Below are 50742 nucleotides of genomic sequence, written 5' to 3'. Positions count from 1 at the left end.
TGTGAGGGGGGTGAATTTTTTTTATAACTCATCCGTTTAAATTATATTAAGCCTTAAAGTTCTGCATAATTAAGGACGTGGCCACTTGAGTGGCAGGTGGATTGCCTTGTCTATCCCCTTGTCCAAATACCCACACTTGCTGTCTTGGCCACTTGAGAGCGCGTGCGCGTGACAGGAAGTAAGTGCGCAAGACTGTCCCAGATCTTAAAAACACCAGAGCGCAGTGCCCTTAACACACACTAAATCCACACTATCTCGAATACCGCTCCGGAGCACTATTCGAGGCTTAGTGTATCCCATCATGCATCATGTTCTGGAAATAAATCGTGAGACTTTTTGCCGAGATCTCGCGAGAGGTCACGGAAACCTTTCCAATGCAAGTTAAATATTAATATAATAATTAGATATTACATATAATTTGGTAGAAAAACAGTGTTTTTACGTTTTATTGGTGCAAAGATGAGTAGTGGTGATATTTATTTTGTACAACATTTGCAACTGCTTTTTATCACTTAATTAGAAGCACCACAAATTAAAATTGTCACGTTATAGGGACTACTGAACAGACATTTAGAAATTGATTTCAAAATGCAAACTATTTAAAATTAAAATAAAGCTATGTAAACACTTGCATTTTTACAACACTACAAGTGTGTCCCATCAGCTAATGAAAAGTTCGACACACACTTGGGGTCTTCATGCTCACTTGAACACTTGGGCCAAATACAGGAAATGCGTCATATAAGTAGTCAAGTGGTCAAGTGCAAAGAGCGCAAGTGTGGGTATTTGGACAAGGCATCTGTGCCCAAGCCGTCAAACTAACGTCATCAGAGAAGGAATGCAATTCCAGAGCAGAAGTAAATGTTCAGATTTAGATTATTTTTTAAAATTGTTTTCAGTGGATTAACTTGCACGGATTAATTGTTCACATCAAGACTAGCAATGTGCGCTAGTAAAGTAAATAAAGTCAATTTTGATATCATGCGGGGAAAAATTGAGAATAAACACTCGTGTCATGTTCATTTCATCTCGTTGGACGGTGTTATTCAGCGTTTGCAGTGGGGTGGGCTGGAGAGTAATGCACTGGGGAGTAGCGTATGATAGGGGAGAGCGGGGCACAAAGTAACACTTTTTGACTTTCTCAAATTGTGTAAATCCACATGGGGTTCAGAGTATATATTTTTATCCACAGTAATTTCACACTTGTCTAGTACAAATATGTCGCTTTGTTTCATAATTGCAGTGTATACGTTTTTCTTTATTTACCCTCAAAAATTGGAAGTGAACTGTGACAACATGCCCCATAGGTGGGGTACATTGTAACAACTGAGGGGCACGTTGTAACATGACCATATGACAGCTTAAAATGTTGTCTGATCTAATGAAAAAAATATACAAGACAAACTAAAATATTTTGTCAATAAAATAAAATAATTATTTATTTAAAATAAAATAATGGCGTTTTTTAAGAATTAAAAATAATCTGATTTTGGAGTTTGACAATGAACACATTGCAACCATGCTTGGGACGGCCCACATAAACGAGCCAAAATGCTTTACATGTCTTGAAATAATTTCTTAACATTAAACATTGACTGTCAGTATTTATTCACCTGTTTCTCGTCGTTTATCATTAAAATGTATTAAAGTAAAGTGAAGTGAGTAGTGAGTTACATCGCTAATGTCATAGAATAGCACGGCAGGGCAGGCACATTGTAACGCAGTGTAACAACATACCCCATCTGCGCAACTGGAATTTAAAACCGGTTACCGTCTTCTGATAGTTAGCGAAGCATTAAAAAATAATCTAAACTGATAAATAACAGATTGGAGATTAAAATAATAGCAGATTTGTCTAATTTTAAATGAGTAATAAAAACTTAAATGAAAAAAGTACTTAAGCCAGAAATATAATTTTACTATGGTAAAATAAATGTTCAGCAAAATCTTCAAAAAACTTTTGAATTTTGGTGCACTTTTTTGTCTATATAATGTTGATACGGCAACTAGTAAATGCTGTAAATTTGGTTATGCTAGCATGTGTGGAAATATTTAAACCACGTGTGTTACCATTTACCCCGCGTTACTTTGTGCCTCGCGCTCATCGACTGGGTTCGAGTCTGTTTTTTGCTAAACTCGCTTTTCTTCCTTTTCTCATCACATATCACATCGGAAAAGTGGAAATAAATTGCTTAACGAGTATTTAATAATAATGTATTAATTAGGTAGCTTTAGTGTTACTACAGTAAATCCATTGTAAATATTAATTAGTGGATTGAAAAGTATTCTAACATTGTTGTCACACAGTGTTTCTCCTGTTTTCCGCGTCAGTGTTGTTGGGAATGGCAGCGCGGTTTCATCTGCCTTTAAACTAGTTTAAATGACTGACACTGTGACATCTGCGGTTTGTATCGGAGAGCTCTGCTTCAAACTCAAACGCTTCTCACAGCGCTGTTTAGTGGTCGCCTGATCGAGACCTTTCAGCGAGTAACGCATTTGTTCTGAGTCTTTAGGCAGAGCTAATAATGATCCGTGCAGCGCTCTTCCACTTTCGGTGCGCTAAAGAACTAACAGCGCATATGAGTTATCATATTGTTGTCACTCACGTTTTACTGATACATCTGGCCTAAAATTTAGTGCTGTCACCTTGTGTTGACATTGTGAAACGGCATGATTTGTAAATTATGATTGGCGGGCTTACATTAATAGACAAGTTGCAGGCCGTTTGAAATTCATCCACGGGCCGTATTTGGCCTGCGGCCGGACTTTGGACACCCGTTGACAGATGCTATTACAGTGAAAATAGTTATATGTAAGTGACAACAGTAGCATTTTAGATATGTGATATTTACACTAAGTGAAATTAGCCATTCTATTAACGTTAAGTAAAAGTAGCAGATATTTGCAATAAGTGTAAATAGTAGCTAATTAGATGCTATTTATGCTTATAAATAGTGGCATATACTATTTGCACCTCAGTATTGTTGTACATTAACAGGATGCAATAATAACATTGATTTTAATAACAACCCAGCAAACACAGAATGTTCCCCTAACGTTAGGTTTTGGGTTCTCGTTTGGTTTTTCTTGGGAACCAAATACTAACGTTAGGGGAATAACGTTTAGGTTATATTTTTTGTAACCATAAAATAACGTTCCCAGAACGTTGCATGGTGGTTATTTTTAAATAACGTAAAAAATAAAGCCCTGAAATTCGTTTAATGCAGCATTTATTAAAATACAGAAATTAGATCAATCAAAACACGATTTAAATTATAATATTAAGCCAGGGTTAAGCGTAGAGTGATAACAGAAATCATAAATTCGAGGGTTTGTTTCATCTTCATTTACTGCGCGCCTCTGATCTGCACTCTCTTCTCCAGTCTTCCACAGAGAGCCGCGCGCACGCAGAATTTAAAGGGGTCATATGATGCGATTTCAAGTTTTCCTTTCTCTTTGGAGTGTTACAAGCAAACTACTTTGTTTGGTCTTCCAAAAGAGGACATGACTAGAAATCGGTGGTTAAGTTGTATTTACAACACTGTTCCAGAACAGTTCAACCCAAATATTCAGATGTGTGCAGCACATTTTATGGAGGACTGTTTCCTGATCCTGGAAGAGTAGACTACAATGCCGGCTGTTCTGACTCACAGACTGTAAGTATGTTTTCATATTTAAAGGATTTGACATTGATGATTCAAACGCGAGTTTTGAGCAGTGTAGAGTTAATTTGATTTCATTATTTTGATTTCAAATCCAAACATTGTCACTGAAGATGCTTTTTCAGCATTGCAGTTCATTTTTTACACAGTACAGTAAAACAATCTTTCATAGACATGTTTAAACACAATAAATATAAGCAACACATTATTCAATGCTTTTTTACTTTTGCATTTACTTCTAGATTTATATATTAAGTTGCTCAAGCAAGTGGCAAAACAATTAAACTACTTTTCTCACGTTATCACAAACTTACCATTGACAGAATTAGTCAGCTCTACTGCCTTTCCTTTTGCATTGAAATCTTTATTACAAGCAATTCTGTGGTTCATAAAGAACTTTGTTTTCCTACCACAAGTTATTGCCTTGTTTATCTAATAGTGCTCTTTCCCTTTAAACCTAGCCAAAAAGCCATATGTGTTGATTTTACTTAATCTTACAAATAATGGTTGATGTGCTCAGATTATTACTTAAACAATAGATAAAAACAAGATGTGGTTTTTATAATACTGATTAGGCGTCCATACAGATAATTTCCATGCCGCTTATACTATACTGGGTCTCGAGTGTGCTGGATGATTACTGACATGCATGATCATATCGGAGTAAAGAGGTTAGGGGAACGTTATAATAACAGTCTGGGAACCAAAAACTAACGTTAGGGGAACGTTATAGGAATGTTAGATTAACGTTAGAATAACGTTCTGGGAACCAAAAACTAACATTCTGGGAACGTTAAGAAAACTTTCCTGGCTAACCAAAAGCAAACCATAAAAACTAACGTTCTGGGAACCAAAAACTAACATTCTGGGAACGTTAAGAAAACTTTCCTGGCTAACCAAAAGCAAACCATAAAAACTAACGTTCTGGGAACCAAAAACTAACATTCTGGGAACGTTAAGAAAACTTTCCTGGCTAACCAAAAGCAAACCATAAAAACTAACGTTCTGGGAACCAAAAACTAACATTCCGGGAACGTTCTGGGAACCAAAAATTGCTAGCTGGGAAGGACTTTATTTTTTGAAATAATTAAATAGATGCTGCCTTATTGGGACAACAAAGCCCTCCTTATAGCCTGCCTACCCCTAATTAATACATTATTATTAAACACTCGTTAAGAAATTGATTTCCACTTTTCCGATGTGATGAGAAAAGGAAGAAAAGCGAGTTTTGCAAAAGACGACTCAAACCCAGTCGATCGTATTTTACGCTATTCTCCCGCCCACCCCACTGCAGACGCTGAATAATGAGATTTTCTCGCAATTTAACGACTTTTCTCCTAATTTAATGAGTTTCTTCTCAACATTTTATTTCGACTTTTTTCTCAAAATTTAGCGAGTTTTTTCTTGAAACATAACGACTTTATTCTCGAAATTTAACGAGTTTAATCTCAACATTTTATCTCGACTTTTTTCTTGAAATGTAACGAGTTTTTTCTAGAAATGTAACGACTTTAATCTCGAGAGGGTTTTATTTTTTTATTATTGCTTGGCCCTAATCCTCTTCCGTACGCAAGCCATGGGGGAGTACACTACCCTTAAAAATTGAAAGGATATTAGGATATTACCACAAGATTACTCTTAGGACATCGCAAACTATTTTTTTTATCAATATGACTTAACCTGATGGAGGACGCGCTCAGTCATTCAGGCAGTCTCTCTCTCTCTCTCTCTCTCTCTCTCTCTTTCTCTCTCGCGCGCGCTGTTAGGCATATTTTGTGCCGTTGATTGAGTGGAGAGAAATCCCCCCACAACTAACTGCAAACTGGCATTCAGATCTGCCTCCATTTAGTTATTTTGTTAGCAACGCCCCAACTTCCAATGATCCAATCAATTCCCAGTAGAGTCAAAAAAAGACAATCGCTACTTCCGTTTCATGCCGACTTTAAAGGGGAAGATGCCAATAGCAGGGTAGAGAAAATGCTGAGGAAGGCAGGCTCTGTCCTGGGGACTAAACTGAACTCGCTGAAGCTGGTGACCAAGAGGAATATGCTGTTCAAACTCTTAAAGGATTTGATTTCAAATTTTTCCAAATATATCCAAAGAGATATTCTTTATAAAAGTTAAGTTATTAAGAGTCAACCACGCCTACCCCAAACAGGCTCGTTCTAACACGCCCCCACATGTCTACGTCCCTATGTAGGAAGATTTGCATATCGCCGCCCAAATGTTCACGCAAAGAAAGAAGTAACTTTTATTCTCGCTGTAGTGTTGTTGTTGCCGCCGCTGCCATGTCGTGAAGACGCTGTGTGTTTCGTTGTGACTTGACTTTCTCTCCTCTCCACCTGTAGCTGGTGTGTGGTGAGCGCACTGGCGCCGTTGTCCTGTGGTTGCCGTCGCATCCAAGTGGAGACCCCCCCACCCCCCCACATCATTGTAAAGCGCTTTGGGTGTACAACAATACACAATAAAGCACTATATAAATGCATCATTCAACATCATATGGCCCTTTAAACATCATGGATAACCCCTCACATCCAATGCAGTACGATACATCATCTCATTCTGGGAACCAAAAACTAACGTTAGGGGAACGTTATAGGAATGTTAGATTAACGTTAGAATAACGTTCTGGGAACCAAAAACTAACATTCTGGGAACGTTAAGAAAACTTTCCTGGCTAACCAAAAGCAAACCATAAAAACTAACGTTCTGGGAACCAAAAACTAACATTCTGGGAACGTTAAGAAAACTTTCCTGGCTAACCAAAAGCAAACCATAAAAACTAACGTTCTGGGAACCAAAAACTAACATTCCGGGAACGTTCTGGGAACCAAAAATTGCTAGCTGGGAAGGACTTTATTTTTTGAAATAATTAAATAGATGCTGCCTTATTGGGACAACAAAGCCCTCCTTATAGCCTGCCTACCCCTAATTAATACATTATTATTAAACACTCGTTAAGAAATTGATTTCCACTTTTCCGATGTGATGAGAAAAGGAAGAAAAGCGAGTTTTGCAAAAGACGACTCAAACCCAGTCGATCGTATTTTACGCTATTCTCCCGCCCACCCCACTGCAGACGCTGAATAATGAGATTTTCTCGCAATTTAACGACTTTTCTCCTAATTTAATGAGTTTCTTCTCAACATTTTATTTCGACTTTTTTCTCAAAATTTAGCGAGTTTTTTCTTGAAACATAACGACTTTATTCTCGAAATTTAACGAGTTTAATCTCAACATTTTATCTCGACTTTTTTCTTGAAATGTAACGAGTTTTTTCTAGAAATGTAACGACTTTAATCTCGAGAGGGTTTTATTTTTTTATTATTGCTTGGCCCTAATCCTCTTCCGTACGCAAGCCATGGGGGAGTACACTACCCTTAAAAATTGAAAGGATATTAGGATATTACCACAAGATTACTCTTAGGACATCGCAAACTATTTTTTTTATCAATATGACTTAACCTGATGGAGGACGCGCTCAGTCATTCAGGCAGTCTCTCTCTCTCTCTCTCTCTCTCTCTCTCTTTCTCTCTCGCGCGCGCTGTTAGGCATATTTTGTGCCGTTGATTGAGTGGAGAGAAATCCCCCCACAACTAACTGCAAACTGGCATTCAGATCTGCCTCCATTTAGTTATTTTGTTAGCAACGCCCCAACTTCCAATGATCCAATCAATTCCCAGTAGAGTCAAAAAAAGACAATCGCTACTTCCGTTTCATGCCGACTTTAAAGGGGAAGATGCCAATAGCAGGGTAGAGAAAATGCTGAGGAAGGCAGGCTCTGTCCTGGGGACTAAACTGAACTCGCTGAAGCTGGTGACCAAGAGGAATATGCTGTTCAAACTCTTAAAGGATTTGATTTCAAATTTTTCCAAATATATCCAAAGAGATATTCTTTATAAAAGTTAAGTTATTAAGAGTCAACCACGCCTACCCCAAACAGGCTCGTTCTAACACGCCCCCACATGTCTACGTCACTATGTAGGAAGATTTGCATATCGCCGCCCAAATGTTCACGCAAAGAAAGAAGTAACTTTTATTCTCGCTGTAGTGTTGTTGTTGCCGCCGCTGCCATGTCGTGAAGACGCTGTGTGTTTCGTTGTGACTTGACTTTCTCTCCTCTCCACCTGTAGCTGGTGTGTGGTGAGCGCACTGGCGCCGTTGTCCTGTGGTTGCCGTCGCATCCAAGTGGAGACCCCCCCACCCCCCCACATCATTGTAAAGCGCTTTGGGTGTACAACAATACATTCTGGGAACCAAAAACTAACGTTAGGGGAACGTTATAGGAATGTTAGATTAACGTTAGAATAACGTTCTGGGAACCAAAAACTAACATTCTGGGAACGTTAAGAAAACTTTCCTGGCTAACCAAAAGCAAACCATAAAAACTAACGTTCTGGGAACCAAAAACTAACATTCTGGGAACGTTAAGAAAACTTTCCTGGCTAACCAAAAGCAAACCATAAAAACTAACGTTCTGGGAACCAAAAACTAACATTCCGGGAACGTTCTGGGAACCAAAAATTGCTAGCTGGGAAGGACTTTATTTTTTGAAATAATTAAATAGATGCTGCCTTATTGGGACAACAAAGCCCTCCTTATAGCCTGCCTACCCCTAATTAATACATTATTATTAAACACTCGTTAAGAAATTGATTTCCACTTTTCCGATGTGATGAGAAAAGGAAGAAAAGCGAGTTTTGCAAAAGACGACTCAAACCCAGTCGATCGTATTTTACGCTATTCTCCCGCCCACCCCACTGCAGACGCTGAATAATGAGATTTTCTCGCAATTTAACGACTTTTCTCCTAATTTAATGAGTTTCTTCTCAACATTTTATTTCGACTTTTTTCTCAAAATTTAGCGAGTTTTTTCTTGAAACATAACGACTTTATTCTCGAAATTTAACGAGTTTAATCTCAACATTTTATCTCGACTTTTTTCTTGAAATGTAACGAGTTTTTTCTAGAAATGTAACGACTTTAATCTCGAGAGGGTTTTATTTTTTTATTATTGCTTGGCCCTAATCCTCTTCCGTACGCAAGCCATGGGGGAGTACACTACCCTTAAAAATTGAAAGGATATTAGGATATTACCACAAGATTACTCTTAGGACATCGCAAACTATTTTTTTTATCAATATGACTTAACCTGATGGAGGACGCGCTCAGTCATTCAGGCAGTCTCTCTCTCTCTCTCTCTCTCTCTCTCTCTTTCTCTCTCGCGCGCGCTGTTAGGCATATTTTGTGCCGTTGATTGAGTGGAGAGAAATCCCCCCACAACTAACTGCAAACTGGCATTCAGATCTGCCTCCATTTAGTTATTTTGTTAGCAACGCCCCAACTTCCAATGATCCAATCAATTCCCAGTAGAGTCAAAAAAAGACAATCGCTACTTCCGTTTCATGCCGACTTTAAAGGGGAAGATGCCAATAGCAGGGTAGAGAAAATGCTGAGGAAGGCAGGCTCTGTCCTGGGGACTAAACTGAACTCGCTGAAGCTGGTGACCAAGAGGAATATGCTGTTCAAACTCTTAAAGGATTTGATTTCAAATTTTTCCAAATATATCCAAAGAGATATTCTTTATAAAAGTTAAGTTATTAAGAGTCAACCACGCCTACCCCAAACAGGCTCGTTCTAACACGCCCCCACATGTCTACGTCCCTATGTAGGAAGATTTGCATATCGCCGCCCAAATGTTCACGCAAAGAAAGAAGTAACTTTTATTCTCGCTGTAGTGTTGTTGTTGCCGCCGCTGCCATGTCGTGAAGACGCTGTGTGTTTCGTTGTGACTTGACTTTCTCTCCTCTCCACCTGTAGCTGGTGTGTGGTGAGCGCACTGGCGCCGTTGTCCTGTGGTTGCCGTCGCATCCAAGTGGAGACCCCCCCACCCCCCCACATCATTGTAAAGCGCTTTGGGTGTACAACAATACACAATAAAGCACTATATAAATGCATCATTCAACATCATATGGCCCTTTAAACATCATGGATAACCCCTCACATCCAATGCAGTACGATACATCATCTCATCCAATATATTAAGAGCCTCTTTACTTCAAGACTTTTCATGGACCGATGTCCCACTGACACACGAAAATATCCTTTCTATGTATTTATGTAGGCCATTTATTGTTTGTTTGTGTGATTACATACTATATGTTGTGTACAACACCTGTACTGAAAATTACACTGTGGGGATTAATCCCCCCCCAAAAGTAACTAAAAATATAAACTTTTTAACTGTTCAACTGTTTTAACTTCAACTGTTCAACTGTTTTTAAATCACAAAAACTAGATTTATACAACACCGACACCTGGTGGCCAGTCATCATAACAGTCATCACTCTACTTCTAATTTCCACTCTATAATCGATATTGAACTGTAGTATTAAGCTTAGCTGTATAATGCTAGTAACCTTTGATGTTAAATTAAGTATATTAGTTTGTACTGCATATTTAGTGGTATTCTCATTTAAATTATAGATAGGCCTACTGCTCAATCCAGCTGTATATACTATATAGTGACGCTCGCCCTTTTCCTGAGTTCTTACACTAAGAAAACACGAAACTATTCCATAATCTTTTGGACTTCGCAATACGTCCATAGTAAATGAATGGTAATCATTCAGCATGGACGGAAGCTCGGGAAGAAAAGAAAGAAAACACCTCTCAGAAGAACAAGAAACAAGGCTAAAGAAACACGGATAAGAGGGAATTTAAATTTGACGGTTGTATTGGTAGCTAATAGCTAGCTATCCATAGACCAATTTACCTGGATGCAGATTAATAGGCTTATATAAAATTATATAAAGCAGTTAATACTGTAATGTTGTTGCTCTATTTGTGGGATTTTGCTCTATTCGTATGCACGTTAATATGCAAGTAGGATAACAATTTCAACTGAAATTAATATGTCATGTCCATTTATTTATTAAGTATGTAGCCGTGAAATAAGCGGAATAAAGTACAGTTGGCCAGTCATTATAACAAAATAAACCCCTGCAGGATAATACAAGCCCCCTCGGTGTAATTTGTACAGGGTTAAAGTGAACTGTGGCGTCTTATTTGATAATTTTCTTAATTTTACTTCTTGTGATGAGGGGTAGTATTAAACAATAATCCTCGTTTAGTCGCTAGAGGGCGCCAGACCCACACTGTTGGATCTCTGATGAGCTCAGTGATATTTTCATGTTGTAAAGAACTGTTATCCTTCAGAGTTGTGTGTGTGTGTGTGTGTGTGTGTGTTTGTTGGGGGGCACTGGGGGTTTTCATTCTTTTTTTCTTATTCTTTTGATCTTTTTGTTAATTGTTTATGTGACCTGATTCAGCTACCATTCATTCTGATGCTGTTAGATTTAATTGGAGTGTGTTGAGTGTGTGTGCGCATAAACAAGACAGTGAGGATGAGAGATGAAAAGAGAGAAAACCAACATGAGATTTCAACAGCCATTAAGCAAATGAATCCTAAGAGAGAGGCACATTCAGCAGCTGTCTTATTCTTAAAAAAAGATATACACAAGAGAGGGAGGGAGGAAGGGAGGATGGATAGATAGAAAGAGAGAGAGAGCGAGAGAGGGGTGGGCACAATTGGGACAGTTCCCTCCTTCCCAGCAGGGGAGTGTTTGAAAGAAAGGAGTGAACGATAAGAGACGACTGAAGGAGAGAGAGAGATCAGAAAGAGTTAAAAGATGCAGAGAGATGCAGAGGGCAAGACAATAACAGAGTGAACAAAACGAAGACAAATTCAGACGGCAATATTATAAACACAGAAGACAGACCAAGAGAGGATTCTGCTGCAACACTGACCTGAGCAGGATTATATTTCACTGCACTGCACACATAAACACACACTTACGCAGAGGTGTGTGATGCTGACATCAGGTAGACACCATTTGTGTGTGTGATATTTCTGAGCAGAGTACGTAGAGAGAAAGAGAGAGTGTGTGTGTGTGCGTTTACCCCGAGCTAGAGTCGCATAGTGTGTGTGTGTGTGTGTGTCAGACAGCCATGAGGAGGATGCTGGCTCTCTTCTGCTTAATTTCACTGGCGGCACCTCTAACAGACGCATGGAGACCATCACAACCACGACTGCACTTCCAACACTCAGGTGAGGCAACTGACTTTCCATTGACTTTTCTGTTGATGTATAAGTGTTTTCAATCTCCTATCCCTCACACAAACCTTTCTGCATTTAACATTTTAATTCAGACATTATTTGGCATGTTTATTATGACATTTTCCTCCTTCAATGTAAATGATTTCAGGTTGTATTATTATTATTATTATTAATATTATTATAAAATAATGTCATTTTTAATAATTAAGAAGACTTGAGTCATTCTGACTCGAGTCAATTATGTTACTATAATTAATTTAATTAATGTTCTGTTGGCCTACATAGTTTATGGGACAGGTGAAACAACTGACTTTCCATTGACTTCTATTGCTTTTCTATTGAGCTCTTTCTATTAAACCTTTCTGCATTTATTCTTTCAACTCAGACATTCAACATTCAGTATGTTTATTAAACTATTTTCTTCCCACATTGTGGATGATTTCAGGTTTTACTATCCTTGTGGACTCAGAATCACACAAATAGTCTTTCTTTGCTCCATGCACAAACGCTTTCTCTCTTTTTAACCCAATTGTAATCAGCCGTGGTTCGAAAGGGGTATATCATATGTGTAGACTGAAACTGGTTGTGTGTTTCTCCATGACCTAGAAAACCCTGCACAGATACATTCGTTGGTCCGTCACACCATTCTGAATATCAGGGACGACTGAGAGTGAATGTGAGAGAAAATAGAGAGTGTGTGTGTGTGTGTGAAATGTTTGTGTTTAGAAAGTTTTAGGGGTACATATCTTAATTAATCCGTGTACATCTGTATGAATGTGTGTGTTGTGTTTACTTGGATCTCTTAATTACCCAATTAGCCTTTCATTCACGCAGACTCCCAAAGGGTAGAGCATAAGTGTGTGTTTGTGTAAGGGAACGACTGGTGGTTGATTATTATCCAGCTCATTTTGGCTTGATTTCCCTGATGAGATGATAAATGACAGCTCTTAAGTAGCACACACACACACATACTGAGAATTTTGTGCCACTGGATACAAGTGAAATTAGATATCCAATAATATGTCCAGCAGATCTATAAAATGCATTTTCCAGCTGGTCTGTTTTGATTGGTCACTTTGCAGTTGACTGGCCTTCAGTAGGTGTGATTATAACTAACACGAGCATCAATCGATTATGCACTCTAACCTCTGCCAAGTGTGTGTGTCTGTGTGCATTTGAGTGCTATAATTATGATGTATACTCATATTCAGCCCAGGTCATAGGTCTGTCTGATGGCAAGTTGAGAAATTCCAGAACACAGCAGTGTGTGTTCACCAGTTTATTTTAGCTGTCTGTGTGTTTATGCATGAGCCTTGTGTTTTTCCGTCACAGACTTATAGTCGCACCTGTTAACATTTCTACCACACACATATGAAGTTATGAACATGCCAGCTGGTGGATTGAGAAGTAATAGCTGATAACTCAATTTGCACAGGAAGTGTGGACTGTTTGTTCTTGTCTGCCAGTAGACTTGCACTATGGGAAAAGTTGTGCCCAAGAAAATACACCTTAACATACTCCCATCCACACTTGTGGTAGAAGAGGTGTGTGCTTGTGAACAGGTTTTTGAATGACATTTTACACATTACACATTACATTTGATGCCCATTTTAATTCAGTTTGTTTCAATTCCAATTAATTAATAAGATCTTGATTTTGATTCAATTCAATTTAATGTCCAATTTGGTTACTTCTCTTTTGAGAATCTATTTCAGCGAATGCTTTGTTATGTTAGTATTAACTATATACTATAGTATTTATTAATATTTTGAATTAGTTTTGATATTGATATTTTCATTTAATTTTTTTAGCAATTTTTTTGTAGTTTTTATTAGTTTTTATTATTTATATTTTTGTTTTCTTTAACATATTGATTTCAGTTTTAATTTGAGCAATTTTAATACTTAAACGTATTTTAGTTATAAAGGCAACATGTCAAATTTAATGTTTTTCATCTAATATTTACATTTTGTTTTTATTTAAGCTTTATTCCAAATAACGAGAACGATTTGTAACAGTTTTAGTTTTAGCTAACAACAAGTGTTTCTATCTAAGTGCACTATCACGCAGACACTGAAAAAGGCATAAAGTACAAGATCGAGCTTGGGGATCAATAAAATGAAGATTGCGAATAATCGGAAAAACATGATTTATACCATTTTTAACCTATACGTTGTTGCTAGTGCGCTCTTGCACTCGTGTGCATGTTTATGTATAAGTTAGCAAATGTTTCTTAGCTGTGTCACACGCCACATATTTACACTAATCGAGTAATTCCACATCAGTCTCTCTCATGACTGAGGTAATCTAATGGTCAGATACACACTCACAGCTTGTGTGTGGTTAAATATACCCTCAGCTGGTCATAGAATGATAGACAGAAGGGTTTGTGACTCACTTTGTGTTCATCTCTATAAGTTAGCAAATGTTTCTTAGCTGTGTCACACGCCACATATTTACACTAATCGAGTAATTCCACATCAGTCTCTCTCATGACTGAGGTAATCTAATGGTCAGATACACACTCACAGCTTGTGTGTGGTTAAATATACCCTCAGCTGGTCATAGAATGATAGACAGAAGGGTTTGTGACTCACTTTGTGTTCATATCTGTGTGTGTGTGTGTGTGTGTGTAAGACAGAAAAATGACAGTTGTAGTAATTGTGTAAGACCATCAGAATGTCTCACTGTTTGTCTAATTTAGTTTATGGCTAAAAAGGTCATGAGTCAAACTGATTACAGTCTGGGGCTACCAGGTTCTAGACCACCTTGTCATGAAATCTCCCTCACTTCCTGCTAAACACACTCGAGACAGGTGGAATACCAGCCCGTAAACCATCAGAGTGATTTTAGCACACACATACACATACACACCCTTGTTACCACAGCAACTGCCCCCAATAAAGGGGGCAATGGTGCCACTAAGAAAGAGCCAGGAATGCGTGTGTGAGGTTTCAGGCTGTGACAGATTGTGTGCATGTCCCTTGTGACAGCTGAAATTTTTTAGTGTGTGTGGGTGAGTGAGAGAATATTTTAAAGGAGCGATAAAGACGCAAACCTATAGAACAACCAATGTAATATTTGCATTTTTTGCGGCTGTTTTCTTGGTGTATTACAACATTATCTGCTGCACTTTCACTAATTAATTGATTTCCTATGATTCTCAAGGCATGTTTTCAATCTTTTTGTCTATTCTATTCATCTCATGCGTTATTTTATCTCTGTCTGTCTCATCGGCTGTTCATATTTTTGAACAGGTTATTCTGCCCAAAGGTGAGACTGTCTGGTCCACATATGAGTTTATATTAGTTCAATGTGTTTAGGAAAAGTACAGAATACAATGTTACTCTGGTGGACAGCTTTAAATGTATTTAAAGAAATGGTTTACCCACAAAAATAAACATTCTATCATCATTTACTCATCCTCATGTTGTTTCAAACCTGTGGCTTGGCTTTATGTCTTCCATGGAGCACAGAGGAGATGTTTTCAACTATACTGGTTGCCTCTGGAGCTTTAAGGTTTTAAAAAGGTTGTAAAAGTGAAAGAGTGCATCCGAATGATGCACTATATTCCAAGTCATATGATAGCTTTGTGTAAGAAAGAGAGGTAAAATTGAAGTCATCATTCACTGAATTTTTCTCCTCCAGTGGGCTTCTAAAAGTAATGGCACTGGATAATTGAGCCATTGAGTTTTCAGTTATTTCCACTGAATACTAATTTAAAATTCAGTCTGTTCCTCTAATAAAGCTATCATACAACTTCATAGCACATGAGTTGTAGACCATTTTATGATATGGTAATTTTAGATCTTGACAGCCTCATTCATTGTAATTATATTGTAAAAACTGACCAGGATATTCTTCAGAAATTCACCCTCTGTTGCATGGCAGAAAGAAACCCTCATTCTCTGTTTTTTTTCATTTCCCATAAAAAACAATAAAGCTGAATTGCATTTTCTTTATTGGCCTGTCAGAAGTAAAGGATTTGGGATGGAAAACAGCAATGCCGCATATTTGCAGAATTCAGCCGCGAGGGTCTACTCATAACAGAAATGTATGAAATAATCTGTTCACGTTCTCTCTGTCGCTCTGTCTTAGAGCTGGTGCGGAGCGGCAGGCTCATGTCTCTCTCTGTGCCTGCTGGGGATCTGAACTCTCTGTTGCCAGGTGAAGATGGTCGTCGTCTTTACATCGGTATGAAAGACCATCTGCTGTCTGCCAGCCTGGATGATATTACTCAAACCCCCCGCAAGGTATGTACTCCCCCAAACACACAGGCTCACATATATTCCTCATATTCTTAAATAAGGGAAATTCTGTCATTATGTTCTCTTTTTTATGTGTAGCACAAAAGGAGACGTTTAACAAAATGTTAATGCTGCTCTTTTCCATACAATGAAAGTGTGGGCTGTCAGGCTCAGAACATCAAAAAATCACAATAAAACCACCATAAACAGCTTGTATTTTACACAAAACTTTGATATGGCATTAGAAGACTTGGAATATATCATATATAAATCAAATGAACTGATGTTATACTACTTTTATGGTATTTTTGGAAAACTGACAGTCCCTGGTCACCATTCACTTTCATTATATAGAAAAAAGCAAGTTGAGAGTAGTAAATAACAAGAATTTTAGAGAGATAGTTAAGTTCACCGAAACATGCTGTAGTATCAAACAAGAAAGCTTTTACTAGCAGATTCAAACAAACTTTTGTTGCATAAAGGCCCCCCAGTGAGTGTATTTGTGAAATTTTATGTGGGTAAGTGTGTGTGTGTGTGTGAGCCCATCCCTGCTTGTCTGCATAACTTAGTGTGTATTCATAATGATTTGATCTGAGCAATGCCAGGGTGGCATTCAACTGTAATGCCTCACATGCTACATGAGGAAATCAGCATATGCATCAACATTTAATATGACTAAGAGGAACTTTTATGCACACTTGTGCACCAGATTAGATTCACATCTGTGTGTGTGTGTGTGTGTGTGTGTGTGTGTGTGCTGTATTTCAGATCTACTGGCCTGCAAGTCCAGATCGAATCCAGAACTGTATCATGGCTGGAAAAAGTCTGCAGGTAAAACATGATTTTATGAAACGCAGCTTCTTTAGATAGCTGTTCTTTAACTGTTTAATTACAAACAAAATCAATTCAATCCTCACTGTGATAGTTTCCTTTTTATGTCACAGATGGACTGTGCAAACTTCCTGCGTGTGTTAGAGCTGTATAACCAAACACATCTTTACGCCTGTGGGACTGGAGCGTTCAACCCTCGCTGTGCCTTCATCCCAACCAACCTCTTCCTCAGGGTAAATGACTACATTTCCCAGCATGCACCTCTTTCACATAAACTCTTCCTATTGTAGCATATAGTGTAGTATGCATGTCTCAGGTGATAGAATAGATAGATTAAACAATTTTGTGAGCAATTATATTGCTAATAAATAAATTGCTAATAAATTAAATATTATTTATTAAATTAATAAAAACAAATAAAAACAATTCATAATAAAAAGTGTTTTTCATACATATCTAAAATAAAAGTACAAAATATATATAAATAATTAAAATATTCTTAATTATTTAAATTAAACTTAAAGGTGTTACATATCCAAACAGAATTTTTTTCAATATTATTTATTAAAATAATTAAAGTATACTTCGATTTTTAATTAAAATTTAAAAAAAGTTTCTTACAGATCAAAACAATATTTTATTGAAATAATTAAAATGTAATTAAATATTTTTTATTAAAATAAAAAAGTTTTAGTAGGATTAATTTGGATAAGCAAAAATAAACAATTGGAACTATAAATAATGTTATGGGAATTTCAGGCCGAGGAACAAATCCTGCAGTATGAAGACACTGAATCAGGGAAGGGAAAATGTCCTTATGACCCTCACCAGAGAACAGCTACTGCCATCATAGGTAAGACAGCATGTTTATAGTTTGTGTGTAGTTTATCTGTTTGTGTGAGAACATGCCAGTGTAATTCTGATCTAAATCTTTGTGCATGTTTGTTCAGACGGAGAGCTGTACGCTGGCATCTCATCTGACTTTCTAAGTCATGATACCGCTTTTATTCGGAGTCTGGGGGAGCGACATGTGATTCGCACTGAACAATACGACTCTACATGGCTGCAAGGTGATATATGTGCATGTACAACCACACATACACCTGAGCTAGCACTAACACTTACACTCACACTTACAAAAATACACTCACCAGGTTGTTGACAGCAATTAAGGAAGCACTGTGCTCTATCAGTTAAACAAAAGAAAATGCTACCATATTGTTTACGCAATAACAGATATACATGTATGTGTTAGTTAACTATTTTTGTCTCTCTCACTCTCTCCAGGCGCTGAATTTGTACATGTTGCAGCGATGTCAGAGAGTGATAATGAGGAGGATGATAAGGTCTACGTGTTCTTTACTGAGCGCGCGCAAGAAGCAGAGGGGGCTGCTGGGAAGGTCCTCTATTCTAGAGTCGCCCGCGTCTGCAAGGTATCTAATAGTGTGTTCCTACGTGCCTAAGCGCACTTGTGTGGCTCCTGGGCCTGTATGACCACCTCTGTGAATCTGATAGGATGTGCTGTGTGATATGTCTCTGACTGTTCCTCTGGTGGATTTCTGTCATTTTCATATGAAATAGTAACAGAATTATATATTATATACTTACGGTTTTTTAGTAAAATGCAAAAGTGTTACATACAGATCCAAACAGAAATAAAAAATAAATGTGATATTAGTAAAATGTATTAGTATTATTATTACAATATAAAGTGTTACATACAAATCTAAACAGAAATAACACAATATAGTATTTTCTTGAAGTAATTAAAATACACTTAATTTTTAGTGAATTAAAAAATGTTCCAAACAGAAGATCCAAAGCAGAAATAAAATGAAATATTATTTTATTGAAATTTCTGTCAGGTGGATTTTGTGTCATTTTGATATCACAAAAAATGATTAATAAATTTTCAAAATGTACTGTAGTGGTACCATGGTAAAGGGATGGTATCAGATGGTAATACCTTGGTACCTTTGTGTATGTCAATGAATATAATGATTACCATATTTATTTAATAGGGTATTTACATTTACATCAAAGAACATGCCCAAAAACACAGTATTAACATAGTACATGTCTAAAAATCATGGTATTAGCATATTATATATCCAAAAATATGGTATTAGCAGGGCACATGTCCAAAAAACTCTGATTTAGCAGGGACAAATCCAAAAAAAGTATGGTACATCTCAAAAACATGATATAACTGTGGTACATGTCCAAAAAATATGGTAGTAACAGGGTACATGTGCAAAAAACATGGTATTACTGTAGTGTGGTATGTAGTATGGTAGGATGGTACTATCAATGTGTTTATATCTCTTTTTCAGAATGATATTGGTGGTCAGCGTAGTTTGGTTCATAAATGGAGCACCTTTCAGAAAGCTCGTATTGTTTGCTCTGTACCAGGACCCGACGGCATACAGACACACTTTGACAAACTCCGTGAGTAATAGACACCTTCAGATAAATGCCACACACGCACACAAATACATTTAACTCCCACTTGATTACCTAATCAAAGTTTAAGCAAATCTCTCAAATGAAATAAGGCTTTGAGATAACCTTGTACATTTTTTTATAATATAATTTGTACTGTTGATACTGTGTGTGTGTGTGTGTCTTATGCCCAAACTTCCCTGATTTATGGAACAAAGTTTATCAGTAGACTCACATACACACACACACCACACACAGACTCAGACAGAAACCGGTTTCTTATCAATCAGTCTGTGTAAACAAAGACCTCACATAGAATAAACAATTCTTGAGTCCTTGTTCTGACTGAAGTTTTACTGTAGTCTCATACTCATATACTGTATCTATAAGATATACACGTTACAGCACATACAGTACATGTTGAAATGAAAAATCTCAGTTATCAGTGATGACTACACTGAAGATAGCACGTCCCCTAAACTATTCCACCCAAATATGATATAAAACAAGCAATAATCAGAAATCAAGAATGGGTTCCATATCTGGTTGCTACTTTATCAAATCTGCGAGTGGCTTTGAAAGGAACTATTCATTGTCCAGCGTCATGGCAATCTTTAAACAGCTGAGTTTATGTAATTTGTTTAACTGTGTGCATGTCCAGTTATGTTCAAGTGTTAGGGACTTGTGAAATGTGTTTATTTCTTGGCCTACCAAAGTATTTAGAACATCCGAATCTGCTTTGTTCTGATTGGTTAACACTTTAATGTTTACTTGTGACATGTAAAAATGTTCTGATGATTATATAATGTAAGCATGCTCTAATGTGAATATGCATCTCATCTTAGCTGCCCTATGGTGGTAATCTATAAGAATTCTCTTCTCTATCTTGTTTACATTGTGCTCCATGGCCTCTAAACCACTACATCTCCCATAATCTCCCCCTGCGTCAGGGACCCTCATCTTGCCATAGTTATGATGGGCCAGACCACACTGCAGTCAGTGAATGTTAATCAGGAATAGCGAGTTTATAGATTGTACAAAGAAACATGCATAAACTGACGATACGATGAGTCAGATACAAGTTAAGAAATGCTAGGTTGTTGGAAGAGTAGAGTTAGAATTGTAAGTTATTGTGAAATATGGAACAGATGAAGTTTAGGTCTTTAAGAAAAAATGGACTGGCGTGTGTTTTGGTATGCAAGATTGAAGGTGCTCCAGAATGCATCACGGTCTGGTGTAAATGCGTTTAGATAATGTCTGTGTTTGTGTGTGTGTGTGTGTGTGTGTGTGTGGAGGGGATGCTGCCAGTTTCTGTGGCTGTGATTTTGAAGCTGAACTGAATTAGTGTATGATATGTTTTGGATTTTAAATATGGTAAATTGGTATGTTTATTAGCTGAAATTCAGATGGATTATTTTTGAAAGCCTTGAGTTTATGTGTGTGTGTGTGTGTACATGTACAGTACCGTTCAAAAGTTTGGGGTTGGTAAGATTTTTTATTAAAAAAACTAAATAGTAAAAACTGCAATATTGCAAAATATTAACACTGTTTAAAGTAACTGTTTTCTATTTGTATATATTTTTAAAATGTAATTATTCTTGTGATGGGAAAGCTGAATTTTCAACAGTCATTACTCCAGTCTTCAAATTTTTATGCGCATTTTGGAATATCGCATTAAAAAAACGCTGGATGGAAACACCAAGATGCGCATAAATTCTAAAAATTTGCATAAAAAACATATGCACACAATTGAGTAGGAAAAACTTTTTATCAGATAAGAAAAAATGCACATAAACTACGATGGAAACACATTTACCGAATAAATTTCACCATGCGCATAAAAAAAAAAGTCATGTGACTTTGCACAATGGGATGGGATAACTATGGGATGACTAACCAGCAGACCGAGCTCATTGCACAGCATCTGAAATGTTGTTTTGGTTTTTCTGAACAAGTCTTTCATCAAAGTATTTTTGTATAATTGTATTACACGACCCAAACAACAGGCATTCACCTCTGAAAAAAAATGACCACATTAATTGTGTTTCGTCTGCTTGCTCTCAGGCGCAAGTAATTCATCATATATGAAAATTATTATATTAAGTGGCTTCTCCTACTTTTCTTAGTGATATAGTGCCAGTTTATCAGGAAGTGACGATTTTGTTCTCTTTGACTCGTTGGATGGAAACTGTGCTTTATTCGCAAATGTTTTATGTGATAGGCTATTCCAGTTTTGTGCATAAGTTAAATTTGAATCTTTGGATGGAAAAATAACTAGTCTCACATGATCCTTCAGAAATCTTTCTAATGTGCTTTTTATCGAGAGAGGGACAATTGATATTTAAATACATATTGGCTCTAAACAGTTTAATGTTATATATTTCAACATAGATTAATAGAAACACTAATTAACACCTAATGAGTACTTTTTAGGAAATTATTCCTTATGGTTATATACAGACGTTTTGTCACAAAGTGACCTAATTTTCTTGAGTTCACCCTGAATGTTTTAAATTTTTTAACCATATGATGATAAATATATCTTAAAATGAGTGCACAAGCGCATGTGCCATTTGTCCTGGTGGTCTGCTGAATGTTTTGAAGGCCGCCAGTATCTGTGTGTGTGCATTTTCACGTCTACGGTGGCACCCCCATCCTGTTTCCACAGAATCTACTGGCTACCTCAGGATGAGGATGAGGGAGGAGAGCAGAGAGCAGGAGAGTCAGAGGTTAGGAGGGATAAGGACGGATAGGGGCAGGATAGAGAAGTGTCAACAAGTGCAGGGCAGACAAAACTATCTGCCCTCAAGGAGAACAAAAGCTTTTGTTGGATGAAATTGACACAACTATAGCATCCCTGCAAAAGTGAAAGAGAAGAAGAGCCAGGGAATAGGGGGGTAGTGAAAACAATTTGAAAGAGAGGGAGGAGGGGTTGAAGAGAAATAAGGGATAGTAATGGGATTGAGAGGGAAAGAGGGAGTGTGAATGCTTAATTAAAGGGATTCTTTTGGTTTGTGTGTAAAATATGAGGGGAAAACGGGGCGTCTGTGTTTATGTGTGCGGTTATAACCCAGAGAGGTGTGTAATAAAGGTTTCAACCATTTTATAGTACTGATCTAGTTTATGTTCTCAGTTTTTAACAGTTTACGAGAGTCAGTAAATCTATCTCGGGTTTCAAAAGCGTGTCCGTGGTAGCGTGAATGTTTAACACTGCATTTCCAACTAGTGGGTTGTGCCCCATATCTTTTATTGTTGTCAAGGGCTGTGTGTTTGGTCAAACGCGCTAAGAAATTTTAATGTTTTTAAAAAAAATTCTCCTATGCTCACAAAAGCTGCATTTATTTGAACGAAATTACAGTACAAGATCTTTCAGTAATCAATCTAATATGGTGTTTTGGTGCTCAAGTAACATTCCTTATTATCAATGTTGAAACCAGTTGTGCTGTTTAATATTTTTGTCAAAACGGTAACACATTTTAGGATTCTTTTATAAATAGAAAGTTTAAACACAGTTTAAACAGAACAGTGTTTATTTGAAATATAATTTTTTTCTAACAATGTAAAATTCTTTACTGTCACTTTTGATTAATTTAATGTGTCCTTGCTAAATACATACATCAATTTCTTTAAAAAAAGCAGTCTTACTGACCCCACTCTTGCATATTGTTTGGCCTGTGAAGTTGATGGTCATTTACATGTTACTTTACATGTCACTTATTGTCCAATGTAAAATTTGGGTCCTGAAGCAAAACCAGTTGAGAACCACCATCTTAATGTGTGTGTGTGTGTGAGTGTGTGTGTGTGTGTGTGTTTGATTTGATTTGATAAGGTGTTTGATTATATCTGACATGGCTGGGTGTGTGTGTGTGTGTGTGTGTGTGTGTGTGTGTGTGTGTGTGTGTGTGTTTGATTTGATTTGATAAGGTGTTTGATTATATCTGACATGGCTGGAAATACGAGAATGCAGAAATGAACTAGCATACCCCCAACAGCACAAGTTTATTGTGAAGATATAGGTGTGTGTGTGTGTGTGAGTGTTTTTGAACAGAAATGAAACCACAAAAATGCTGCATTACACATGTTTGTTTGTATGAGAAAGAGTGTGACCAGGTAAATATTCTTTTTATGAGTTTATATAGCCTTGAGAGGAATTTAGAGACCACACACACTCATTTGCATTGACTGAAGCACATACAAAGCATGTTTAATATTCTAAACCTGTTTTCTGTTTTTCTGTAGAGCATATTTTCATTCAGCGTGGAAAAGACAAAAAGAACCCCCTCATCTATGGGCTCTTCACCACTACCAGGTGAGTCTTACAAACTGACCTAGTATCAGATTTAAAAAATGTCACTGTAATAAATCGCATTTGAAGACTAAATTCATAGCTGAAATTTCTGTCATCATTTACTCAACTTCAAGTCATTCCAAACTCATTTCACTTTCTTTAAAAAAAAACAATCTTTTGATAACTAACTCCTTACATTTATATAGCGCTTTTCTGGGCACTCAAAGCGCTTTATTGTCCTTGAATACTTTAAGATTTAAAAAGATGTTTAGCAGAATGTTGGTGCTGCTCTATTCCATTAAAAAAAACTAAATGGTGTCTAGGGACGGTCAAGCTCCAAAAATGACAAAATCATCATCAAATGAGTCCATATGACTTATGTGTTACATTCCAGGTCTTCTAAAGCTATTTAAAAGATTTGTCTGAGAAAAAGACTAGAAATTTAAGCTGTTCTACATTGATAAATTTGAATAATAAATTAAGAAACTTTCAATTCAAAACAAAAGTTTTTAAAATGGCTGTAAAATCTTTTTTTGAAAGAAATTAATTTTATTAATGATATTCAGCAAGGATCAAAAGTGACAGCTAATCAGCATATTAGAATAATTTCTAAAGGATTATGTGACACTGAAGACAGGAGTAATGGCTGCTGAAAATTCAGCTTTGATATATATATGATTGGTCACATGTGTAAAACAGCCATTTAAAACAAGTTTTATAAATGGCTGTTTTACACATGACCAATCATGAGTCACTAAATTTTAAAATTATGATTTTGATTTTCAGTGAATAGCAACAACTTACATTTCAGTCTGTTCTGCTCAAAGAGTAATTGTATGGCTTCAGAAGTCAAGTTACTACTGTAGTGATACTTTTATGATGCTGTTTTGTCATTTTTGGAGCTTGACAGCCCCTGGTCACCCTTCACTTTAATTGTATGGAAAAGGTCAGCGTGCACATCATGACAGCCCTGTGTGTGTATGTGGTTAAGGGTGTGGATAAAATTGCAGTATTACTGAGTCATACTTTCCAGCTGGCCTAAGATGACATTAATGATGCACCCATGATGTTTAAAACACATTAGAAGTTGAACCAATTTTACATCAGCGATCTCAAATAGCATATGCCTTCATCTATCTTTTTGAAAATGTGTGTGTGTGTCTGCCTAAGGTTTTGGAGAGGGTTGCATAGGGTGGAGTCCACAATGAAGTATGGATATAGAAAAAGCTGTATGGAAAGAGTGACAGTGTTATTGCTCTCTGCTGAGCAGTTCCACTGAGTGTGTTAAATCTCTCAGAGACTTTCACAGCAGACCCAGATTCAATTCAATTCAGATCAGGTGACATTTTACCCTCACCGAGGAGTCGGTTCCTTACTGCCGACTGGCTTTACGCTTTAACTGAAGTGCCACTTTCATTTGTGCCACCAGAGCTTGGTTTTAATTGGATTTATGTCTGGTCAAAAGCATGTAGGTGAACTGAATAAGATGAATTCTGTTGTTTTGATACATTGTGATTGCTAGTTGATGCTGCCTACTTACAGTATATCTCTCAATCAATTAATGATTAATGTTTCTATTTTTATGTGTGTTTGTTTCCTCTCCCAACAGCAATGTCTTGAATGGATCCCTGCACGCAGGTGACACACATCTCACACTTGTATGGGCAGCTTGTTTGATAGAATCAATTACATCAGCAGTTTCCTGTACACTGAAACCGGAAAGCATTGGTATTTGGGATATCTGAAATAAATCTGATCTGAAACATTCCTCCCTGTCTGCAGAAGAAACATTCGTCAGGTTACCGATGACGGCAACCCACTGAACCAGTGTGTCAGACAGGGAGGTAAGAGACACAGGCAACCAGACATTTACTATTGCTAAACATCCTGCTTTGGAACAGCACCGTCAATTTTGTTTTTATTTATATGTTTTTATGATTTCATTCATTGCTCATTAAATCTGGGTGGAAACTGAAAGGTTGAATAAACGTTCACCATTTGGGCCTTTAGAAAATCACTCACAATTAATATAAAGTAATTAAATCTTAAAAATGCAGTGCTTGTGGTGTGAAATGCTGTGTGTATGTGCACAATACATTCAAGTAAAAAAATAAAATAATAATAATAATACATGTGTATATATAATATATAAATAATAATTTTTATTTGTAATTAATAATAATTGTGATTAATAATAAAAATAACATGAAATGCCATGTGTATGGCATATAATAATTCATAATTCATTAAAATAATTCATTAAAAAATAAAATAAAATACATGATAATAATAATAATGATGAAATAATATTATGTGAGAAACGCCATGCACATATGCACATAGGCCAACAATTAATTCAAACAGTAATAATAATAATAATAATAAAATTATATTATGTGAAAATGCCATGCACATATGCACATAGGCCAACAATTAATTAAAACGGTAATAATAATGATGATAATAATAATAATAATAAATAGTATGTGAGAAATGCTTTCATTTAATTTATGTATTCATTTAATTTGACTTATTCTATTAATTGTTATTCAGCTGGTCTTCAGGTGGATGCAGAGGAGAAGACACAAGTTGTTGCCTTGGGTAATAGCACCTACCTGGAGTGTCTACCCAAATCTCACCATGCCACAGTCACCTGGTTTAAAGACATAGGCGAGAACAGCTTGGAGCAACATAAGGTACATGCACACTCATGCATGAACTAAAAACATGATCAAATATTGAGATATATCTCTAATTTTGAACCTTCTGTCTTCCAGGTCAGATCTGGGGAGCAGCTGGTTGTCATTGACAGGGGCATCCTCATTCGCCAGGCTGAGCTCAATCATGGCGGCATTTATCATTGTCAGCTTGAAGAGCATGGATTTCGCTGGACAGCCGTTACTGTTCGTTTAATTGTGTGGAGCCCTGCTCTGCACCCCACTCTTGTCTCCTCCCAGCCATGGTACCAGGATGTGATGGCATTGATCAACCATGGCAAACTGGAGCGACACTGCAAAGAATTCAGTCAGCGTCACAACAACAAGGAATCAGGGAACCACAAGCATAACAAACAGGACAGAAAGAGAGCAGACCGGCACAGGCACAGAGGAGGGGGAGAGAAGGAGAAAGGAAGGGGGCGGAAGAACCGGAGTCGAATGCAGAGTTCAGCACAGAGGCTGCCGAGGAGTGCATAGACCAAATCACAGGTGTTTACAAAGCTGCTCAAAACAAAAGAATACAACAAAACATGCAATATACAGTATATGCACAGTACATATACACACAGCATCATAATAACAGACATTTGCTTTGTTTCAAGACCTAATGAACTGCCTGCATGCAAGTTTAAAAAAATACATGCAAGATGGGGGATGACAATAGAAAAATGTTGATAAACTTATATTTTATTAAATTCATTCAAAGACGTGTTTCGATATAGAGTGATCAAAATTTTGGGTGCAGCAAGATTTTTGCATTAAATTGATCAAAAGTGACAGTAAAGACATTGTTACAAAAGATTTATATTTTAAACAAATGCTGTTCTTTTGAACTCTATTCATCAAAAAATTGTAGCACTGTTTCCACAAAAGTATAAATCCATAATTGATACTAATAATAAATGTTCCTTGAGCAACAAATCAGCATATTAGAATGATTTCTGAAGAATCATGTGATGCTGAAGATTGGAGTAATGGCTACTGAAAATTCAGCTTTGCCATCACAGTACTAAATTACATTTATAAAATATATTAGAATAGAAAACAGTTATTTTACTTTACTGTATTCTTGATCAAATAAATGCAGCCATGGTGAGCATGAGACCTTACTTCTTACTGACCCCAAACTTATTAACAGTATTGTAATTAAAAACATTATTTTACCAAATATTTAATGAATACTATGACATGCTAACTGAAAACTTAATTGCATGTCAAGAATATCTGTGTGTTGTCCAGAATTGTAGAGTGTCAAATCTCTTAATGAGTTCAGTGACAAGTAGAATGCTGCCTATGTAGGCAATGAGGCAGCTTACCAGGTTTTGGAACAAAGCTAGTATCTGAATCATGTGAAGGATTGTTACCAAGCAAATTAAGAATGATCTGGTATTGGTGTGGTCAAGAAGAAGTGTTTACTTTAATATTAAAAACCAATTGATTATTTGAGGACTGTGTTAAGCATATTTGACAAATTTTTTAAGACAAGTGAGTGTCCCCAAATTATCCTCTGTTGAATAAAAGACAAATCTTCCAAAGTTAGGGAGCATCTTAAAATGTTCTTTGTTTAAAAAGACTTCAGTGTTGATGGCACGTTTTCATCTGTACTGAAATGTATTGCCTTATTTATCTTTCATGGTATTTATTTTCTTGTGTTTTTATGCTTTGTGTTTATTGTCATGCATTTTAAGTGGAAAAATTGTACATGCTATTATTTTCTTTTTAGTATTTAAATAGAGTGTAATTCTGTCTCTGACGCCACTCATTAAGGTTTCGAGACATTTATTTAAATGAATTAACAAAAGCAAAAGTCCCAAAATGCAGCAGATCCTGTAGGATGATGAACGATGTGTTTCTCTGGGGATCGATGGAGGCACAAAGGGTGTGTTATTTTACTGGACTGAAACGGCAGCTACTTTCTTCTGCACATGGACGATGCACGACTGCCAAGAAGTTTGGCACCCGCCCTGAAAGGCCTCCATTCAGAAGGATGGAAAACCAAAAGATAAATTAAGAAAAAAGGATTTAAAGGCTTTAAAGTACAGTACAAACAGAGAGAAGAGGAGCAAATTCAAATGCAGTCAGACCCAAACCACATGACGGAGACAGAAGCAGTGATCTGTGTGTATATGTTGGAGCAGCTCGGTTCACCAGGAGACTCAAACAAAACTCGAATGTTGTTAACAGTCATAAAATAAACAAAGAAAATGTAGAATAGATGTTTCATGTTCATGTTTTACATATGAAGAGGTAAATCCTGCCCTCAATTATTTAAACCTTGTGAAACGTGTGACTTTGTCTTACCTTTAACTGTAAATCTGGTTTTCATTAATGGACTTTGAACCTTGAATAAAGTGTTTCGGAAGACTCTCGTGAAATTGAGAGAAAAAGAACAGAATTCAGCATTGCACTACTTAATGTATTCCACTTTGTAATAATAATAACATTTGCATACAGTATGCTGCTGTATACAGTACATGTACATACATTTTACATTTAGCAGACGTTTTTATCCAAAGCGACTTACAAATGAGGACATTGGAAGCAATCAACATCAACAAAAGAGCAATGATATGCAAGTGCTATAACAAGTGTCAGGTAGCTTAATGCAGTACACGTAGCAAGGTTTTTAAAAAATCATATAATAAAAAGAAAACAGATAGAATAGAAAAAGAATAGAGCAAGCTAGTGTTAGAGAGAAATGAAAATACCAAAAAATTACTGCATTAGTATTTTGGTCTGCATAATATAAACAGAAAAACACTCTCACATGCACAAACATGTGCTGGAATTTTCTCTGGCCACTGCTTGCTTTGTGACGAGCATTTGAATTCCATGAGTGCATTAGTGTATATTGCATCCTACTTGTAAATGACAGGACACAGGGAAATTGACTAGGCGGGTTGCCTTGGATACAGCTGCCCCTTAAAACACTCACAGAACTGAATACCAAATAGACTTGGAGAGCCTATAAGTGAGTAAATGAGATCGGTGATGCAAATAACGAAGTGAGGGGGAGAGACTGAAGGAGAAAGAAAGAAAGTGAGAAAAATTGCACTATTTTATATTAAGGAAGATGACTGCCTTGATGTTGTTCAATACTTACAACTGTCTTAATACGCTTTTTTGATCTTATTTAGCACAATTATTCAGCATATATTATAGCACAGTTTAAAAAAGAAAAAAAGAAAAAAGGTTATCAAAGTATAATAATTTTCTTTACCTCTGAAATTGTCATTTAGGTATGTTTTAGTCTACTGTTTTAGTCTTTCTAAAAGCCAATAGTTAATGCTGTAAATTAATGTAAATGTCAAAGGTCATTGCAAATAACAGGATATTTAACATGGAGATACTACATCAAGATAATAGTAAGGTGAATTTGACCTTCTGACGCCACAAAATAAAAGCCTCCTCAAAAGCAAATACTGACATCTGCTAGGAAGTAGTCCTTCCCAATTGCTTTATTCCAGTATGGAACAACCACTTTTTACAATCCAATTAATTCCTGATGAATAATAATCAAGTCTTGCCCTACAGTTTTCAAGTTGAATACATTGTTTCACTTAGAAATATATCAAATTACTAATGTAAACTGACTTGTGAATGTTGTTTCATGTGGACTACAGTCCCCTAAAGAGGTCAAGACTGACTCACAGCATTACTCTGGCTCTACTTCAGAGGGCATTATTGCAGGGGGAGGTTTTTTGGATAATAACAGGATCTTAGAGGTTTTGGTCTTGGTCAGGGTTTTGCGACAGGGTCAAAGCTGACCTAAGTTTTGCTGATGTGGTTGACAATTCCTTTAATTCTAGCCTATAAAATGAGAGCTGGGTAAAAATACACACAGCCCACTGCACAGGACGTGGGAGAGAGCAGCGCCAGTAGCTCAATCAATCCGCGGCGTCTACCGCCCCTTGTGGTGAAATCTGTGTACTAGATGTCTGCTGTCTAGAAATCTCTCTTTGTGCATATAAATGAATAATTAACCATAGGTTTATTATTTATTAATTCTATAACTCAGCCCTCTGATAAACTACATTAAGGTATGAGTATATAAAAACACAAAATGCGTTTACATGCAATTTTACGCACGTCTTTTATGTCATGAGATTTATCTCTGAATGTTATGCGGAACAATAACGTCACCGTTGTGTTTCAGTACGACAAATATTCAGTGCGGACTCAGTTGGGAACCTTCATCCTGGGCGAAGAGCTGCAGGTAAATATTTAACTTCACAAATCCCCCATTGCATTCTGAAACATGACAAAACAACCCAAACTCTAGCAGTAATAGTCAAAAGGCTGCGGGTTTTCGCTGAAAGCTCGCAGAATAACTGCGAACTCAGAGGCCTGCATTACAGCTAAAGCCTATCTGAAAGCTAACGTCAGGTGACCACTGTCGCTTCCTTGATCCGTTTATTAACATTTATTGTTTGTCAGGTTGTGATGCTGAATGTTTGTGAGAATATCGATGCTTGTGCGTCATGATTTTTAAGACCCGCAAATCATTGTTGCTGGTGATTTCAGCCTCATATGATTTCAGTTTCTCTGTCATTAGAGAGACACTTCATCGCTAGATACAATCTTTTTAGGTTTCATTGCTTATGTCAGTAAGTAAATAACCCAATAAATTGATTAGCAACGAGTAAACTGACAGCTGTCAAAACAGACTCAGGAAACTGATCGAGGCACTTCATAATGCCTGTGATTACATGTCAAGTGAAACTCAAGATCGTTCGTGAAAAATAAGGTTTTGAATAAAATAATATATTGAAAAAATAAAAATGACAAACAACAAAATTACTAAAACTTTAAAATGTATGGAAAACATAAAATGTAGTAATAAAACTAAAAACTATAATATTATCTTAATGATACTAAAATAATGCTGTCTTAAATGGGTTGGATATGCAATGTTGCCTAATATTATTTTCCCCATTGTGTAGTTTGAGAAGAAACATTTCATGATGCTGTTATAGATCATAAGCAGTGCCATATTTAATTTTTTTCTTCCATCTATGGAAATAAATAGATTTATTATAATAAAAAGTTTTTTTATAATATGCAATGTTTCCAAAATAATTCAAATGACACACTCTTTGTATAGTGAATTTACCATCAATACCATGCATGAAATATAAATGAAGAATGATCTGGTATATATTATCATTCTTATTAAATAAGTATAAAATATAAATGATCATAAAATATGTCAATAAACTGTCATTTGTACAAATTTTTATAAGAATTTAGGCCTATGTCTTGCATCACATTTAACTTTAGCTTTACATCACTAATGGTGATGATGATGATTTGTTGCAGCGGGTGGAGGGATGAGCCGCTCTTCTGTGACCGGTCAGGATGCGCAAGAAGCAAGCAATGGCGTGGACACCTCAAGTTTGTCAGGACCTCATGGATTCGCTACCCAGGGGTTAATGTTCAGTGATGGGGCTGATTTTGAGACTCTCAAACACACACTTCACCACATAGACTCATGTAGAGACAAACACACACTCCAGTCACACACAGATCACTCAGAGTCACTGGTTCAACACAACCAGTGTGCACATATTCCAACTGAAGACGGCTCACACGAGGGCACGCACTCCTGTGAGACTGAGCTAATACACGGCCACTCTCAAAAAGAACTGGAAGAATGGAGGGGGGAGGAGGATGAGAGAAAGACAAGTGATGGAGAGGTGAACAGTGTCAACAAGGGAGAGATCAAGCAAAAAAAGGAGACTCTTATTTCTGTACAGGTAAGGGGTTAGATCAAAGATGTGCGCTGGTACTTATTCAATTAAATACTAGTGTATAATGTAATAAAATCTTAATATTATTAATAGGGTTGCAAAGGGGTGGAAAATTTCTGGAAACTTTCCATGATTTATTTGGAATTTTTCAGAAACTTTTGGAAAGTTTCCAGGTAATTAGCGGAAATTTTCCACCCCTTTGCAACCGTAATTTAAAAAATAAATAAAATCAATTTAAACTTAGTAACATAATAATAATAATAATAATAATAATAATAATAATAATAATAATAATAATAATAATAATAATAATAATAATAATAATAATAATAATAATAATAATAATAATAATAATAATAATAATAATAATAATAATAATAATAATAATAATACAATTAATAACTAACATCATAATTATAAAATAATGAATAATAATTAAATAAGTCCTACAAATTATTACATTTAAAGAGCTATATCTAATCGATGCTTTTGTACTCCATTTAATTAAATTATAATAATTACTTACGTGTATATATAACAATTAATTAAATTATTACATATAATATAATAAATATTAACATAATATAAAAAAATTATAATTTCCACAAATTACATAATAATAGTAATAACAATAATCTCTATAAATTATATTTAAGGAGTTAAATCAAATGTATGCGTTTTATTCACTTTAAATACTAATATATATTTAATATAACATATATTAACATCATGTTAATAGTAATAAAAATAAAATATTAAATCTTATGTTTGTAACAATATTTCCAATAAATTAATACTTTTAATTCACTTAATTTATTAATTTATAGGGAAATAATTGAACTTTATGTCCAACTTGTGTAACTCAAATATGTCTATCTTGAACTTTTTAATAAATAAACTGATCTGCACAAATTACAGCCAGTTGGTACGCTCTCAACTGAACACCCTCCCACTCGCTCAGAATCTGATGAATGGGCCAATCCTGATTCTTCGGATGAAGTCCAGCCAAATGCTTCCATTTCTCCTGATGAGGCCCCTCCCCTTGTTCCAGCCCCTCCTCCCGACCAGGCCACACCCCCTCTGCTGCCGGACCTGGACGATTCTCCGTGCCCGGCTCACGTGATGGCGGAGGTGCGTGTGCGGTCAGTGCCAGAGCGAGATCGAGTCGTGCGTGGCATGCAGGACAGTAAGAGCCTGGATGAGATCAGTGGGGCGTGTGGGGGCGGGGCACGAGGAGGCGGGGCTAGAGGCGGACAGGTGGAAGGACGCAGAGCTACCATATCCAGTGCCCTCGAATTGGAGGGAACCGTCAGCCATGATGGAGATCTCACGCACTTCATCACCAAAAATCTTGAACAGAAGATTAAAATGAGCTCGCGTCCGAGTCTGGACACAGATTGTGAGTATCTAAGGGTGTCAAAAAATTGTTTATAATTAGTTATGTAATGTACCAGTAATATGTAATCTGTGTGTGGCTACTTCAGCGGACTGTTCTGGACCTGTGGTACGTGGTCGTGGCTCTTTGCGTCGGCCGGCTGATATTCCGCCCATTGACCCGTCAGTTCTGGCAGACCTGCACAAACACACACAGGATGTGGCTCAGAGTGTAGAACTGATGCTGCGAAGCCTCAATGGAACTATACAGAATGTGAGTATTACCCTGGATCATATACAGCCACCCAAAAAATATTTGGACACTTAATCTGCATTTCAAAATACCGAAACCAGTGCAGCCTGTAAATAAATTGTGCTGTTCCTTTTTTTAGAACTAATTCTTAGCCATTTTTGAACTAGTTTTTAGCCACATGGTCTCAAGGTAATTTTTATTGGCTATATAAAGTCAATTCCCCTCAACTTCACACTTCACCTATTTCCACTGATGTTATTCTGGTGCTGGTTCCTGGTCAATTTGCATACTGTTTCACAGACTTCTGCTACAGACAAACCAGTTCTGAGGCATTTATTGATCCTGTGATGGCAAAGCTGAATTTTCAGCCGTCTTCAGTGTCACATGATCCTTCAGAAAGCATTCTAATAGGCTAATATGAAACATTTTTTATATGTTGAAAACAGCCATGCTACTTAATATGTTTGTGGAAACCATTATATATTTTTCAGGTTTGAACAGCATTTATCTGAGAAATAAATATTTTATACCATTATAAATGTATTTACTGTCACTTTTCACTCATTTCATGTGTCTGTGCTGAAAGAATTAAATTATTAAAAAAAAACAAAAAAATCTGTCTGACCCCAAACAGTAGTATATATAATTTAATTTAATATAAATTAAGTTATCTTTATTTTGTTATAGGAAGATCAAATCACATTGTAGGTTAAATTTGTGCAAAAATACAGAACAGGTTTTAAAACTTAATAGCTTTTTCAGTGTCCAAATAGTTTTTGGGGTCACTTTTTTTGTATGCAACCCTCATTTTATCTCACTTATGCATTTATGCACATATTGCTTTGAATATAAATTAAAATCTTGTGTCTCTCCAGATGACTGCTTTAAGTGTGGGTTATATCCAGACCTACAGAGATTCTGTGGACAGTTTGGGAGAGTCAGTGGACATGAGTATAAAGGTGAGAGTGACTTGTATTTATCAGGTCAGGCGAGTTATAATTTAAATTGTATCTTGTGTTTTGATCTGTGTTTGCTTGTGTATGTGTTTCCAGGGAATGTACACGCTCATGGCGCGGTGTGAGGAGCTAGATCGGTCCATGCAACCTATACATGCTCTAGCTGCTCAGATCAGAGACATCAAACGAACCCTTGATGCCCTAGAAACCATCTGCAAGTAACTATGGCAGCAAACCACACCCCCTGTCTGAGTGGGGACTCCACCCCTTGGAGAAAAGCAGTGGCTCCGCCTTCTGCAGTCATTCTGCTACACACCGTGCAATGGAACCATTTTGCTAATTATAATGTTTACTAGCAATGCTCTGCAAGTGCTCGTCCCCTTAGAGACAGCTTGTTTCTCACCCTTCCCCTTTGGAGGCCACATCTTTAACCACCTCCTTTTGTCGTGGCTCCTCCCCTCTAGAATGTTCGCACGGCAAAATAGACTCCTCCCTGTGATACATGCCGTCCAACATCCACAGGAAGCACTCTCTGTTGTTGGTGGCTTTTGGGCAACTGATTGGTGTTACCATTGCCTCTGTTTATGAAGTCAGTGTGTGTGTATGGAACTATCGGTGGGTATATTGACAGATTGCATGTTAAATGCCTCAAATTGAAGACATAGAGTAGAAGTTTAACACCAATATTCATCAGTATGCAAGCCATGCTCTGTGTATACTTGTTCCTCCCGGACGTCTGTGTTTCTGCAGGATGGATGCTATGCATCCCAGATCAGTTAGTTCACCTGAAACTAAATTCTGATATCATTTACTCACCTTCTTGTTGTTTGAAACCTGTATGACTTTTGTGTGTGCCAAAGGAGAATTTTTGAAGACTGTGCTCACCATAAATCATGAGTAACAACTTACTTTTCAATCTGTTTCTCACACAAAGATATCGCATGACTTCGGAAGAGTTGTGCACACATCATATGAACTACTGTTATGATGAAAGCTTCAGTCTCCATTCATTAATTGCATGGAAAAGAGTGGCCAGGACATTCTTCAAAATATCTTCTTTTGTGTTCTTCAGAGGAAAAAAAGTCATACAGGTTTGGAACGCCATGAGGGTGAGTAAATAATGGCAGTGTAATTTTTTGGGATGAACTATTCTTAACACAAGCACTGGAAACGCCCACCTACAAATATTGGACTCTTGATTACTGTATTGAGAGTAATGACAAATGTCCTGTCATTTGTTTAACTGTTTTGTAATTGTCTGCAAGTGATTATCACAGGAAAAACCCTCCGCTGCTGCACCCTCCAAGGCTTCGAACCACTGGCAGCGGAAGTCCTTCTTCCAGAGATCTATGTAAGCAGTGGGAAGCTCTCCTGTGGCCCGGACACCTTCTGCCCCGTTTGGGAGAAGCATAAAGTGGGCTGAAGGAAGATGCAGGAATGTGGGGTCCTCAGGTTTCTTACGCACACAGCGTCCACGGCCCTGACACAATGAGACTCCACAGAGATGTGCTGCAGTCGTCACATTGACAGCATATGGGCCAAGAACCTGACGAACATACGAGCCGAACTCTGAACAGGATTTCTGTAGAAGACACACATGCAGGTTTAAATAATATCAGTCTTACAGGAATATCTAATGACTAATGAAAAGTATTATAATGAATAAACTAGAAGGTGGACTGGAGAGTTGTTTCTGGCTCTTACGCTCAGCAACACTCTTAAAAATAAAGGTGCTTCACGATGCCATAGAAGAACCTTTTTGTCTAAATGGTTCCATAAAGAACCTTTAACATCTGAAGAACCTTTCTGTTTCACAAAAGGCTCTTTGTGGCGAAAGAAGGTTCTTCAGATTATAAAAAGATAAGAAAGAGATGGTTCTTTAAAGAACCTTTGACTGAATGGTTCTTTGTGGAACCAAAAATGGTTCTTCTATGGCATCGCTTGAAGAACCTTTTGAAGCACCTTTATTTTTAAGAGTGTACAGTAAAAACAGTAGTGTTGTGAAATGTTGTTACAATTAAAAAGACTGTGTTTTCTATTTGAATGTATTTCAAAATGTGGTTTATTCTTGTGATGGCAAAGCTGAATTTTAAGCAGCCATTACTCCATTCTTCAAAGTCACATGATATTTCAGAAATTATATGCATTTATATGTATCAACAGTGCTCAAGAAACATTTATTATTATTATCACTGTGGAAAACAATATTATTGTGTTGATCAATATTTTTGAGGGTAACTTTTTTTTTTATGATTCTTTGATGAACTTATGAAAGTTCGAATGGAAATCTTTTGTAACGGTATAAATATCTTTATTGTCAACTTTGACCAATTTAATGCACCCTTGCTGAATAAAAGTGTTCAGAAACTATAAACTTTTGAACGTTAGTGGACAAATGAACAAATGATTTAATGATTACCTGTGTTTTAACTGCTAAGGATTTTTCCCATATTATGACTCCAGATGCTCCCATAGCAGCACTCTCTCCAATTGTGTTCACCAGATCAATCTGATACGTATTCAATACAGACATATGAGGTTGTACTGAGTGACAACAAAGTCCTTATAAGGTACACAGATATTATTATATTATATATTATTTATTCTATATTTTATCGGCTCACTCAATAGATTACAGCTTACTATTCATTACCTCTGAGAGAAAGGAGTTAGAAGAGCTGTACACAATCTTGATCAGTGGAAACACAGGAAGATCAAAGGTAGTCCCTGCAAGAGCCGCCACTCGTAAAGACTCTCTGATCTGATTGGTTGCATAAAGCCACGTCCCTTTAGTGCCCTCTGGCAGCTTCTCCAGTGAGAGTGCTGGATAGAGGGCACCGCTTCGCTTCCACAGCCACATCAGCTCATCATTAAGGGCCATCTCTGCCGCAGGGCACCGTCCCGTGTAATTGGCTAGTGCTATCTGGGTGGAGTCAAAGTTATAGCAGTTAGGAAATGGGGCCATGCCCCATAATCTTTGTGGGCGGAGTCTCTTCACCTCCCGCAGGGTTTCCATCATAATGGACTGTGCTGCTGCTTCAAAGTCAACCTGACAGGAAATTAAATCATATGATCGATTTATACAACATAATGCAGAATGATAGTCTCAGAAATATCATAATATGTTGTGATTGTCATCACCTGTGACCATTTCTCCACTTCCTCTGTCCTCCAGTCTGGAAAAAATCTCTGGAGAAGTGCCCTCGACTCCACAGTATACTTTGTTTTAATTCCCCTGTTCCTGTTCCACTGAGGCGTCCACTCCTGCCAGCGCAGCACCCCTAAACCAGGTGCTCCTGCTTGGGGTAATGAGGCCGTCAGGTCGCCCTCCACCCTCTGGAGGTGAAGGTCAAGGCTGGTGTGTTGTGGTAGGCCACCGTTGACAGGACGATCCTGTGCAGTGAAATATGGGTAAAGTCCTGTGTCCTCATAAAATATTGCCACACGGCCTTCCCACTCCATCCCAAATGCAGCTGGGTCAGGCCGACCCAAACAGTCTTTATCTGGAACCCCCCATAACACCAAGAAAGGTTGGCCAGAGAGAAGAGGGGCCCGGGCAGGACCGCAGACACATGGACGAGTGAAGAGACCGAGGAAAAGGAATAGAAGAGAAAGGGAGAGGAGGACAGATGTGTGTTTTCTTCCAGCCATAGAGCTGAGCGAGAGGTTTCAGGGCCCCTCACCCCAAAACTTGCACAAAAGCCTCCTTGGAGATGGATAATGTCTGGAGATAAAGACACAGAGACACCTTTGGTAAGGTATTTATTTCCTTATTTTATCGGGAAATTATTATTTTGTTAGGAGGATTTCTGTTTTGGCGTGTTTGTGTCCGTAATGAAACGTGGAGCAATTCAACAATGACTTCAGTTGCACATTGTTTTATTAATTTTAAATAAACAAGAAGCTTTCAGGTCAAACAACTGAAATTCAGGACAATTTGTAGACAGAAATATTCCATCCCACACTCATAAAGTTTTGGGGAGCTCAGGGCTAGTTATCACAAAATCTATATCTCATTCATTATAATTGAAGGTATAGATTTTAATCCAAAACGTGAACTGCTTTCTTGTGATAAGCATGTTGACACAAAAGGTAAATTCATGTGAATGTGTATATATTTCCTAAGAATATTTTATTTATTATTTTTTATATAATTTAGATATATTTCTTTATTTTTCTTGGCGCAATTTTCAACAGCTTTTTGTGTCAGCCATTGACAGTAATAATAGGCTAATAATAGGCTACCAAATAAAAGTGTGAAGTCTGAAAGAAAAGTGTGATCACAAGTCCCTGTTTACCAATTGAAAAAACAGAGCTGCGACGCTGCGTCAAAGGAAACAAAGGGAGACGCTTTAGGATAATTAATTGCTAACAGGATTAATTAGTGCTGCCCAAATTCAGCGATAAACTCTCTTTAAATTGTACTAATACGAGTCTGCAGTTCACAAGCTTTTCAACAGAGGGCGCCAGAGGGCCAAGCAACACCTGCGTCTCATGAAACTGATGCAACATATTTATCGATCTCTTTACCGATGTACTTTGAAAAAATACTGCAGTAACATACTAATCTCCAGTTCGTTATTCGGTAGTTACTTTTTTTTTTAATGGTTAAAGAAGTCTAGCAGCTGTTCTGTTCGTGTATTCCTTGAAAACACAGTCCACTGCTGCAAGCATCCTAAAATAGTCTAAAATGTAAACCATCCTTTTCAGCATGAAAAAAGGAAACCATGTACATGGAAACTATGCTAACCATAGTTTATACCACAATTAGTACAGATATTTCTTCTTCAATAAGCTGTACTTATTCTGTATTATTTATTTATTATGGGGTTTAACAATAACTGTTGTAGGCCTGTGTTTTTGGGTGGACAAATGTGTGGCTCTCCATTCATTGCTAAATGTAACATGAACCCATTTTACGCTGGAGGGCTAACTCTGAAGTGATTTCGGCCACTCAAACCATGCCATATAATAGCCGTGACACATACAATTATATATGTGTAATGAGCTGAATGCAAAGTAAAATGAGTGCCTTTCTCTGAATAGGCTCTCTGAGATTGAAACGGTAGGACCTGAAAGCTATGTTATCGTTCTCACACATTTAGAAGTTGTGTTGTTTTTCATCTGGTTAAACTGGGCTATGTCAAAGTAAGCTGTTGTTGTTGGGTGTAATAGTTTTAGGCCAGTTCCTGTTTTCAAGGAACCGGCTGGGAATCGACTTAGCTTTTATAATGCCAATTTCCATCTCATTTATCTAACATTTGGAGCAAAACACAGATGCTTAACTGATAGTTTGGTTTCCCTCCTCAGGTGCTTGAGGAGATGGGATCGGAGTGCTGGATTGTGTTACTCACCTCTGCATTGGCAGATCAGGTGTGTGTGCCTGGATCTCCAGGTCAAAGAATCCAGAAGGAAGGGTCAAGATGATGAGGACTCCTCTGAATGGGGAATAATAAGAAATGAGCGTTTCTGTGCAGGTTTGTGTGTTCAGGTCTCCAGGCTCGTTAAAGAAAGCCACGGAAGGTAGAGACTTCAGCTCAACCATGAGGGATGAGATGACAGGCTGTCCTGACAAAAAGATGGATGAAGTGACAGAAGGAGGAAATAGAAAGGAAAGGAGGCTACCTCACCTTCACCAGGGTAATCTGTTAGTAAGTAGGGTCACCACAGACCATGACAATCACATGATCAGACTCACCATAATCCCTTAATCCGCCACTCCTTCCTAGCAAACACACCTAATTCAAAAACACGCGCACACACACATCCATCCATCCATCCAAGCACACATATATGCACAAAACTGTCACAGTGACACAAATTTACCCAAAAGAAAAAAGATGAAAATACTTACTAAAAAATGCATTGACTGTGTTTTCTTCCTGTTTTCTTTTTATTCAACATCATACCTGACATGAAACAGAACATTTAGGTTTAATGGATGAGCCTCATATCAAACTATACCTTTCATACCTCTTTTACTTTTAAATCTCTTCATTTTCCTTGCTCTTTGGTTTCTGCCTTTCTCCCTTTCCTCTCTTTCTCATTTCTCTGTCAATTTTCTGAAGTCTAATCCCATTTCCTGAAAAGGATCACTGGCAAGATTATTCACAATTATATCATCCAGACATAATCTGGCATAATCCTGTTCGTTTGTATAGTCTCTGTTGGTATTACAGATAAGATAAAAGAAGGATTGGTGTCATTCCAGGTTGTTTGTCTTTCTTATGTCCATATTGAAATGTATAGACATAAACGTGAATCTTTTATGAGCATTTTTTTTAAAGTTAATGAGAGGGAGTTTTTTCTTGTCAGGCTTGAATTAAAAAAAAAATTTTTTTTTGAAAGAAATAAAAATATTCACAATGTTACAAAATATTTCTATTTCAAATAAATGTTGTTCTATTCATCAAAGAATCCTGAGAAGAAGAAGAACAGTGCGGTTTCCACTAAAATATAAAGCAGCACAGCTGTTTTCAACATGGATAATAATAATAAGCGTTTCTTGAGCGTCAAATCAGCATATTAGAATGATTTCTGCAGGATTATGTATAAATATATTAAAATATAAAACCGTTATTTTAATGTTGTAGTAATAATTATTAAAAATGTCTATATATTACTATACATAACATTACTATAATATCAATAAAAATAACAATAATAATTCACGATAATTTTACTGTATTTCTATCAAATAAATACAGTCTTGGTGAGCACAAAAACTTACCAACCTCACAGTTCTAAATAATATATTGATATTATTCAAATTCTAAATACAGTGTATTTAGAATGTGTATTAGAGTGTTTGTATTATATATTATAAATATATTACGTTATATTTTATAATTTCAATAATTATTAAAAATATAGAAATACATTTATAAAGCAAAGTTGTATTTGTCATAAGTCATTTATCCTGATTAACAAAATGTATAAAAAAAATGTAAACACACTCAATTAACACCATTTTCTATGTAAATTTCTTCTAAATATGATCTGGAATGATTCACCAAAATTTTCAGGTCGTTATCACACTCTAACATTTGTGATAAATCTGGAGTGAAAGTAAGACTTCTGTTGGGCTTTGTCTGTTCTCTATTTAAACATCTGAAACTGGCCTCTAATTGCAGGTTCACTTGTGCTTATATTCAGTAGTGTATGCTATTTTGTGTATGTGTGTGTGTGGATGTCTTACCTGGTCAAGGTTGTGTGTGTTTGTGTGTGCATATGTTTAGTTGAGATTATCTGTTTGAGGTATCTAAGGTGATGCCTGCTCTCCAGGTCCGTCACCATGGCAACGACTCAGATGAGTCCGGCCCAGCCAGCGGATGGGGGTTAAGGATGTTTGTGCGTGTGTGTGTGTGCGTGTGTGTGTGTGTGTCTGTGTGTGTGTGCGTTTGTGTGCGTGTTCATGGTTTGTACATGGACATCCAGTTTTGTGGAAGCATGTTTGACAGATCTCTGTGTGTGTGTGTAGAGTTGGTTTTGGTAAGATTGACCTTTATGTCATCATGCTTGATATGCGATTAGACTGAACACTGATGATATGAAAAGTGATTTAGTGAAGACAGATGATCAGAACATAGACTCATCTTAAGTTATGGCAATCAAATTGTACTCAAGAAATCTCAATGTGAGATGTTATGTCAAACATGTAGCTCACTTGTTATTTCTTTCTGTTTCTGTATATGCAGATGGAAACAGGTGTGTAGGCTTGGAATTGACCTTGGTCACCCCACTGAGCCACTGTAAACACCTCTAACTGCAGTTTATTCTCTTAGTCCTGCTTTTCACACAATCACTGCTCATGTGTTTTTGCTGTTTACTTGCTAGGCAGTTACAATGAAGATAGTTTAAAGCTATTTTTATTTGTATTTTGCATTAATTTGTTATGTGGGCAGTGGGCATCTATAATGAGTGTAGATAGAAAAATGCCTGATCAATCACCTTTCTCACTATTAGCCAGTATTTTGATATTGCTTTCCATGAACTGTTTTTCATGTGGATGTTTGTGTCATACCAGGAAAATGTGTGAGGGGTGTGACTTTAAATAATGTATTTGCTAAAATATGGTTCGCTACTAGAATTTTGCGTCCAGAATGTGATCAGTAGGGCTTCTGTGAATGCAGCTGAGGAAAAAATAGTAGTTGAGGAAAAATTATTTTTATCTAGGTGATGAATTCACCACTTTTTTTAAAAAAATAGGTTCATGTTCTTCTCTAATTGATTGAAATGTTACCTGGATTACCAGGTCAATCATCTTAAATTAGCAGATGGTCCAGATGAGTTTGTGTGTGTCTGTGTGTGTGTGCGCGTGCGCGTGTTTTTGTGACAAATGAGGACATACATTTGTATAATGACAAAGGTATGACATAGGTATTACAAGGAGAAGGTGACTTTTCAGGACATTACCCCATGTCCCCACTTTTCAAAACGCTTATAAATCACACAGAATGGAGTGTATTGAAAATCTGAAATAGCACAACGTTTCCTGTAAGGGGTAGGTTTAGGGGGTAGGGTTGGTGTAGGGCAATAGAATATACGGTCTGTACAGTATAAAAACCATTACGCCTATGGGATGTCCCCACTTTTCACAAAAACAAACCTGTGTGTGTGTGTGTGTGTGTGTGTGTGTGAGAGAGAGAGAGAGAGAGAGAGAGAGAGTACAGGTTTGGCTGTACTTGTGAAGGACATCTCATAAATATTGTGAAACCTGTCTAACTTTTGAGGACATTTGAAGTGTTCCTTGCAGTTTGAAAGGCTCATAAATCATGTTTTACTTTAAAAGTGAAAGTTGACAGGTTTCTGTGTTGGTAAGGGGTCGAATATAATAAATATACTAATGAATGCTTTTGGATACTTTTCAATGTTATTTTAAAGTTAATGTTTATCACATGGTTTACTTCAAAAGCAAAAGCAAAGGGACAAAATTATTTCATATGGTAACTGACATAAATGCAGCTGACAGAACTTAACTTATATTGAACCTAGAACATTCCTTTAACTTCAGACTGAATCCCAACTTCAACCTCAAACCAACAAAGCTTATTCTCAGTCCAACTTCAAACTTAAGGCTAAAATCAGCATTGCACTTAACCTGTACTTCATTCCTAACTAACCACAGCCACAAAACCAGCCTCCCCCTTAACCTCAACAGAAAAACCTCCTTCATAACCTAAATTTGAACTTTTCAACCTCAGTCTCATCCTGAACCATCATGTTACTGATTGTTGCTTGTTCACCATGCTGTTAACTATAGTATTTTCTTTTTACATTTAACTTTTAATGTACTGTCACAGTCCTGTGCTGTTCTATACTGTACATTCACTATATGTACACACTTAAAAATAATACTTTTATTCAGCAAGGATGCATTAAATTGATCGAAACTGATAGTGAAGACATTTATAATGTTACAAAAGATTTCTATTTCAAATAAAATGCTTAAATAAATGTTCTTTTGAAAACATCTGTTTTCAGCATTGAAAATGATAATAATGATAATTGTTTCCTGATTACCAAATCAGCATATCAGAATGATTTCTGAAGGATCATGTGGCACTGAATACTGGAGTAATGACTGCTGAACATTCAGCTTTGCATCACAGGAGTAAATTACATTTTAAAATATATTTAAATAGAAAACAGTTATTTTACATTGTAACAATATTTCTGAATATTACTGTTGTTTTGATCAAATAAATGCAGTCTTGGTGAGCAAAAAAAAAAATCTTACCATCTCCAAACATTTGAATGACAGTGTACTTTATTTGAATTAACACTTGTGTTTAATGTTTTATGTCAGTCTAGTTTTTCTTTACTGTTATTGTCCTGCTGTCTGAGCCTTGTCAAAAGCATTCAGTGCCCAGTGAACTGGGTGTAAACTGTGCAAATGACAAATAAAAGCAAACTTGATTTAACTCAGCCTCAAAACAAACCTCAGCCTTAATTTAATCCTCAACCACAAACCCCATTTAGGTTCTGGGTTCATTTCAAGTTACGTGTTTACAGTAATACACTGTCAGTGCAAGTTTAAGGAGCAAGGATTGTTCTGGAATAAAGTTTAAAGCTACTCATTTACCCTCATTAATATCAGTTTATATCAGTTTCATGATACTCTGTTGCTTATGTGTCTATTTTAAGATTGATTCTCCATGTTCTTATAATTGCATGGATTCATAACTACTTTTGTGTTCCACAGAAGAAGAAAAAAGTCATACAGCTTAAGGGTGAGTAACTGACTAAACTTTAACATTGTGCAGCACTGCCCTCTTGTGATTATTTGAGTTGATGAAGGAAATGACAGGCTCTCTGATGGCATTGCTTGATAATGATCCAGTGTGTTGTATATTTTTGTGTTTGAGTTTAGCGATATTCCTATCATTTACTAGTCATGTGATATTTGATTATCACTAGTACTACTGAATCACTTCAGATTAAAACAAAAATCATATTTTAGCTCATGAAACTTTGTTGAAGTTGTTTTTGTGTGAGTGTCACAAGAGCCTAAACGGTGAACTTTCCTCAGGACCCCTAAGGTCCAAAATCCCCCCAGACTTTGAAAATCCTTCTCTCTCCTCAGGTGGTTTATCCCTGTTGTGTGTGACTGTGTGTATTTGTGTGTCCGTGTGTGTAAATGTGTTTCGGACCCAGATGACAAAAGGAGAGTTTGAACGTGGCATGAAACCGGAAAAAGGTCCACAAAGAGCAAGTGACAGAGAGATGGGGACAAAACCTTCTGGAGGAGAGAGGAGGGGCCGAGCCTTTGATCTGTCTGCTTTCTGAAAGAGGAGGAACAGAATCACAGGAGCAGGACGAAAAGAAAGAGAGAAAGAGAACGAGAGAGAGAGACAGTGAGGGAGATGGAGCGAAACAGGGAGAGAGACGGGAGCAGATTGTAATTCCTCCACGGGTGGAGCAGATGGGGGGATATATTCAGGAGCTACAGAAGTGGCTGTAAGTGCTGGAGGAGGAGGGGGAAGGACGGAAAGAGAGAGAACTGGGAAAATAGAGGGAGAAGGACGAGGGTGGGAGAGAAAGGGGGAATCTGAGGAATTTCCAAATGAAAGGAGAAGGTTTTTCTTTTAATGCGATTAAAGTTTCCATCTCACTGCATCTCCTGCAGACAGTTCGACTCTGGGAGCAACATCCCTCAAGAGTGTGAGACAGAGTTTGTATGTGCTTCTGTGTGTTTCTATGTGTTTGACTCGGTGAACCCGATGGCTTTGAATATGATAAGTGTGGGCGGAGTTTGGAAAGTATTTGAGTAGTGAGTTAAATGCACTTTTTTCTCATTACAATATTCTTGGTTCAATATAAGTTAAACGTAATCAGCATAAGTTGTGGCTTCATGCTGATGACCACACATTTCATTTCAACTTGTCCCTCCTATTCTAGGTCACACTGAGACACTTACAATGGAAGTGAATGGGGCAAAACGTACAATAAAGTACTCACTTTTTCAAGATGTAAATAGTATGTGTGTTACTGTGAAAAAATTAATACTAACCCTTTCTGTATAAAGTTATATGCTATTTTGCAACTTCATTGCCATGTCAACGCAGTGAAATTCCCCCAAACCGCAAACTGGCAATATAAATTTAAACAACTAAATAGCTCAAATAATTCTAACAAAAGAATTAATGTGCTTTTACAAAAATTTTAATCATCACATACACTGTTTGGGCTCGGTACAATTTTTTTATGTTTTTGAAAGACGTCTCTTACACTGAAAAAAAATGGTGTAGGATTTACTTTGAAATAACTTTTGCTCGGACATTGCAAGTCCATTTCACAAATAATTGCAAAAAATTTAAAATAACTGAATTAAACATTATTTTTTTTATGTAGCAAGACTGAAATAGTATATTAATTATTTTTTTTTACAGTGTTTGCTCATCAAGGCTGCATTTATTTGATCAAAATACATTACAAATAGTTAAATTGTGCATATATTACAATTTGAAATAACTGTTTTAATATATTTTAAAATGTAAATTATTCCTGTTGTGGCTGAATATATTGTGACATGATCCTTCAGAAATAATTCTAATATGCCAATTTAGAAACATTTTTTAAATTTTGACAACCATGGTACATTTTTTCAGGAGTCTTTCATGAATAGAAAGACAAAAACATTAATTTGAAATATATATATATATATATATATAAATGATTTTTCACTTGTTTAAAAGTAAAAACAAATATGTAAAAAATATTACTTTGTGTTAAATCATGCATCCGAGGGTTAATTCAGCAAACTGACCAAAAGTGACAGTATAGATGTAAAAAAATATATATATATATATATGTACAAAAATTATATAAAAAAATATATAACAAATGAATATATATATATTTTTTTTACATATTTGTTTTTACTTTTAAACAGGTGAAAAATCATGCCAATATTTTTATATTTTGAGGGAGTTACATATCTGTCCACTGTAGTGGACATATGTATAAAAAGTGAATCAATAGAATTTAATGTGTGGTCTTAAAAAACGTTTTTGTTTTTTTTACTTTGAGAAAATGCTATGAACACACATAAGAACATTAACAGTATTGATTTCTTATAGACTCCAAAATTTTGAACAGTAGTGAATTTGCTTCAAAATCCTCTAAAAATTGGTCCCACTCAAGTGCCTCACAGAAACCTTGATTTTTGCATTTTTACATTAAAAGAAAAAGAGGGATGAGTCTGAATTTATATTTGTCGTAAGCAACATCATGACACAAATGCTGTGGGATGTTCCATGTTCTAAGAGACGGAACTAGATAGAACACCACATTCTGTTCCACTCTATTGAACTCTAAATGTACTAAATGTGTTCATCTGAACCAGTGTTCTTCCATCCACAGATATCAAGAAATCTTCATCCGTGAATTCATCCATGTGTGCTGGCTTGCTGACATCTCTCTGTGACTCATGAACTTCAGTTTAGGTTTGTGTGGGTACAGAAATGGCCTTTCGATTTAAGGGTCTCTATATGTTCTCTGCATCTGCGTCTGTGGAGTGGGAGTTTGAGGAGATTCTGGTCTCATTCAGGAAGATAAATTTTACGATGTCCTTGTGTTTACTGGGGTCATGTGTATATCTGTAATATGTAACAGGTTTTGGATTTAAACAGAATATTTTGAGCTGCTTTAGTGTGATGCCTCATACACAACCATACAACCGTGCTTCCCGTTTCATCGAACAAATTATTTCATCTAGCACCTCAAAAGAACTTCACAAAATGCCTCAACAATTACCTCACAGCCCCAAACTAATTTCTCCTCTTTGTTATGGCAACACAGGGGTTTTTCAGCTCTGGAGGGACCACTAAGAACGTTCTCTCTCTCTTTCAAACTCACTCACTTAAACACACACCCAGCAGGATTTTCCTCCCAGCATGCACTTCTGTGTGCAAACACATTCCCTTAGCCGCTGACCCCCGGCCCAGCTGTTACCATGGCAACCGGAGCCCCTCTCCATGACGACTGCTACCACCTCCCCATGGCTCAGCCCAGGCCAAGGATCTCCAGGTGACCAGTCCCGCTTTTTCTTTTTTGCTTTCCTTTTCATTTATGTTTACTTCTTTGGTTTTTGTTTTGCAGTTTTCCCCCCCCACCTGTTTAAATCTGCTTCATCTGCCCCCTCGCTCGTTTTCTGTCCTCCTTCCATATGTTTCTCTCTTGCTCTTTTTGTCTTGTCACATTTAATTAAAAGTTACAAGATTTTGGTGGCAGGATTACAGGTAGTAACTACTTTTGCCAACTTTTCAGATTAGAAGAATTAATAATAGCACAATATGCAAAGTAACCATAAACAAACATTGTTAAAACTCTAAAGAGCTGGTGAGCATTTGTATTACACAGTTTCTTATGCTTATTTGATAAACAAATACAGTAAAAAAACAGTAATATTGTTCAAAACATCTTTTTTTTATTTTGATATATTTTAAAATGTAATTGATTTCTGTGATGTGAGAAAGCTGAATTTTCAGCATCATTACTTCATTCTTTAGTGTAACATGCTCATTCAGAAATCATTATAATAGGCTGATTTGCTGCTCAAGAATTCTTATTATCAGTGTTGAAAGCAGTTGAGCTGCTTCATTTTTTGTGGAAACCATGATACATTTTTTTCAGGATTTTTGGATATATTTTGAAACAGCATTTATTTTAAATTCTAAAAAAAAAAAATCCAACATTGTAAATGTCTTTATATTGTTCATTTTGTCCAATTTAAAGGAGACCTATATACAGTAATATACAGTAAATAAATCAATAAATCCACTGCTCTCTTGTCTCCTCTGAGGCTGGGACTCTTAATAGTGTTCTGTGCTCATATGTGCAGCCAAAGGCAGAACAGTTAGCATGGTTTGCTCAGACTTTTGCCGTGCATGCCATTAGAACTGGCACACCATTGTCGTTTGCGAAAACACAATGGCGGCGCCGTGGGTGCAAACTTGCAGATTAAGGGGTGGTAATATTATAATAAGATCCCCTTTCTACGTAACAGGGGGAGCAAATTCTGAGCAGCTAATTTTTTCACACGCTTGCAGAGAAAGGCTTATCAAAAAATCTACTGGGTTGTTATTTTTCACCTTTTCTAGTTTGATAGAGGCACCGGGGACCCAATTATAGCACTTAAACGTGGAAAAAGTCAGATTTTCATGATATGTCACATTTAATGAATCCTTGCTGAACAGGAGTATTACATTCTTTCAACAACAACAAAAAAAAGAAGTCTAACAGACACTAAACAGTAGTGTAGCCTATATTATGGTTGCATCACAGATTTTACTGGCGGCAAATTCGGATGTAGGATGACTATAATCATAAAAAATCCGATAAGCAATTCTTGTATGATCAGCATAGGAATTGTCTCCTGTTCATTACTTGGAATAGAATTAGCAAAATCTCTAATGCTTGATTGAGTGTCTTTAATTGTGTTCCAGGATTTCATAAACCTAAATCATAAAGCTCTCTGCTGACACTACTAGTGGTAGATTTCAGCCCCCAAGCAGCCATTAACGACTAATAACATGCACACACTGGCAAACACAGCTGCTTAATTGTACACGACCTGCTAACATCACCGAAAATGGTTAGGATGTACCGATACATATCGTCCAATCAGTAACTCTCTAGTGCCTGGACACCTGAGTTTAGACTGAACTTGAATACTTCACCTACAGTGTGTAAGATTTAATGGCTCATTTCAACAAATTTGAATTAGAAAAATGGTTGGAATTCATGTTTGCGAGTATGTTTGCTTTTCTTGCTTTGCTTTTTTCATCCAAAAACTACAGTTCTCTGTTATTAAAATTTCAAGCTTCATTTAAGTTATTAGAACTTGTGTAGGTTCATTGTGTTAGAATGAACAAAATGAAAAAACCTAAAACGTTTAACGTAGACCACTGCCACACTTACTGCCTACTCCTCTCTATCTTTTCCTGTCTCCTGGCATGTTCTGACCTTTCTCCCAAAAGACCAACAGTGCGTGTGTGTGTTCGTGTGTGTTTTTGAGTGTGGTTGATTGGGAAATTGAGATATTTACCGCATTCCATCTCCCTGCTGTAGCCATGACAACCACTCAGCGGGAAGCACTGCCTGTCTCACGCAAAAACACACGCACGCACTAACACACACACACCGCTACCCCATAACCTGGACACAGAGAGTGGGAGAGAGATGCACATGGTTGACAGTAGCCTAAGGCCTCAAATGGTATTGATTACCTCTCACCGTTCAACTGTTATTTTTACAGCTGAATACCGATCACTGTGTCATCATAACTAGCAGTATACTGATTGTTGTGTTATGCCCCTGTTAATGTTATTAACGCTTTCTATGGACACTTTAACAGATTGAGATTGCTGCTGTTGTGAAAAGCTTTGGCAACTCTTTATCCAGTAGGTGAATTGGCAATGAAGCTTCCTTTAATTGAGGAGTGAGGCAGAATGAGAGTGAGAGAAAGAAGGAAATTATCCTGGAGGGGATCGTTAAAGACTACTAATGTAAGTCCAGAACGAAGAGTCTCCTCAGAGACACATCCTGGCCATTTTCAGAGCTCAAAGTGTGGGGGGGGGGGGGGGGACCAAAGGGGTTGG

The 50742-nt window shown here is 36.8% G+C and overlaps 3 protein-coding genes across 3 annotated transcripts; 2 read left to right on the top strand and 1 right to left on the bottom strand.

Annotated features, from left to right (window-relative positions):
- Positions 1-11336: 11336 nt before the first annotated feature.
- Positions 11337-27061, top strand: LOC107556478 (semaphorin-3A-like). The gene is made up of 14 exons (XM_016239606.1): positions 11337-11546; positions 11667-11772; positions 15880-16034; positions 16797-16859; positions 16973-17092; positions 17619-17712; positions 17810-17929; positions 18147-18292; positions 19193-19307; positions 23541-23610; positions 25199-25219; positions 25372-25433; positions 26143-26285; positions 26367-27061. Exons 2-14 carry the CDS (start codon positions 11673-11675, stop codon positions 26781-26783), a joined length of 1626 nt encoding a protein of 541 aa, XP_016095092.1. The 5' UTR covers positions 11337-11546; positions 11667-11672; the 3' UTR covers positions 26784-27061.
- Positions 27062-30467: 3406 nt separating this feature from the next.
- borcs6 (BLOC-1 related complex subunit 6) lies at positions 30468-35721 on the top strand. Its single transcript, XM_016239631.1, has 6 exons — positions 30468-30522; positions 31626-32062; positions 32975-33455; positions 33541-33704; positions 34559-34642; positions 34736-35721. The coding sequence occupies exons 2-6, from the start codon at positions 31637-31639 to the stop codon at positions 34859-34861; spliced, it is 1281 nt and encodes a 426-aa protein (XP_016095117.1). The 5' UTR covers positions 30468-30522; positions 31626-31636; the 3' UTR covers positions 34862-35721.
- A 149-nt stretch (positions 35722-35870) lies between these two features.
- LOC107556477 (hyaluronidase-2-like) lies at positions 35871-40268 on the bottom strand. The gene is made up of 5 exons (XM_016239605.1): positions 39994-40268; positions 37781-38142; positions 37293-37688; positions 37059-37148; positions 35871-36221 (listed from the first exon to the last, which is right to left on the bottom strand). The coding sequence occupies exons 2-5, from the start codon at positions 38099-38101 to the stop codon at positions 35871-35873; spliced, it is 1158 nt and encodes a 385-aa protein (XP_016095091.1). The 5' UTR covers positions 38102-38142; positions 39994-40268.
- Positions 40269-50742: the final 10474 nt, after the last annotated feature.

The sequence above is a fragment of the Sinocyclocheilus grahami genome, unplaced genomic scaffold (assembly GCF_001515645.1).
Source record: "Sinocyclocheilus grahami isolate Dianchi unplaced genomic scaffold, SAMN03320097.WGS_v1.1 scaffold570.1, whole genome shotgun sequence".
NCBI classification, from domain to species: domain Eukaryota; kingdom Metazoa; phylum Chordata; class Actinopteri; order Cypriniformes; family Cyprinidae; genus Sinocyclocheilus; species Sinocyclocheilus grahami.
This window is presented reverse-complemented; position numbering and strand designations above follow the sequence as displayed.

Coding starts and splice junctions, on each gene's coding strand:
- LOC107556478 (XM_016239606.1), top strand. CDS start 11,673: ATGAGGAGGATGCTGGCTCTCTTCTGCTTAATTTCACTGGCGGCACCT. Junction 16,860..16,972: donor TGGCTGGAAAAAGTCTGCAG/GTAAAACATGAT, acceptor TTTATGTCACAG/ATGGACTGTGCAAACTTCCT. Junction 25,434..26,142: donor CCAGTGTGTCAGACAGGGAG/GTAAGAGACACA, acceptor ATTGTTATTCAG/CTGGTCTTCAGGTGGATGCA.
- borcs6 (XM_016239631.1), top strand. CDS start 31,637: ATGAGCCGCTCTTCTGTGACCGGTCAGGATGCGCAAGAAGCAAGCAAT. Junction 33,456..33,540: donor TCCGAGTCTGGACACAGATT/GTGAGTATCTAA, acceptor TGGCTACTTCAG/CGGACTGTTCTGGACCTGTG. Junction 34,643..34,735: donor CAGTGGACATGAGTATAAAG/GTGAGAGTGACT, acceptor ATGTGTTTCCAG/GGAATGTACACGCTCATGGC.
- LOC107556477 (XM_016239605.1), bottom strand. CDS start 38,101: ATGGAGTGGGAAGGCCGTGTGGCAATATTTTATGAGGACACAGGACTT. Junction 37,689..37,780: donor AAGTGGAGAAATGGTCACAG/GTGATGACAATC, acceptor ATTTCCTGTCAG/GTTGACTTTGAAGCAGCAGC. Junction 36,222..37,058: donor CCTTAGCAGTTAAAACACAG/GTAATCATTAAA, acceptor TGTCTTCTACAG/AAATCCTGTTCAGAGTTCGG.